Here is a 72,089-nt window from a genome sequence, read left to right as displayed (position 1 = left end):
AAAAAGTGAAGACTGATGAGTTTTGAGCAGGATGAATATCAGTCCCTCTCTCTCCATCCCTGCCTATCTCAGCTTGTCTCCCTTGGCTACCTAGGATACAAACCTGCACTTGAAAACTGCTACACCAGGGCTCCTGCTTTGCTTCTCTCCTTCAGCCTTCTCTACTCATCTCTACCTCACTGGGGAAGAAGAGTAGGCAACCACTCCGTGCCCCAGCAGTGCAAAAGGCAAACACAGCAAAACTGGAGGCAGGGATGAGCAGCTGAAGGTGGTCCCAGGGAAGGGCTTTCTGTTCCTACTTGAAAGGAAGCTGAAGCACACTGTTGCTGTGGAAGAACATGACCCTTGGAGTACAGTTAATAATTTTTTCACTGCTGCTGTGGTAGATTGAAGAATCTCACTATGAGGCCACATGAGTGCCAGAGTGGCACCATAAAAGGGACCATGGTAAGATCAAGAACGAGCCTAACTACCCCTCAGCAGCACTGAGCTGCTGGATCAGCTCCTATTGGAGCAAATGCTGTCTACCTGCACCTTAAATATGCCTGCTGCTCCCCTTCCAAAGCTGGTAAAAATGCAGATTTGATCACAGAAGACTAAAACTGCTTAGGTGAGACCTGCCTGTGCTGAAAATCAGCTCTCTTTTGAGAGATTTCTGATTCAATGCCTTCAGCCTTTAGGATTATTACTTTTAGGAGCAATTGTCCCAAAGATTATTAACTAAAACTTCTTGTAAGTCTCAGTGAGGAGTTAATTAGTTTCTGTTAGAAAAACAAGTGTCATATTGCTAGAATCTTGCCAACCCAACACAGAGCTCAGTGCCTCCTGTGAGAACAGCCATCAGTTCAGCTGGTTTTGAAAAAGACACTCTAAATTACCCCAGGTTGTCTGAGTTGAATTTTATTTTTTACTGATTTATGACTGACCATTATTCCCATGCATTGTTTTATATCAGCATGTGGCAAAAATTGATAGGTTTTTACTTTTTCTCTCTTATATTTTCCTTGGAATGTTTCATACAACAAATCTAATAAGGTGTTCAGAAAGTCAGCTGATGTATGAAGACATTAACAATCTGAGGAATATCAAATTGCTTGGAGACTGGAGAGCAAATCAAAAAGAGGAAAACTTCTTGGGAACAGATAAGCACAGAAGAAAATAAAAATTTTGCAGAGGTCTACAAATTACTTTAGCACATGTGTGTATATTTATGTTATTTCCAACAGAAAATGTCAAAGGAATTTTCCACAGCTCTGCTAAATGAACACAGACTTTTCTACAGGTGAATACTTCTTAAGAGTTCAGGAGTCTTAAATAATTATGTACCCTGTTAAAATAGATGACATGTTCCATGCAATCCTGGCAGCCCTTAAGAGAACAATTACAAAGTGTATATTATCTTTTTTAGGTTGTATTTGGTTTGTTCCTATTGGATATATTCTGAATTTCTTGTCTTTAACAGTGAAGACACAGGGGGTCTACATGTACAGAAATCAACCAAATAAATCCAAAATGTTTAAGCAAAAGTAAATCAGTGTTTTCTGTGTGTATAACAACAAATCAGTGTTTTCTGTGTGTATAACAACAAATGGACACCTGAAAGAATTGATGGGGATGCTGAAAACAAAATGAAATGGTAAAGTCTACTACAAGAAGCTACTGAAGACAAAACTTGAGATTCAAAACTATTACAAACATATATGTGGATAGCAGATTGTCATTTACAGTTGCTATGATTGAGAACAATCTATATATTTTGGAAGAAAGATTACAACTTGAGTAAGCCCTGAAGAAAAATCCCTGATGAGATCAGGATTTAGACATAAATGAAGATGTGCCATAGGGTGTCTGCCTGTTATAGGCCCTTCTAAAGAATCTGAGTTGGGTCACTTTGTGGATGGGGTATTGGATTGCCTGCTTTTATCCAGCATGAAATGTCTGTGTTCCTAAGAATTTCTAAACTAAATCCAAACTTTTGCTTCAGGAATTTATTTTTTTTTAATTATTTATTGCACCCTCTTTATGTTACCGTTTAAACACTACTTAAACAATTGGTATATGCTTATTTTTACTAGGGAGCCATTTATAAACTCAGCTAAATGTAATTCATGCCAAATATTTCTTCTTTTATTAATTGAATTCAATGGGTTTGAACTATACAAGTGCCTCAAGCAGAACTATTATCTGCAACTCTAGGAATTTATGATAGTTGTTAATGCAATTAACAAAAAGTGTTACTTTCCCTGTTTTATATTTTCTAAAATCTTGTATATTTCACTCCTGAAATTCGTATATAAATCAGCTACACATGCTTCTGTGTTCTTTTAAGACAGATCAGCAAACAAAGATGTGATCTTAGAGATGTACCCTAAAATGCATAGCATAGGTGTTAACAAAACAACCAACCAACAAAACCCCAAACAAACAGCAAAGAAAAAAAATTATTAATCTGAAACCTAATCATGCTGGGTTTAGGACAGTCTGTTTTTTCAAAATCATGGTCCTGAGCAACACGTGCTGTAATACTCAGAAAACCAACTTGATCTTTCTACTCATAAAAAATAAAGATGGCTTAATATCTTCTGACATCAATTCTATGTCAACCAGTTCTACCTGTGCTCTGCTTCACATGGTCCCTTCCAGTGTAATTATTCCATATCAGTTCACTAATGAACAATGTCTCTCACTGTAGAGCATTGTAGAATTTCACATCAGTTTTAGAAGGTCTTACATCAAATTTTTCTTTGCCTATTTTTTATTTAAATTAAAATCATTACACTGACACAATTAGCAGGAAGAGCAGTTTGATTGACATGATGATCAGGTTGTGTTTTTGAGCCAGAGTAAAAAAAGGAGACCAGAGCAGTACAGCACAGCTATCATAACATCCCACTGTCATACAAAACCTGACAAAGTGCAGGCTTTGAAACAAAAACAAATCCCAAAACACCACGCTATGGAATGTACAGTTTTTCACTGATTTTTCTTGTAACCATATAATAGCTGTATTATCATAATGCAAGAACACTACTGAATATATCCTGTACTATTCTAGTGACCAGACACATTTCCAAGTGATTATCAAGCTCAAAAAAAATTAATCCTTACTTCCAAAAATTTTATAAGCCTGGTTTAACGTTGGTGACTTAGTGAATACACAGTCATCCAGTACCCTAGCATTAGGCTCCAGGGCTAGAAATAAAACCATTCAGATTAACAGCCAGTGCTCTCACCTCCTTGGAAGTTTAATGTCTGACAAATATTTTTGAGGGGAAATGGATGTTTAAAGAATGTTCTGCAGCAGTTTTTGGGGAGCGACTCCCAACTATGATGTCCCAATGAGACAAAGCTAAAACACACTTTAAGTTTTCAGTCATACTGACAAAGAAAGAGTGATCAGATTCAAAAATAAATAGTTTGGTGTGAACAAATGAGGATAAGTTGGGTGAGGTGACAATCTTGAAAGTGAGGACAAGTGACTTCTCTTGGACACAATAGAAAATCATTGGAGAGATATGAAACCTCAATGATGAGCTAGAAAAATGAATTTATACAGATATGCAGAAAGCAAGACTGCATTTCTTCAGGCAAGAGAAAGGGGGTTTACAGTAACCAAGATGCGATCTGATGAATCTAGACCACTATTTTAGCTGTATGAACTGACTGAAAAGGTAGGAAGCTAGAGCTGTAGGGCAGAATGGGACAGCATGGCCAAGGCATAGGGAGGAGGATCTGCAGAAATACCTAGAGATGGTGACTGTGGTTTTCTGAGCTACAAAAACTGAAAGTCCTGCTTTAAACTGAACAACTCTTAAACAGAACAAAACATATTAAGGAGGAAACTGAAGAAGGGTAGTAGACCACAAAAGATATGAGATGTCAAATGGAATTCTGTGGCTCTCTCTTGGCACAGACAACGCCAGCTTGACTTTCAATCAGTACTAATGGAAACAACTCTCTTCCTCCTCAAAAAAAGGATGCAAGAAGATTTGATATAAACAAAATATTTTTTAAAACAAGAAATAATTTTTAGTATGTGCTGCTGACTTGCTGCCTTTTATATACATATGTTTTTGCTATGGCAAGACCATGTTTTTCAATTAATGTGACAGTGTGATTCAATGTAATCCAATCGAGGAATATAAAGAGAGCTGTGTGTAATCAGAAAAGTACTAAAACAGAACTCCTCTGAAAAGGCATTTGGTGTGATGGTGAAACTTCAGGAAACTGAATCAGAAATCTGAAGCAGGAAACAGAAATCTAAAACAGTGCTACAAATCCCTGTGGGACAGCCATTTGTAGATGTGAAGTATTCCCACCACAAATCTTGGTATTCGTGCGTTATATAAAAGTAAGTGTTCTTCTGGGAACAAATAGAGGAGAGAAAAGAACCTTAGATTGTTCTGAAACATTGGAGCATTATTATTCATTCCCATGTAGCTTAAAATCTCAGAGCATTCCTGGTTTGAACCTTTATTCTTAGGGATCCTACTATCAGGCTTCACTATGCACATTTAGTTGCAATTTGGAATGCAAGGTATAAGCCCAGAAGTGAAATTATTTTAGTTAATTGAAGGGGGGAATGTAATCAGTCAGATTCTTTTTTCTAATTAAAAACTGCAAAAAATAATTAATTCCAAATGCTTTCTTGCACAAAATAGCTCCAAATCAGATAGGGATTTAGGATGCATAATTGAAGCTTGAATACATGGTTGAAATACTCTCCAGAAATTTCCAGGGTATTTGCATCCAGATTTTGGACTGGGAGCAGTTTCTGTTCAGACATTTAAAAAGATGTAAAATGAGATGGCTATATAAACTATACATACAATACATATGTTCTGATTCCTATAGGGAATTTGAAATTACAGTCTGAGTAAGAGACCCAGGGGCTTAATTTGGATTTGAGAGATCCACAAAATTACAAACATATCAATGTATAATTACTTCATCCACATAACAGAAATACAGACCATAGCTGCAAGAGGAACTTGGAGAGGTAAAAACAATTTAGTCAAATGCTCCATAACAGTTTTCACTAGGAAGTTTTCCTTGGTCTCGCTTAAATCTTCCTTACTATATTTTAAGATCATATTTGTTTATTTTACCCATCCTAGACAGGAAAAGTAAGTTCCCTATGTCTCTACATAGTCACTGGAAAACATTTTCACATCACCCCCTTGATGCTAACCATTCCTATTTCCTTTCTTCCTTCTTTCCTGTAAAATTATGCTGAGTTCCTTTTCTGTTTGTTCAAACAATTTCTATTTCCCTGCTCTGGAATACCCAAACCTGGACACAGAGTTTTTCCAATACTAAATACAATGGAGAACAATTTCATGGCTTTCCTGGGCTGCAAAATATACCATGGCTCTGGGCACTGCACACATGCCATTTCTGTGATATATTGTAGGGATACTTATTCCCTTGTGACAATATGATATTTGTTACTAGTGATTTATGTGTGATTTCTTATAATTGTCAGGTCCTGTTCTGAAGGATTTCCAATTTTACCTCTTTTGGTGAATGAACAGCTTATTCTTATCGAAGTATAGTACACTGGCTTTCAGTGAGCACAAAAGCAATATATTTTTAATCAAGATTTTGACTTTGCTGTTTTGAGCTCAAAAATAGACTAATGCTTTCCGTACTTTACAGAAATTGCAGTTAAGCTGACTCCTTTATAACTTGCCTCTCCTCTCCCATTTTTTTTTAGCTTACAAAGCTTTCCTAAACTTCTGCTGTATAACCTATGTTCCACACATTCTCAAGCTAAGGTGTTCATCAAAAGTTCACTTTGTCCAACTGATTTAAAAAAATCCCGAAACCAACCAAACAGGAAAAAAAATCCAAAACCAAATAAATCCAGTGAATAGTCTGTGGGGATATTTTGTTAGAGGTATTACAGGATTAGTTTGTTCTTTCCACTCTGCTCATAGCAATTGGTTGTGATCTCTTAAACTAATTTTGCTCCTTATTATTCATGCAGAAGTGACTTTACAGGAAAAACATCAGAGGTACTGCAATAATGAAATCAGGAGTAGGATTTCTATCACCATTTGATTTTATTGTACTTAACAGCATGGAGGATGAGAGATCAGTATTCATCCCTCTAGAAATTTCCTGGTTGTGTATCCCTGAAGGAAGCAGCACATTGTTTACAATTACTTGTTTTATGGTAGATTTTAAATGTCTCTAATACCAATAGACCTGCATTGTGCTGCACTGTCATACTTTGAGGCAAGGTATGACACACATTGTTTGTAGGCTGTTTTTTTAAAATTGTTCTAAAAGATGATAGTTCACATGAGTTGGTTTCCACAAAATTATAGTCTGACACATTTTTTATCTATCTTTCAACTGACATTTGCTTTCACCATTATTTTCTACTCAACTAGTCTATGGAGGTGCCTACAGTGCTTTCACAAGTAGGTGTACTAAGATTTTTATTTTCATTTCTCCAGTGCATTTAAGGGTTCCCATTTCAGAGTTAGCACTGTCACCTGAAAATCTGTCTAAGTGATAATGCTTCTGTATAGCTAAAGCCCTGCTCAGAGCCCTGTTTTGGAGGCAGGCAAAAGTATTTTGGCATGAAATAGCATTGGTAAGCAAGTAAATGCATTGACAACCTCGGGCCAATGCACCAAGTCATCTGCTCACCTGCCTACAGCACTGTCCAATTGCTTTACTCCTTCTTGGTGGCATCATATTCACAATCATTCTCTAGATAATCCCAAATTGCACAAATACTGACTGAATACAACTCAGCAGTGCTTGAAAGGAGTTCTAACAAACAGCCCTGGCTGTCATTCTCCGTGTTACCTCAGAGAGGGAAGCCCTGGGTAGGAGCCATCCTATTAATTCACTAAGGATCTGGGTACAGACCTCCAGCAAGGTGAAAATCTGGCAATCCCAGACTCCAAAAGACGTTGAATGAAAAGCATCCAATACTGAAGGTCCAAACATTGAATATTTGAATCTGAACAAAGTCCAGCAAAGGGATGTGCAAACGAGCAGTCACTGTCTCAAACACAATCTTTGGAAGTGTCTGCTGGGATGAAGGAATTTCCTTGCTTTGAACACTCTGCTGAGCAAGGAATATGTGCATTAGCACTAGAGGATCCCTTTGATACAGCCCTCAACAACAGTATTCAAAGGGAATGTGCACCACCCTGCAAAATTAAATCCATGCCTAAATCAAGTGCTAGGGAAGAGCAGTAGTGAGAGATCAGTGTCTGAATTAGTGTGATATGCTTGAGTGTGGAGTTTCTTCCTCCTTTTCAAACAAAAATTTTATCTGATGCTTTGCTTTTAAAGCTGTTTGAAGTCTAAAGCAGTTGGTGACTAAAGAAGTATATCATCTTGATAGAATAAATTGTTTTCTGGCTGTTGAAAATTAATTGTAGGGTTATCACAGACTGAAAAATTTGGTCATTTGAGACCAGGGAGAAGGAGAACACGGTTTGAGTTGGCTTTCAATTAAATCCTACATTGATATATTAAGTGAATTCAGTAGTGTGCTAACTTAAAGCACCTGCAGAGCTTTCCTAAAGCACTGATTTACGTCTAGCTGAGGCAGAGGATTTAATTCTATTTTCAATTCTCGAAGACTCGGGCAGAATTTACATTTGCTCAAGATTTTAGAGGTAAATAATATAACTCCCCTGACAGGTTATAATTAATGGTTGTTTAAGGTACATACACACTATCAGATGATTACACTGTAGTGACAGAAGTGCAAAGCAGGGTATCTTTTAAACAGATAGATTATGAATGAATATTAGCATAGGGTATTTTTTCCAGTAAAGGCAAAAGTCCTGCACAGTTTGAAATCAGAGATTTTATAAATGGTAGCCCTTTGTCCCTTCTCAGAAGGTCCCCTTCAGGTTTGCATGTCAGCTTGACAGCTAGAATAAAAAAAATTAAAAATTACCAGTTCTACAATTTGCATGAAAATCTTATGTCCTCTCACAGTTGCCATGTAGTAAGATTAAAATATGTTCAGTGCTCATGTACCTAATTCTTTAGGGGTATCAGGGAGAAAAATACAGGAACCACCATAGTGACTGTGAGGTCAGGAGTTGGTTCAGTCCCAACTTCATCTTCAGATCAAGAGGCACCTGGAGGCAGTTTGAATTAAATTGCCCAGCTTATGCAGCAGGTAGCTTTTTTGTTCACAAAGCAGAGGTGAGCTCTGGGGGGCTGGGGGAGGCTCTCACTTGTGCTGAGCTGAGCTCCCATCCCACCCAGCCCAGTCTGGAGCATGAAATGAACCCTCAAGCTGTGTGAGGAGGGCCCTCAGCAGCTCTGTGAACATGATGAGCACAGCCCAGGCCCTCCTTTTGTTTGACCTTCTGTTCTTACATTTGTTGGCAGGAGAAGCTTGTTAGAACAGAAACATTCACCACATGGGATAAGGCAAAGCAAGGGTTTTCTTTTTGTTTTACTACACTCCACTCCTCCTTTTCTACTTTTTTTTCTCCCTCCAAAGGGAGACATTGTTTAGCTTTGTAACTAAAATCCACATTGGTAATAAGCACGTTAAATATATTGCCTAATTATATTGTAGTTATTTTGTGAAGAATTCTGTGCTTTTTTTCAATTTTATCTTTTTTCTTTTCTTGTCTATGAAGACCATTTATGAATTATGCATGCAAACATAATGAAGAATTACAATTGGTGAATTTTACCCTAGTGACATTGCTCTTTCAGTCTCCCACACAACTGTAACTCTACTGGGTTTTTGCAAGTGGCAAAGGTTCTCTGCTAAAACCAGAAGTACTTGGTCTGCAGTTCCTTTCAGTGCCAACAGCACTAAATGTGGGAGAGTGGTTTTGCTACTTGGTTCCTGCCTATTTCTAAGTGATTAAAAGGCTGTCCTCTGGACCAGAGAAATAGTGACCAGGTACATAACTGACTTAAACTCGAGTAGGGATGCTGGAGGTGGGTGTTAAAAAAAAAAAAAAAAGTGCTTCTTAGGTTATAAATATTTGATCAATATACTGCTGTTAGCCTGAATTATGAACTTTCCAAACATGAAGTGAATTATTCACAGTAATTCTATTTGATATATGGAAGTTAGCTGCATTTTGAGATTCTTAATACAGAGTGTTTGTCTTTTGTCCTCTTTTTTTCTCTACTCACACACAGCCTAAGAAAAGAATTTTACCCACAGCTGACCTGAGATCAGCCCCCTGAAGTTTATCAGAAATTATTCTGAAAACGACAGATCTGAATTAGCCTTCCAATAACTCTTACAGTTCAGCTGTATCAGAACTATAGTTTTGTTCAAGTCCTTTTATTATTGAAAGGCTGACAGCTTTCAAAGAAACCACTCCAAACAAACACTTTCTGTTAGCAAGCATGTGTAATTCAAGAATAAAAGACTTGTCACCTATGCAAGATAGGCCACTAGGAGAACTAGATTGTTTTCCGACTCTATGTGTGAAAAAGGTCTAATATCTTGCCCTTTTTTCCTATTATTTAAATATAAACTTGTTTTACACAACACAAAATACAAAGGTTATTTTAGGCACTATAGTAAATAAATTTATTTGCTTGTAATGAATGAGATGGACAGAAACTGAAAAGAAACTTTAAGTGCATGAAAAAATTGCTAACACCAGGCATAACAGGCAGACTTCAATTCTGAAAATGGGCCTGCACAAGTGCCCTCCTCAGGTCTCTGGGAAAAACAACTCAGGGCAGAACTGGAACCTTATTTAGGACATAACAGGAAACACTGACCCAAACAAGGCTGGGTTGAGAAATCTTTAGAAAAATACAATCTTGAAAATAATCCAAGACATTCAAATAGGGACTCTTCAATTTTGTGATGATACAGGGGGATCTGCAGTGATCAGATCTGTATAAGTCACAAGTCACCTTAAATCAATGCAGAATTTGAAAATTGACAGAGTTTAGTGGCTAAAGTGATATTTTGTTTCATCGTTGCATTAATCCAGCACCTCATTACTTGTGCTTTCTTTGCCTTACTAATTCAAGCTCAGCTTTTTTGACTATAGGCATGAGTCAGGGCTTCAATAGAAATACAGAATGTCTGCCACACCCCAAAAAATACCAATATACTCTTTTTATTGCCATTGCACTCCTCAGTAGTGGTTCAATTTTGAAAGAGAAGATACAATGCTATTAATTAAGAATCTAGATTATACTTCCTCCCCTATTTCCTTTATGGTCTTCATAATTTCATAACGTCTGACAAATCTAGTTTTCTGAGAAAGTTCTGCTCTCTACTAGGAATCTGCTTTAAAAGATGGTTTAAGAATTTACAGAAGCATGGGAGAAAAGTAATTACCCTGAATTCTGGGTGTAAATACATGGCTAGAATGTATTAGAGCTGTGCTGTAAGCAGCCTATTGCTTCCAAATGCAAAGCAGTCTATTCAAATTGACCAAACATTTATGAAAACAGCTCCTATTTTATTAACCTTTTGAAACAGTTTTCAACAAAAAAACTCAGCATAAGGTTTAGGAGATCACTTCAGAAGCTCTGGATGGAAATAGGCTCTGATGAAGTAATTTCCAAAGTAGTTTATTCTGTTATGTTTATTTGACTAGATAGCTCAATTTTTATTAGATGTATGCCTCTTTTTTCTTTGTTTCCTTTATTTCCTCTTCACACTCATCTTTTTTTACCACTAAAAGTACTCAATAGTGGGAATAAGACAAGCAACTTTGAACCTGAAACCCCTTCAATCCTTTCACCACTTAACTTGTACAGGTTAATTGATTTTTCCTCCCAGCACAGTGCTGATGCCATATTTACATTTCCTCACTTTCAATCTCCTGCTACACCTAACCATGTTCTTCTATTATTCTGTCCTGTCTGTAAGAATTTCCTATCTAAAATGTTTGAGGAAGGAAGGTAATTTGTCATTCTACCTCTCCCTTTGATTTCAGTGGTTGTCTTAGAGTATTTTAGAGTTTCTCTATATAAAATGTACTGAACCAAAAAAGAAAATTACATTATATAATTTCAGGGTTACTGGAAAACTATATTAAAAGGGAAGACAATTGCTTCTAAATGATCTTCACATAAATATATATACACAAATGCACACATATATTGAATTACCAATTTATAACACCTTCACTTTAAGGAGAATACTGTTACTACACTGTAGTACTATTATTGTTGAATCAGAGGCAATAATTACTGCCTTTCAGACCAAGAAGGAAGGTAAGAAGGCAGAAGAGAGATTATTTCAGATCTGGATTTTAATTTTTTGGTATTGTTTGGGGTTTTTTGTATAGGAAATGCTAGAGCATCAAGATTTCTCAAGCTGGAATTAAAATGGATTTGCAACATCACCCTTCATGGCTTGAAAAGCAGTATTTTTAAGAGACTTTAGACTGAATAGTTCCATCAACTTACCATCTGCCTTCCCCGGCTAAGCCCTACCACTTTTTCTCTATTAAAATGAGAATTTTTTTTTAAGTGACACACAGAGACCTTCCATTTGATTGATGACTTCCTGTTGTCATTAAACAGTGGCAGTATAATAGCAGAAAGAATTTTTGAAAAAGTAGTGCTGTTCTGTCATAAACCACCAGCAGGAATCTATCACTCACAGAGTTGTAAGGTTTATTCTGAAGAATCTGAATTTGTTAATTGACACACAGAATTAATATGAGAAAATCAGGCACTACTAAAAACGTTCATGTCACTGAATGATGGCATTGAGTTTGGGATCATGAAGTTTTGGGAAAGAAAAGGCAGTGTGGCTTTTCTCCTTCAAAACCAGAGAAGACTGCATAGAATTATAAGTGTTAAAAAACACAAAATAACTCTTAATATTTAGATAGACACTTGTCTAATAGAACTCTCCATATGTTGTGTACATATACACAATATATATTTTATACCCAGAGGTAATATAGCATTTGTTTCTAACATAAAGAAGTTGAAAAGGCCTATATAGGATAAATTTGACTTATGCTTACTAGCAAAACAACATGGCATCAAGATTTGGCATGGGAGAAGAATTTCAATGAACACCTGAGGTTTATTACATATTGATTAACAAGGGTAGTACTCATACTGAGGTGAGAAATGTGAGCCTTCTGACTTTTCTGATTTACATTAGCAGAGGATACAGTTCACAGAGTGCTTCTCTCAGTGTATCACCTTGCTAAACAAAAGCTATTTAAAAACCCCCGACAGGTAGCTCAGATATTTTTGCTTGAGAAGAATCTCCCTGACATTCTAAAAGCACACAACGTCCAAAGCTAAAATTTATACATGGCTGGAATGAGGCAAAGAGTTTACAAGTAGAAAATAGAACCACAAATCTTTCTATACTTTCATATAAACCTTCACCATTATCAACCCAGAAATCGCACATTAAACCTAAAGCTCATCTTTCAGCTTTACAGGGACACTGTGTTGGATGCATCTAAGGATTATTTCATTTAAGTGTTCGGGTTTAGGGGGAACACTCAAGAAGCAGGAACCCCGAAGGGTCTTTTCAGGAGCCAGAGAGGAAGAAATTAGTGCATGAAAGTGTCCTTGCTGTGTTTCCTAATGATGCTGTCTACAGTGCTCTCCATTAACAGCAGCATGAAAGCAAAGATCTCAAGAGTTATTGTGAACCCAACCTCAAAGCAGAGCACCAGAATTAATCCAGGTCCCTAACGTCACACACCTAACATGTGGTAGCCACCCATTGTAAAGGTTATACTGAAGGCAGGCCTTTTTTATCAATATTATACACCTCCACAGAGTTTATTGTTCTGTTTCCTAAAGGAACATGAGATTATCCATGGTATGGCCCATGATGTGCTCCATCAAATGTCTTTGTGTTTCTCTAATCTCTGCAGCCCCATTCTCAAACAGCATACCAAGCCTGTGAGTTATATGTCATTGAATGTTATCATAGAATTAATTCCATTTCCATTGAATGTTTTTATTTCTACTGAATAGGGCATGAATTCATGACACTATCAATAATTGTTTATCAGAGTAACTCAGCCATTCGGGTTACGCTAGCAATACTCTGAGACAGGGCAAGACTACAGCAGGACTTAACCAGAGCTTTCAAACTTGCAATTTTTCAGAGAGCTCTAGACACATTCATTATAGCATATATCTATTTTTTATTTCATATTGATATCTCTGTTTAAAAGCAGAATATCAATGCATTAAATATTTTTTCCTCAAAGACAGAAACAGAAGGCTCAAGCACTCTGTAGTTCAAATGCAGTAAAACCTATGGAGATCTTCCACAACCTAGAAAAACCTTCTGATGTCCATCTAACACAGAGAAATTCAGCATTCCTTTCATTTTTTTTAAATGGAGTATTAAAAATATAATTATTATAATAATTATCTGTAAGAAAAGTAAGGCAAAAAAAGATCTCTAATAATTATTTTCTCCCCATATGGGTTCTTTGAGTAAAGTATTTGAGTATATAAGGAATCATGAATGGCAACTGAGAAAACAGTACAAACAGAATAATCTATCAGGGAAGAAAAAAAAACTTCCTTAAAATCTGTGAAAACTCTTGAAAACCTCACTTTGACAACTCCAAAATGAATGAAATGGTTTTGGCACAAGATTTTGACAAGTTATCTGACATACTATGATTCTTTTATCCAAAACTTCAAAACAGAACTTACAATCAACTGCTTCAAATAAGTTTAAAAAAATTATAAAGAATATAATTTGTTATATTTCAGAAACTGCAGTATTGCTAATTTCAAAAATGAAAATCTTTTGGTACAACCTACAAGTGACAAATCTTACAGTAAAGCTAATTTGAAAATAATTTTTCCAAGCTATTTTCCATTTTTCTTACCTGAAAATGCGTGGCAGCAGCTCTTTGGCCACAGAGAGCAAGGCACAACTTTGCCAAGCATCATCCTGGGACAGACTGTGAGAAGATCAGAGAAAAGAATGAGAAACAATTCTTATCTTCACTTGCTGCACCTGTTGTGAACAGATGGAATGTGTTATGGAGATTTGTTTACCAAAGAGTGGTTTCTTGATTGGCCAATGATGATGGTGCTTGGATCGAAGGACAAATTGGGTCCACCTGTATCCAATTGGGTCCACCTGTATCCAATTGGGTCCACCTGTATCATGACTATCTGTAAGGGTAATGGGGTTTCTTAATAAGTATAATATAACAATAAATATCACAATAAAGTGATTGATCAGCCTTCTGAGAAGCATGGAGTCAATGCTAATTATTACCCAGTTGGGAGTCTGCAGTGACAAGAATTAATTTTGTGTTTCTCTAAACACAAAATTTCAAGGACTTCTTGAATCTCTCCCCTTTGCTACACACACAATTATTCATTGTATGTAATGAATAATTGTGTGTGTAGCAAAGGGGAGAGATTTCTTGTCTTGCTTCAAGAAAATTAATGTTTTTTCAACCAACTGCCTCAACAGGTTGAGGAAACTATGGAGTGTTTCTAACATACAGGAAAGTCAGCAAACCCAGGTTATTTCAGTCAAGAAGAAGGGAATATCTTCTCAGCACCCTCTGACATGATTGAATGCTCTACCAGCTCAGTGTGAGTTGAAGAAGACAGGGACTAGAAGTTTCCCAAACAGAGAAGATACAAAAGTCATTTTGGGTCTGTATAAGTCATTATAGACCTGTAACTCCAAGTTGAGGTAAATTGGATTCTTTATTATGTTTTTTCAATCTTACAAGCTTACATCTAAGAATTTTATGCCCCAATAACATGAAACTGAGCATCTGACAGCTTTCAGTGTGGTCAGCCCCCTAAAACCTCACTTTTACTCCCAATTTTTTGATAAGGGCTGTAGCACAAATGTAGCAAGTAACATGCTCAGCCAAACTTTGAACAAAGGTTTCTCAAACCATAAACTTCATCCAGTACTAAACAGATCTGAGAAAAAGGCAGACTTCTCCTACCACAAAATCTTAAGGTGTTAGACATGTCATTACCCTTAAGTCAGCATACATTTTCATTTCTTAATTAAAAAAGATTATTAAAAAATAAAAAATGCACAAGACATATTCAGTCCTCTACTGCAGAAAAGTGGCCAGATCCTGATGGCATCACTCAGGAAGGCAACACAAATGTGTTTGCTGTGGTTATCTGTGAAAGCCTGATCTGACAACAGGAATGGATAAACAAAGTGCACCCAAAAAGGAGAATAAGAAAGCCAGATCATGAGATTAAAAACCAAGTAACAAAACAGACCCCCAAAATCCTCCTGTAAATATTTATTCCAATGTAATTGTTTGGCTCTTGTAGGGTTCTTCCCTGCCTGGTTGGTGGTCTTGTGGGTTTGTGGTTTTTTTTGCTTATGGGAGGGGGTTTGTACGGTTTTGCTTTGGGTGGTTTTGGTTCATTTGGGGTTTTGTTTGTTTTGGTTTTTTGCAGGGGCGTGTGTTTCGTTTTTTTTTCCAGATATTTTGTTTAGGATTTCTCCACTAATAAATAAAAATTAGTTGCCCAGTCAGTTAAAGAGAGCAGGGTCTGAATCCGTTCTGCAGAGCAGGTGACTGACTTTTGCTTCCATGAGTAGTGATCTGATTTTTTTTCCATGTTACACTTTAAAAATTCAAGTTCAGTAAAACCATGTGTATGAATTTTTAACTCCCTATATCAAGCCAAAGCTCTCTATAGCCCATGTTGTCTGAACTCTGGCCTGCATTAAGGTAGAGCCTGTTAAAAAATACAAAACACAAATCAGCATTAACCCAACCCTGACAAATCCTGTAGTTGCAGCGCAGCTCTCATACAAATGAATATTCTAGAAGTAAATACATTACATAATAAAAATGCACATACCAAATGGTGAAAGATTAATTTAGACGCTTTAATAAATTCATTCTTCCCCAATTTATGTCAATGATTTGCATATAATAAAATTGTCCTTGAGCAAATATCTGATAAAGTAATAAACCTGTCAACTGCATAAATTGACTGCTTGCTAAGGCTATCTGGCAGTTGGTTCATACAGAGGCAGATGCTCTGCTATGACACAGTAGCTGCAGGAAACATTTGTCTGTTATGTGATAAGAGGGGAAAACAGAGTCAAGATTAGCTTGGATTTTACTCAGCCTCAATATTCATCACAGAAGAAAGGAATATGCTCTTTAACCAAATCTGCATATGTTAAGTCCCTTGAATTAGACTTTTTCAACTCATCTAAAAAGGATAAAGGTTTTTGCTAAGTATGAGAGGAGATTAACAAACTGATTTGCAACTGAGCATTTATTTTTTCAGAATGCTTCATGTTGATCACATTACTAAATGAATCACCAGCAAGTAACAAAGAGCAGAAAAGTAATCTACACAGACAATATGTTACACTAGAAAAATCTGAATCTAAAATGTTAGTCAGGATAGGTCATTAAATACTCATGTTTTCAGAACACATGTTTTAAGGATGATTAAACTGACACATTTACCCCAAAATTCATGTTAAAACTGCTGTTGCAAGGTGTTCAGCACAGCCCCTTTAGCCAATAGCACGTGTAGATGATGAATTTCTGGCTCAGAGGCCAGCTTTGAAAACAGCACAGCCCCTCCTAGTATTACATGAGAACTACCTCAGGAAAAATTGAAAAATACTGAGGAAACACTGGTGTCAGTTGGAAACTACTCTTCTGCCCCTTTCCTTCCTGTCCTCTGTCACCACACAGAAACTTGGAAGACTGTTCATACCAAGATTACAAAGTATGAGCATTTACTAGGTTAAATTATTCAGGGAAAAATTGTATTAATTTAGATATGCAGTTTCCACTGATGATCTCCCTGAAATAAGCTCCCTATAAATCATGTAGAGTGAAACTAATTTAAAGGAATGAAAGCAAAAATGAAATGTTCCTTACATTTCATCAAATAAGAAAAGATGTAAAATTGCCTTCTTGCCTGCTCTTTTCTTTAAAAAAACAGAACAAAACAAACCAGAGGCACACACTCAAAACCCCACTCTAACTTTGTCTTTAAGATACTGCTGCAATTCAGACAAAATTCCACAAAGCAGATGGATTTCTTGCAGTTAAATAGGGAACACATTAAGAGCATGGCAGACCTTCGCTTTTCAAGCTCCTGGGAAGTGAGACTTTTCAAGGAGTTTGAAGTGATAATTGCCATGCACGATGCCAATTATTTATATGGCCGTGTCCAGTTGGAAAAGGCAATTTTCAGCATGTCTTTTCCTGATGCACTATGAGAAAATATGCCTCACAAGCAGAAAAATCAAAGCTGTACAAGAATCTGCTCCTGGTAGAAGTGAGAAGAGGATGCTTACACATAAGGAGCTGTCAGAGTCAACTGAAAAAGTCACCTTATCAGCAGCAAAATGACAGAGTCAAAACTGATCCTGTCCCAGGTTTATTACAAGCCTCAGATTCCCCCACTCAAAGCTTAAGCCAGCATTTATATATAAATCTATATATTAAAAAAAAAAAGGCAAACACAAAATGTAAAACAACAAACTGCACTTTCCAAGAAACAATTATTGCAGAAGAAAGATGTTAGTTATATATATTTTATCACAAATAATTATAAAACAAGATGCATGATATTTCCTATTACCTGTACTGTATAATATTTGTATTATTGAAATTTGAGCCCAAAGCAATTTAGTTTGTATATGTTACTGTAATTTATCACTTCCAGCAATAAGAAAAAAATTGCTCTCATTTCTCCAGGGTTTCTCAACTGTGTTACACATCACTGAAGAGTTTAAAAAGCCATGTTTCAACAAATCTCTGAGAAACAAAAAGACTGTTAATATTGTCTCTTCCTTTCTAGTCATTTTGCCCTGAATGGACCAGGTATTCCCAGCAGCTGTGCAAAGTTCTTACCCAAGTGGCAGAAACCAAGGAACCTGGGGGAAGAACCAAGCTCCAGCACCTGGGGCACACATCATTATTCTCTTCTCACAGAGCACCAGCTCAGACACTGCCAGTGAACAAGAAACACAAAGGCTCCAGCACAGCATCTTAAGGCTTTATTTGGGAAATTTCTTTCTTTGCATCAGGCTCTGTGATCACTCTTCACCAGCACTGGAGTACTGAACTTCTAGTCAATGTTGTACATGCTGAATTTATTTATTTTTTCTTTAAGACTTAAAAGCATATGGTATGGACCTCAACTTAAGGGTATTTCAGCATGCCTTTCCCATCATGGCTATGCATCTTTGAGGATCTGCCCTTGGTATTGTGCTTATGCTAGTTATAGAGACTGGATACCCCATAGGAGACTGGTTACTGCTCCCTAATTCCCTGCCAGACCCAAGAGGCAAATTACAAGTCTGCCTCAATCTGCAACAGCTGTCTGCAGAGCCTCTGGAGTCAGGCAGAAAATAGAGACTGCAGAGTCTATTTCAGTTTTCCTGCTTAACCCTTCTGCTTCCCACTATGTCCCAAGGGATCCTCGTGTGTCAAAAGTCAGCACAGCAACTGGGGGATTTTGTTTGTTAGGTTTTTATTATTATTTATTATTAATTTTCTTATCACTATTTCAGATTGTGATTTTATTCTCAGTGCTGTCGGGGAAGTGGGGTGACACCTGAAATTCCTAAATTATGTTTGAACAAATTGGCACTGCAGTGAGCATGACTTACATAGCAGCAACAAGGGTTTAGTTAAATAAAAGGGAACTGGGGTATTTCAAAAATCTTGCTAATGAAGGTACAGATAGATACAATTTATCTAATAAAAACAATATATGATATAGCTGAAGACTCCAGGGCATTTTCTAAGCAGAATAACAGATTGTAGTTTCTTACCCGCATCTAGTACAAGAAAGCAAAAATTTTATTCAATTTATGGAATTACATAGGTATGTGAAAAATTAGATCCCAGTCTATTTCCTGAGATGCCTAAAACCCAACACTGAAAATCCTGCTAATATGATTAAGCAGCTCCTCTGTGAGCAAGTCTGCATTTGTGAGCAATTCCCTGGGTGTTGCAGCAGCTGCAAGTGAGCAGCTTATACCAAGATTGGCTCTGGAGCTCATATGGGAGGAGAGACAAAAAGAGATATGAGAAAAATCAGAGAGATAGGTGGGAGTGGGGGATGCTTAGGAGTTACACCATTGTGCCTAGGCTAGATTCATCTTTGCAATAAAGTACTTGGGAAAAAAAATACAGACTTAGATACTGAGTTCTTGCTTAATAGAAATGTCCTGCATTCGGAGATCTGTCATGATGCTTAGGCTGACAGAATTCCCCCTAACTTCTGCTACTGAGAAATATCTCTTCCTCAAAACTAAGGAGTCACACATATGTTTGCAATAATGTAATAGACAGCCACACGTGATTAACTGTAAGTGATAAAAGATCCTACTCATCTGTCTCAAAAAGCCAACAAAGCAAACACATGACCATTATGAGCCTCCTTTCACAAGTTACCTTATTTAATTGGTATCATTCCACCTTTGACAGTAAGTCAAAATTCAGCATCAAATGATGAAGTAGGAGCTTCTTCATAAGATGCAAAGAATTCGGAACTAGTTTTCTTCCAGAGTCTTTGCATTTCCTCACTTGTTATTCTCTCATCTGGCATGCAGTGGTCAACCACCCTCACCAGCTGATCAGGTCACATCTCCTGATGCTCCTAGAACACACTGGGGTAGGGTGAAGGGCCCGGGGAAGCACTTCCATGTGTCTTCCACCTCTCTGATGTTTGGCAGGGGATTTTCCTTCTGCTGGGTTTTAACATTCTCAAGCTCTCTGTCATGGACAGTAAAAGTTCATAGATAATTACAGTAAGTGGAACTAAAACTCTTCTTTCAGGAGAGATTTTAGGCTAAGCAACAATTTACTTAGTCTTCAATGAACATAAAGGGAAGAGCTGTTCTTCACAGGTTATTCTACGGGTCTGGGGCTCCAAAAAGGTCAAGTCCTGATCTTTAAATCCCTAGTCTAGCAGGTCACAATGCCTCCTGACTGCATTGAAACTACTTACACAAATCAGATTAAGTGAAGTGTTCCTGGCAGGTGACAATCCTGATGACATGCTGAAAAGTCCAGAGAATCACCATTACAGGAATGTTTTGTATACACAGTATGTCACTTTTTATTAGAAACCATTCAAATTCTTGGTAGTGAAAGCATAATAAAGTGAGGATGTTCATAGGGCCTATAGAATTATAAGCATAAAGCATGAGTCAGACTTTTAGCAATGATGGTTTCTTTTGCTAAATATATGAATTACAATTCCAGCTTCATGCTCAGAAAATTTTGCACTAACTACAGAAGCCCAGTTTATAGGTTCTCAAAGGAAATCAAAGGCAGAATGAATCCTTTCCTGTCCACAGACCCTGAACTATAGCTGCTATATTTGAGGAATGCAAGCAAGAAGGGTGTATGGTTTACAAACTGCATAAATTCCAGGTCCTTAAAAGGCGAAATTTACTGGACTGGGCCAGTCAAAAGTTTTCAGTACCACAAGGTTTGTAACCCTGAAGTGATAAGGAGACTACACAATGCTACACACTGATCTCCCACTGTCTCTTTTTTGAGCTTAGGAACAATGAACTCCAACCCCTGGCATTTCAGCAATGCTTCTCCACAGGCTCTTTAGAGAAACAAGAACTCCTCACACCTCCTACCACTGAGATAATAGCTCTTGGTTTACCTCCATGTTTCAATTGCTCTCTGAATCAGGAATATCATTTATCATATCAAGCAAGTCTCAGAAACCAGAACAGCTCAGTCAGACAGTTTAAATGGTGCCTCAGTTTTGTGTTTTGCTGTCCTGTGTAAGGGCTGGCCCTGTACAAGGCCTCACTCAGCCCCCTGGCTTAGACCTTCCCTTTCTGAGGCCTGGGCCTAGGCTGGAGGTTTGAGCCGAGTCTTTCCACCAGCAGCTGGTGGATATTTATTGCTTTCAGAAAGATTTACCATATGAGAGTGCAGACAAAAAAGAAACTTCACCCAGAACAATAACAACAAAAAAACCCCAAAGGTGTCCATGATCAGAAAATCCTCAAACTTTTTGCAGCCTGCTAGACTGCTGGAAAAGGCCGCTCTGTCCCTCCCTCACGCACCCTCCACTGGGCCCCGGCCCTGACAGGGCACAGGCCTGGGATGCTCTGTCTGACCCAGCTTGGCTGTAACTGAGCTGGGATGGAAATACACAGTGAGTTTGCAAGACTTTAGAGCTGAACAGTAAAAAAAATAAAGCACATGGGAGAGAGGCTCAGCTGGATGGAAAATGATGCTGCAGTGCTTCACACCACTCAGGTCTCACTGTCACACATTAGTGGCCTTTAATCAGTTCATTGAAATGGCTTAATTTAAAAGCAGGGTTCCTCAGTAGAAAAGAGCAGCTTTGGAAACAATAAGCATTTTTTCCTAATCAATATTCTAGATCTTCTATCAGCTCTCACAATGAATCAGTATTACATTTTTTTGGTTTTAAAACCCCTCAAACAACCCAATATACAATTCTTTAAAATGTTGGAATGACATAAGGAAGGAATTTTGCCTACCTACTGCAGTTCAGCATCCCACAGACCTACAGTATTTATTTCTTACTATCAACAGGCTCATTTTTAATAACATGGGTAACCACTGTTTTAATGTTTATTCTACTATCTAGATATATACACAATGATGTCAGTGGTGAATAATAGTAAAATTAATATTGCATCAATACATTTCCTCATCTGCTATTTTTAAGAATGAATGAATTAAGTGGGGGGTGGTTCTGTAAAGGTAGGATATCTGGGGAATATATTCTCCCATAACCTCTTTGACTTGGAATTTAATACACAGATGTAAACACACCTGGTTTCTGCTGGGAATAAAACCAGGGCCATCTCACAAGGAAGGCAGGGGGCCAGGGCCATTAAAGGTCTGCACTGCCTACAATTTAGGCATTGCAAGGTTTGTAGTTAAGGAAGTTGGCTCCAAAGTGAAATCTAAAACCATAAGAGATTTTTAGGCTTTCTACACATTTGGTAAAGCACCTAAAACTCCCAATGCTGGTGCTGGTTAGAGGTCTCCAATATGAAACACTGAGCACAGATATACCTCTGGATTCTAGACCATGATATCGCAACTATTTCCCATTTTTCTCCAAGAACTATCTAATGTAAAATACAGAAATCAGTCCTGCCATCAGGGCTTGCCAGCAAGGACTTGCCGCTTTCACTTGGGTACTTTAAACTCAAAGAAGTCCCTGCTGGTTGTCCCCCTTTTAAATATTGCATTGCTTGTTGCACAGTGACCTAGATTCAACAAGATAGAAGCAGAATTGTTTTGGATGCCAAAAGTGCTTTAAAAGAATGCCCTACTTGGACCCAAATAGCTGTGAACTCTACGTCAGGGCTCTCCCCTGAGAGATAACAGTGGGGATTTAAATGTCTCCAGCCTGAGGGCAGCAGTGAACTGTACTGCTCAGCTTCTTGGGCAACCCATTTTAGCTACCAGAGGATGCTTAAAAGAAGGCAAATGCTTTTTCTTCAATTTAAAGGCACTACAACTGCTGGGTGAGATGTGTGTTTCTGTCAGTGGCTCTGCTGAGCTCAGAACCTCCAGTTAAATCAGACCTTTCACTAAAGGGAGGGTGGAGCTCAAGCAGGAGACGGGTATTTGGTCAGAGGCAGATTTGGGCATATGAACATGGACATCTGCTCATTTTCATATGAAATGAGGCACAGGAGAGAGCTGTCTTCTGGAGTGATGCTTGGGCTTCCAGTTTTGGTCTTGGACACATGAAGCCTGAATAAAAGCCATGGATTAAACACAGTGGAAGCAAGTGGAGTGGGGTGTGGTTTCGTTGTCATTTTCCCCCCTCCTTTTTAATATTCAGTTCTTGCCATATTAATAAACATTTACACCAAAACAAAATTTCCTCCTCTGCAGCTGTTTGCAGGCAGAGACCATTGTCAGTATCTCAGTCAGGATCTCACCTCTTAGAATTCTGCTTCTTCATCTCTCTGGATTTGATTAGGGATTTTAGTTTTAGAGAAAAAATTTGGCTGTCAATCTTCCCAATCAGCTGCTATCTTTTATGTTCATCATCCATTCTTATTTAACAATACATGTGATCTCAATATGTACAAATGTACCTTCACATTTTAAAGATTAGGTGTAGACCTATGCAAGCAAAAAAACCCCAAAAACAAACATCCCCAAACAAACAAAAGTAACAAAAAAAATACCCCACCACCACAATATATTTACCTACTTCTCACTTCATCAATAGCTAAGATAGAATATTGCCTAGCTAAATACACAGAACAGATGCAGGACCAACATTATTGATCTGATGTATTTGATTATAGTATTGTGACCCAAAAGTTGCTCATTCTTCTGATAATCTGATAGGATTGCTCTGTTTGTCTGTTTCACTGAAATATATGGTTTTACAAAGTAAATTGGAATGGGAACATAAATGATAGATCCCTAAGAATTTTTTTAATTTATATGAAAACACGCAACAAAAGAAATTAATGTGATATATGACTTCTAAAATTATTTAGGATTTTGGTCTCTATATTACAAGAAGTTAAATACTGGGTGCCTTGATAATTACAGCTTTTCCAGGCAGCAAGATTCAAAAATCCTAAATTTAAACACTCCCCTCCAAGAATGTTTTCATCCATTTTTCCATGACAATGACTGTAATTCTGATCTTATAGATCTGTTCAGATCTTAATACTGGACTGGAAAATTTGGTAAAAAATATATCCTCAAGCACCTATAAAATGTATGGTTTTTAATGCTTTATCAGAAGTAATGGATGACTTTGTTATCTTTCAAATTAATACCACCAACAATGTAAATACAAGTTTTTGCAAAGCACAGAAACACCCAAGAGCTTATAATTTAAAATATTCAGGAAATTCATAGACCAGTGCCAGACATAGCAGAACTGCCCTGATCAGATGTAGATGGGATCTGCCAGTTGAACACCACGTACTTATGACTATAATATATAAAGAAAACTTCCGTGAATTGCACACCTCAGATTCAGGGCTGTAAATGTTTCCGTTCCAATTGTTGTATCTTGTGATGGCCTTTGACTAAGGGCACATCTGTACTAGGAACCTAAGGCAGAGCTGAACATGCCTGTCCTAATGGTCAGCTTTGCCACCACTGAAATTCCTGCTTTCAGGGAAATAGTCTTGAGACACTGAATGCCCACAGACAGTGAATGCTCACAATCTCCCCAGCCCACACCACTCTGCATTTCCTCACCTTTACAATGATAGCAATGTCTAACAGTGCACTTTGGGGACACAGCTCACACAGAATGCCTGGCTCTTGAGGGTTTTATTTGCCAGCTGGACAACTTCAACATAGACATCAGTGAGACACAACCCCCACAGTGCAGGAGTTATCCAAGTCATTTTTAGGGGTTTCCATGAAGGTACTCTGCAATAGTGTGATACTACATTATTACCTCCATGGTGTCTGATAAAAGGACATAGAAATTATCTGCAATGGAATACATCCTATGTTTTTAAACACAGCAGCCTGTGGTTGCCATAGTTACTAAACATACTGTAAACATTGTTATTTGCAATATGTTGCCCTTTAAGAGAAACAGAGCAATATATGCAGCATAGCTACACAGAAGACCCACTGAATGTTTGCAGTTGGAATTGAAAACTTTTGTTGGCAACTTGCCCTTCCAGAGGAGGGATGGTGTTCCCTGCTGTGGAAGCAGTGCTCAAACACTCCAGGAGAAAGAGGCAAGCAGGTCCACAGTGGCAAATGGGATCGTGATATCAACTAAGTAGGGAGTGTCCAAAAAATATTATCATGGCAGGACTAAATTGGTAAAGCAGCATCACATAAGCAAACTCATCAGATTGGTATAAAGCTCTCAAATGTTCCCTGTTCTTTCTCTTTGAAGGTCTGTGCATGTCTCTGTATTAGAGATATCTGCACATTAGTTATTACCACCCAAAGTGTCTTGGCATCTGATTAAACAGATGAGCAATTCTATTCCTCACTCTTACAAATATCAACTGGAGGCAGCTCTAGCAGTGTGGTAAACGTGGAAGGCACATTCACAATTGAAGACTGCACACAGATTGCAGCATTTTAAACTTGCAGCTGTCATTGTATGAAAGTTTCATTTTATGGTATCAAGGCTCTTTCTTATTCTTTCAAAATCCTGATTCACATCTCTCTACCAGTCAAAGCCCGCATGATTCTTGACTAGTTCCACCACATTACATTTTTCCTTGTTAATGATCATGCAAGGGGATGTGGTCAGCCTTTGAAATATTTTTGCCTGATGATACAAGCCACAACTGGACAACCTCATTTAAGCTGTTGGAAACCATAGGAGTTCACAGGCAGATAGAAAGGAGACAAAATTTCAGTTCATTTGCAAGCCACAGTTAGAAATTAGTGTCTCAATAGATAAAAACCCTAAATATCACAAATCTAATTTGAGTCAAATTTCCTGTGCAGAATGCTCATTCCTGTTCACCTCTTTACTGATGCAATAGTTGGAGCATGAGCTTACCCCTTACCAGGAATAGGATGATCCCCACAGAAGAGATATTATAAACAGCCCAGCTATGATAAATGATTCAGAGCTTGATCCACAACAGAAATCAAAGAACATCTAAAAAAGCAAAAAGGACAGAGAGTTTCAAGTGGTTTCATCCCCCTTAAATTTGCTTTTTGACTAAAAGTCATCCTTCAGAATAGAATCATCCTTGACAGTCCTTTCAATACTTAAAGGGTGTTTATAAGAAAGATGGGGACAGACTTATGCTCATAAGAAATGTTGTGATTATGAAGGGCAATGATTTTAAAATAAAAGAGGGTAGATTCAGACTAGATATAAGGAAGAAGATTTTTACAATGATGGCAGTGAAGCTTTGGCACAGGTGGTCCAGAGAGGCGACAGATGCTCCATCCTCAGCACAATCAAGGCCAGGCTGGACAGGGTCTGAGCAAGCTGATCTAGTGGAGAATGTCCCAGCTCAATAGAGGGGGGTTACAGCAAATGGCCTCTTCCAACCCAAACCATTCTATGATTCGAGATATTTTCTGGAAGTATATTTTATTTGAAATCCAATTTATAACTACTCAGATATACTGTTCACTTTTGGCCTTGTGGAAGCCTGTGAAAAAAGCACCTTGGGCAAAGCTGACATATTTCAGACTCCCAGCAAAGACAGCCTGCTCCAGGGCCCTCAGCCAAGAAAATACAGAAAAGCCAGGGTTATACTGCCAAGATGTGTCCAAGGCAATATTTCTTGTCAAAGGCCTTGGTGCATCAGGGCCAATGCTTATTATGTGGCATCAGACCAATCCACTAAGACTAAAAATCAGAGGAGCATTTCTCTTCTGGGGGAGTATACTGCTGAGACTATCTTTGATGGGGGAAAAATCAGAGAAAAACCTCTGTGTTTTTCTTCCCTTAAGTTTTTTTAGGTACAGCTTTCTAAATGTCTGAATGGGAACTATACAGAGTTGTTATCTGTCCTAAAAGGAAAAGAACAGACTTAGTGAATTATTTTCAAAAGTACATGCTGTGTTCCATTTTCACCCATGTATTTCTCTGTTATGTTTCTAACTTGATGCCAGAACAAGTTCCTGGAACCAGGAAAGTCCCTCGTTGTACAGGGATTGTGTAGGTGCAACAGGGTCAGGGACTTCTGATGGAGCTCACTTGATACTACTGCTACACAAGGACACCAAAATGAGCACAGCATGGTTTTACACATCATTACTGTCACTCTAATGTTGTCCAGGGCAGTTCTCATTTTAGAGAGGGCATTTTGGCTCTGTGACCAATGAAATACAGAAATACAGAGAACATTCAGAAAAAGTTTGACACATTTCAATAGAAAAAGAAAAACCCCTTTTTACTAGATAGAAGTAAACTTTTCTATTTTAATCCAATTTTTATATCATGATTTTAACTAGTATTTAACCAACCCTACTCATAAATAAATACTTGTCTTTTGAAGAAGGAAAAGTAAAGAGCACAGATATGTCATTATATCTATAATTTTGACTACACAATCTAAACCAAGCCCAGACCAGACCAACTTAGTCCGGGCACAGATGAAATTAAACTATTATTTGTGTAAAAGGCTAGAGTTTCAAAGCTGAAATCCAGTGTCATGAGAGTATAATTGCTGTCCCCTGGCATTTGAAATTATACCATTCATTGAAACAATTTGTGGAATTGTTTCAATGAAACACAAATGTAACATCTCAAAGAGCTGAGGCTAAGGAACCACTATATTACACAGGAATAAAGATATTAACTCTGATGTCTAGGCCAAACTGTAGTATGTCCCAGAATTTTCAGGTGGAAAATATTACTTTGTGAGTTATACTGCTAAGGATAGATCCTCCCTGTTGATATAAGTTTTCTGACATGTAAATGAAAGGAGTGCCTACCAGGGTTTCAGACAGATGTTGAATAAAGCCCACTGTAATTCACATTATGTACCATAAACTTTAGAAGTCAAAAAGTACTTTTTGATTAGGTATGAGAAATTAAACAGCAGCCAAAGAAACCTCTGAAGCATAACAACATATTTCTTTTGGGTTGTTTTCTGTATCCAAGTGAAAAAGAAGTGAAACAACCATGAATAAACAAATAAACTAGTAATGCAAACAGTCTCCTGAAGCTAAACTGCTTTCTGAAGTTTATATTACCTGAGATTTCCAAGCATAAACTACATCAGATTTATTTGTCAATAATCTAACCACAAGGGAAAGGAACAGGGAAGAAATAGTGTTTTAAATCTTCAAACAATAAGATTAAGTATACAAGTTAAAAACATATTCCTGCACTGGATTTGAAGTGTAAATTACCAGAATCCATAGCAACTACCAACATAATTTTGTGAAAAGTTCTAATGAAGAGTTTGGTCAAGTGCAATACTTTCAAGTTAACCACACACATTTTTCAAATTATCAGCTCTTCATAATTTTTTTATTATTATTTGACTAGTCAGCCTAAAATATGTCAAAATCTGTCTTCGTTTCTGACAGTGCTGAGCTAATTTAACTCTAGACAGACTTCCACTAATTTAACCCAGTGCCTGACAGGGTTCTGTACATGGAACATGAAAGGAAGAGGGTTGAAGTGGGAATAGAGTCAATTTCGGTCACTGGCTCCTGAGGAAAGGGAATAATAGAAGCTGAAAGATCAATTAAATTATTTCTTGAATGACTGTTTAAAAATATTTCACCTCTAGAGATGAGCAGCTTCAAAAATTGGTGTGGGATATGAAGCTTTTTGTTGCTTGATTATTGGTTGGAATCCCAAGCAGGTCAATAGTGAATTGCAGTCACCTGCACTCAGCTCTGCAAAGCTGTGAAATGAGCAGGTGATCTGGGCAGCTACAAGACACATCCATTCCCAAAAACACATGAGAGGTGATGGATGTACTGTCATCCTCCAGGTAGCAGGACTGAGGGATTGTGGAAACTGAACAGAAACTGCTCCATCAGAGCACATTAAACCACAATGTGGGAATAATGCCATTTAGATTCACAAGTTTTATTCTCCAATTCTGCCAGTATGGCACTTTCCCAAAACTGATTTAGGGTACAAATCTCCAAAGAAATTATAAAAGCATCAAAATCTCTAAAAGATCCAATTAATGATGCTTTTATTTTGCATGTCTGATGTTGCGCAGTCTCTTGCTTCCCTAACACATTTTCAGCTATTTGTCTCATAAACCAGGATGCTTTGAAGGCAAGAACTCCTGTACAGAGAATCTCTTTATCTGCCAGGAGTTTTGTGTGCCAGTGTGTTACAGAGAAGAAACAAGGTTTTTTCTCATAAAATAGTCTAATGTCAGTCATTTGAAATAGGGTTATGTCCCTTGGCATTTATTAATTACACTGAAAATTCCCTTGACTATTTGAACACACTACAATCACTGTTTCTTATGACATTCAGATAATTGAGGCGGCACTGCATTTTATATTGGAAAAAATTGGATTTTTTTTTAACTACCTAAATACTGCTTCTCTCTTGCAAAACAGTTACCTTAGGCCATATTATACTGTTTCAGGACAGAATTAATCTAAGATTTTGATAAATAGACTATCAGACAAAGAACAATGGAACTAGAGAAATCTAGAGAAAACCCTTAGGAAAAATGTCTTCTCTAGGATGCCAGTGCAGCACTGCAAAAAGTTATTTGGGGTAGCTGAGGAATGTCCAGACTTAGCAGCCTTCCAGACTGAGGTAGGCAAAGCAATATCTGACCTCATCTAGTGCTGGAGACTGTCTTGCCTTGAGGGGAAAGCTGGACCCCATGAGCACTGCAAAGGTCTCTTATGGATGATATTTCTGTCATCTTTCCATCACTGAGCTATTGCTGTGATTGTTTGGATTGAATTAGGGCACAGAGGCTGCAATTCAAGGAATCACCTAAAAGCAGGCAAGGGGACATGGCCATTAACAGAATGGATTAAAACACTTGTTTAGGTAATCTCAAGAGACAGGGCCCCTGTACACAGACAGTAACGGTTTTGCTATCGCCTGTGAAGGAAAAAACAAACCTCAAAAAGCAAAAACCAAAACCTGAAAGTGGAGACCAAATATTGAAATAGAAAATTACAACCTAAAATAGAGTGAATAAAGGATTAAAGGTTATAATGATCTGGAGAAAAGCACTAAATAAGGGGCTGAGGAATGAAGACACACAGACAATGGCTATGGGATGGGATACCAGCTCTGTACACCACAATTAAACTAGAAATATTAGGAGGAGATGGAGACAGAGGTGCATGAGAGGATATAGAAGTAAATTCCATGCCCCCTCACTAGAGACAAAAATAAATACTAGAAAAGTTGATAAAGGATGTTTGAACTGCAATTGTAGACAGCATCAGTAAGTTCAGGAGAGTTTTTTCCATTGGTAGCAGTGTCCTGCCTAAGTTTAAGGTTAATTCAGATGTTTGCACAAGTCTGCTGTATAAATAAAGAGAAACAACAAAAACCACCCCAAAATAATGGGAAAAACTCCAAAACCAAACAAAGCCTCTGGGAGTTGTAAACAGCAAGTGAACTGAAGCTGTCATTTACTTCTTGACTGAACATTAAATAAAGCACAAGAGAAAAGACAAAAAGGGGAATGCTATTTCATTTATGATTAATATAACTCATCTTCCCTTTCTATCAGAAAGGCTCTATGGGGACAATTCTGGTGTGCCACTTTCTTGCCCATGGGTGGCTGCCTCCCATTTGGGACACAGCATCAGGTGTAAACAGCTTCACTCTTCTCACTCTGTTACTCTCAGCTGTAGAGGTAATACACAATTTTTGCCTACCAGGAGCTTAACTGTGAGATTGCTCAGAAGGTTTCTGCTTGCTTGTCCTGAGGGAGGCTTTGTTCTGGCCATACTTCACTGCTACATTTCAGCCCCCACACAGAATCACAAGGTTGGAAGAGACCTTCGAGATCATTGAGTCCAACCCAGCCCCAACACCTCAACTAAACCATGGCATAGAGTGCCACATCCAGTCATTTTTGGACACATCCAGGAATGGTGACTCCACCACCTCCCCAGGCAGACAATTCCAGTACTTTATCACTCTTTCCAGAAAAAAAAATTTACTAATACCCAACCTATATTTCCCTTGGCACAGCCTAAAATCTTTCAAGAAGTTGTAGAGTGATAAGGTCACCTCTGAGCCTCCCTTTCTCCAGGCTGAGCACCCCCAGCTCCCTCAGTCATTCCTCTCAGGGTTTGTGTTCCCAGCCCCTCTCCAGCCTCATTGCCCTCTCTGGATGCACTTGAGTGTCCCAATGTCCTTCCCAAACTGAGGGGCCCAGAACTGGACACAGCATTCAGGGTGTGACCTCACCAGTGCCGAGTAAAGGGGAAGAATGACCTCCCTGCTCCTGCTGGCCACAGCATTCCTGATCCAGGCCAGGATGCCCCTGGCCTTCCTGGCCACCAGATCACACTGCTGGCTCTTGTTCAGCCGGCTGTCACCAGCACCCTCAGGTCCCTTTCTGCCTGGGCACTGTCCAGACACACCATCCCAAACCCATAGCAATGCAGGGGGTTATTGTGGCCAAAATGCAGGACTGGACACTTGGATTTATTAAACTTCATCTTATTGGACTCTGCCCATCCATCCAACCATTCCAGGTCTCCCTGCAGAGCCCTCTTACCTTTCAAGAGATGGACACACAATCCCAGCTTAGTGTTGTCTGCAAATTTACTAATGAAAGACTCAATCCTCTCATCCATGTAATCAATAAATGTGGCAGCAGCTCTCTGGCCACAAAGAGGAACACACAACTTTGCCAGGCATCGTCTTGGGACAGGCTGTGAGAGGATCAGAGAAAACAATGAGAAACAATTCTTATCTTCACTTGCTGCACCTGTTTTTGTGAACAGGTGGAATGTCATATGGAGATTGTTTACCAAAGGGTGGTTTCTTAATTGGCCAATGGTGATGGTGTTTAGGTTGAAGGACAAATTGGGTCCACCTGTATCATGACTATCTGTAAGGGTAATGGGTTTCTTTATAATATAACAATAAATATCACAATAAGGTGACTGATTGGCCTTCTGAGAATCATGCAGTCAATGCTAATTATTACCCAGCTGGATGCAGCACCATTCACCACCCCTCTCTGGTCTGGCCATCCAGCCAGTCCAGCAAAGAGTGCTCCTGCCCAAGCTGTGGGCTGACAGTTCTTGCCCTTTCATAGCTAGAAATTCTTTCTTTCATTGAAAGAAACTTAACTCTGATTTCTGTGAACCAAGTCCAGATTTACAGCTACACATTTGTAGCTAGGAAGCAAAGCCTTGGTTCTCTTTCAAGGCTTCTGTGCAGTCCATACTGGAAGCTGTACAGTGCTTGTTTCCAAGTTCTTTTCTTTACGTGCCAGTCACAAAACAACGCTGTTCAATCTTTTGAGGATGACATGCAGAGAAAAAAAAATATAAAGAACCGAGAATTCTATCAGGATAAAGAGTCATAAAATGACTGCTGTTTTCTTGCAAAGTAGACTTCAGCCAGGTGGCTTCAAATTTTTATGTTTTAGTCAATAGAAAACTGTTCACTGTATACGCTTAAGTGTTACTAAGTTACCAGGTGTGGCTCAGAGAACACAGCAATGGTGTTCTTGTGTTGAACTCTTCTCTCCATCATTGTCCCAAGCTCCCTGGATGCATGCCCACTGGCTTTTGTTCCTCTGTTCCATAGGCATAATACTGCAGATTAAAAAAAAACAAACAACAAAAACAGAAAAGCTGCTAAAATAATTACTGGTCCACTGAAACTACCCAAGGATAATTTTTGGATGGAAATATATAGACATTCCAAGTCCCAAGCCTGCTCTGACCCTTGCTTGATTGAAAGCAACATCTGTTTTCCAGGCTTCCAGCTGTGCTTGGCTAGCCAGAAGTAGCCAATTGCAGACATGTGTGACATTTCCTCAGCACATTAGGTTGACATCACTGACATGCACCTGATTAGAACAATGAACAGCAAAACTTCTCAACACCTTTTAAGTCTCAAATAGCCCCATTCCAGGAAATTCAAACTGTTTTTTTTCTTTCCTTCATTTTGTCCCACTCTCTTTGGAGATGTTCTGAGCTCCTAAAAAAAACCCATCAGTATTCCCTCTTTGAGAGCTGTAGATGCAGAGATTGATATTCAAAAAAGCTGGCATAAGCTAACTTGTACACACCAAAAGAACAAAGGAAACCCCACGTGAATGGGCTTAGTGGAAACAATGCAGAATCAAACCCCTGGAACCAGATATTGTTTTATTTTTCCTTTTGTAAACTGAGAAAGTATAACAGGAAGGCAGGAGTCCACAAGAGAGAATGTTCATTCTGTAGCTGCAGAGAAACTACACAAAAATAAAAAAAGGGGGGGTGGGGTGTTAGTATTTCAAACCTGCACTTCTGTTAAATTTGAAATTAGATCAGGAAAATAAAGATTGAAATATCAATACATTACAGACAGTTCTGAGGCCATTAATAATAAGTAATTTTAAGATCAATACAGTACTTTGTTTAACAGATTGCTGAAACAGAGGTGTCTAAATGGAAGAAATGGGTAAACAGCAGCCTTTTCAGGAGAAGCCATCTGATAGCCCCACTCGAGATGTGAGAATCTATCAGGCAAGTCACAGAATGCGTGGTGACAGTAACTTAATTCAGTAGTGAAAGAAAAATAAATGTATGAATACTTTAACATTAATGCCAGATGAGACCCAGTTCACCTTCCTCTGTGTCTCCATAGCTGCAGCCCTTGAGAAGGCAGCAGGAGGTGGCAGCCCAGATCCTGGGATACCCCATACTGGTATCCTGGATACTCCTCCTCCTCCTGGATACTCAGATTCATCTCCAATAAAACAGTTCTGATTTACCTCACCCTGGAGTCAGCAGTGTCACTTCAGCCCATGCTGCCAGAAATTCACTGTGAGACACAAAGCCCAATTTAGTTCTGCACCAGGAATTGCTCTTTATCATGGAATACCAATTTCTGCCACTATTTAGCCTCTCTTTTTGCTGGTAAATCTCAGGCCATACTCCCTGTTTTAATCCTTTCTACCTGAACATTCTGGGTCCCCTGGCTAACATTACCCTGCACATCCAACTCCTCACACTGTATGCAAACTGAAAAGCAGGACAGAGAATTGCATGAGCAACTTTCACACATGGCCAGACCAAGAAAGAATGTGCTTTGTGCCTAAATTGCACACCTATGGCAAACACCTAGGCAGAACTTGGAGACTTTATCTTTTAATGACAGTGTACCTAAGGAGGGAAATGGCCAATGTAGGCAGCTGATTTCTGCCTGTTTAGACATTAAGAATTCCACTTTGTTGTATTGTAGTGACTGACTGATGTGGATACTTCTTTCAAGCCTTCATTGCTACTCAAGCACAAGATAATATGTAAAATAGAACTGGATACAGATAATTCTGGTCATTATGCTCTATTTAGATCTAGTTGCATCAGTTAAAGACAACCCTGCAGTTAAAAATCAGACAAAGGAAGACCGAGCAGAATTTCTTTTAAAAGTTTGGGCCTAGAATGAAATCAGTATTCTAAGCACTTTTCACACACACAGCCTCACTAGATACTATTTTAATTTCTGTTGTAATGTTGTAAGAAGGCAAAACTTTTTTTTTTTTTTCTTAATTCTCAAAAGTAACCACATTCAGGTATCTAGCATTTCCAAGTTTTGGATATCTATGGAGTTCAAGCTACAGGAAATATACCAGGCTTCAAAAACTTAACAACAACAACAAAAAAACAACCTGACCCCCCCCAAACAAAGAAAAACCACCCCAATACAAATTTGTCTTTGCTAGTATTACATCACCTTTGATTACTGAACTTTAAAGAAAGTTTTAAAATGACCCTCCATTTGATCAATAATCCTGCTTGCTTACTTTTCCCATTTCATCAGAAGTGAAAATAAACTAGCCATTTATACATTTGTTTAGACTTTTGAATGAGTTTCATTTTCTGGTTCTAATGCAGTGTTTGACATATATGCACCACATGGGAATGCTTGTTTAAAAATTCATTTCAATTGGAAATTTTATATTCTGGAAGTTGTACAGGAAAACCTGTCTTGGTCTTCAATTAAACAAAACTGCTAGTCTAGCATGATACTTACTGTCCATTTAAATTCCACTTTCTGACTGTTGTCTTATTGTTTATAAAGCATGATGCAGTTAATGAGTGGGAGAACCAGCTCAATTTGTCTTCATTACTGAGCACATCAGCAGGGCACCCCATGGACATCACCCAGTGCATTGGGGGGGTGGAACAATCATCTGCATTTCTGTGCTCACCAGTATCCAGAAAACCCTGCACTCTTCACAGGTGGAGCTGCCTCATGCTGTAAAATGTTCTCTTTTTGCAACCATCTTCAAAAATAAACAAACCAGCCTGAGGGATAAAGGCACAGGATATGAGTAATGATATTTGTGACCTAATCAGGGACTCCTAATTGACCCTTAGGGCAAATCATTATTGTCCTTTAATTATTTATTTACATATGTGAGAAACAGTGTTGTGCAGTGTTCAAATATGTTACTGAGGTATGCTCTAGTTAGAGATTAATATTTGATTCTGAAAGAGAAGTTTGTTCAGTAACAATTTTTCTTTCTGATAATAGAGTAATGCATCGGGACTTCAGCCTTGAATCAATGCCACAAAGCTAGACATCATGTTACTTAAAAAAAAATTGGAAAGAAAGTAATGCCCTGTGCTAAGGAGCATTAAGCAAGTACTGCTAACAGAAAAAAAGACAAAAAACCAAGTAACAATCCCAGGGAATGATGGTAATTGCAACAGGCAATGATCTTAACACATTAGTCCTCCAACCACTGCCAAGTTATTTATGAGCATCAATTTATTTACAGGCAGCCCTGGGAGAGGCAGCCTAGGATGAAGCTGTTAAGTTTTGAGAATGGTACATGAGTGACAAAGCCTAGCAGAATGCAGGCAGAGGAAGGTTACATTATCAGAATCTGAAATATGACCAAACCTAACTCATGTTTACTATAAAATAGTGAGGTTATGGATTTGGGCAGATATTCAACTGCATCAATATTGAAAGTTGAGCAGATACTGTGGGATCTTGTTCACAAGCATTCCCAGAAGGTTTTCCCAGTAATACATTCTCTGGAGCTCCATTCTTTCTATTGCAGTTATTGAAAAGAAAAAAAAGAAGAAAACAAAGCAAGGAACTGAAGCAAGCGTCACAAACATGGGTGCAAACAGAAGCCATATGTCAAATCTGTGATCTGGGCTCTCTGTAGATGCTCTGATGTCACACAGGCACACCTGTACTTACAGAGGAATAGTCACTGCACAGCTCATACACAGCAAGCTGAATCTCCAGGGTTAAAAGCATGAGTCAAAGTTGTTGTTTGCTGCCCCTGATTGTAACAGGCCTTCACATCCTGGTGAACATGCAGAGAAAAGACACATGGATGAGATGTGGTCATCACCTGAGTAGGAACCACAAACAGCACCACACAATTCTGCTGAACAATAATTATTCTCCAAACTGTCAAACTGTGACTATAAACTATTCAGATAACTGTGCTCAGTCAGTGTAAGGAATTTAAGAGATTATTGAAATACTTGCAATCTGAACACAGTCCAGGTTCAAGGAATAAGGATAAAAATCACTGAGCTATCTGCTGAGTAATAACATGGTTGAAGGCTTGCATCTACTTTGTGAGCTGAGGAACAAACACCATTTGCCAGTAAAATCTTGGCAGAATTTGTTGGATTAACGACTTTCCCTCAAAATGGTTCATATTTTCTGCCTCACATCAAACATTTTGCTGTTGTTCTGACACCTTTGCACACTGGGTCATGGAACAGGTATTTTTGCAGACTGCACATCAATTTCCATTCTTAATGCATTATCTGAACAAATTACTTGCATCTAAGGTGCAAGTGCTCCAAACAGGTGTCAAAGTTGTAGTGGAAACGCTATAACACAGTTGAACAAATCAAAGGCCTGTGTGATCTAATTGTGCTAATCCAAACACTGAATATTTATTAAAACAATCCAACAATGGACTATAATTTTTAGACAGCTAAGCAGGGGTGCTGTCTAAAAATAAATCCATAGGGTAGAATTTATTAGAAAAATGTTTACTAGAGACAGGTCTTTCCATAAAGTCCTTTAAAAAATCACAGCCTAAGCACAGAATTTTCATCACTGTATGTATTCCAATTCATCTGAGCAAGTGTAAGGTAAATGAAATTAAAACTGAGAACAGAAATGATCCCACAATAGCCCATTAACACTGATGTTTTACTGGAAAATTTAACCAGGAAACATTTTCCCAAAAAAGCAAGTTAGCACTGCACAGTTAAGGCTTTGAAAACTGCCCAAGAGATGAACCCTTCAGTTCCAAATTTCCCAATTTCAAATATGCTTAAAGGGAATTCTCTCTCCCACTAATCTATTCAGTACAAATTGTGCAGCAATTTGCAGAGTCTACAGCCATCTGGAGACAAGTGGGCTCTCTTGAGCCACCAATTCTCTCCAATTATTGAGCCATCACTCTTGAGAATGACACCTCCAGTCCATAATCACTTCTTTCCTGATACATGCCTGTGCAAATCCCCATATTCTGAAAAGTCCAAGTCAGAGGTAAAAAGGAATAGCATCTCTAGAAACCCACACCTTGTTCACCATGACCACGTAAATACAGAGGGTTTGTTAGCAGAAGACCTGGTCAGTTCATGAATGTTTAACACCTTTTGTCACATGAAACAATTGTTCAAGAAATAGAGTAATGATTTGTTTGTGTACCATAACCAAGGAATAAAAACTTCCTGTGGCAAGGAAAAGCCATAGTCCACATTCACATATAATTTTTAGCCAGAACTAATTCCCTAAAGACAAAATTTTCAAAGTAGAAGGTTGTTTTCTGAAATCAGCCCATCCAGGGGACGGAAAAGAAGTTAAGAAAAAACCCAACAAAACAAAACCTTCTTAATCTTTGAGTATACCTTCTTCTCAAATAAAAATACCAGAGTCACTGCTACTACTCAACCAATTATTATTTACAGAGGACATGCACCAAACAGAGCTGAACTCAAACTCAGTAGATCAGGGAAGAGAATAGGTAGATTTGATGCAGCCTTGCAGGGACTAAAGTTGCCTGAACTGCTTTGGTTAAAAGGCAGCTCCTTGACATTTTCCAAAAAGATCCTATCATGGCACAAACATTAAATTTATGTTCCTCAATAAGACACATTTTTCTGATGTTTTCCATATCAAGATTTACATATGCACAACTGGTTCTACTGTCAGTCACTAAAATAAAGCCCCAGCCTCAGCCCTTACTGCTGGTGGGGCTTTGGCCATTCATGGCATTATTCCTAACAAGCCTTGCTTGTTACAGCTGCATAGGCTGGGCAAAATATCAGAGTTCTGCTGACTGGGCTGATAAAAACAGAAATGTTTTTCAAGAAAGAGAGTAAAATCATAAACAAAGCATCATACTCCACGGCAGTACCAGTCCTCTGGAGCTCAGAACACTGTCCAAGAGCATTTCCATTTATAGAAAAAATACAATAAGACTATAAGACATACTGAGCAGTCATACAGACATTGAACATTATTTGCTGGGAGTGTGTTAAGTGGGAGCTTAGCTAATTGTAAGATTTGCTGAGATGGAAATGAAAATTTGTCCCTTCTTTCAAAGGAAAGGAAAAATAAATCTTTTAGGACCATACAAATTAAAGGAAGATGTTTACATAACAACATTGCTTCATTCTCACTGCCAAGAGAGAAGCTGGAACCACTTTAATTCCATGATTTTGTACAAGTGCCAAATTATTTGGATATAGCTACCCTAGAAATGAATAAATAAGCTCTACGATCAACTTTCCAAATTACTCCATAACCTCTAATAGAAAAAAAACAAAGGAAAGAAAACCAGTCTCTATTTTCTTGAATAGGATTCCTTAAATATTTTATTTCAGAGAAAAATCCCTACTATCCAGTTTTAACTACCTAAACTAGTGAGCTGATGTGCTACATCAGTAAAAGCCTTTTTCCATGTGAAACCCAGTTTCCCTTGAAAGGAATGCTGTCTGCAGAAATGGACAGGCACAGAACACCTAAAAAACTCTTCAGGAGCCAGGAGACCATACACTTGTGAATCCTTACAAAACAAACAGTTGAACTTACTGACAACTTTCTGTCATCTTCTTCAGTATTGAACTGAAGCTTGGAACATTGGTTTGACTATCAGATAAGAGAAGACAAAAAAATAAATACTGACATCTTGATCAAACTGCTGAATAAACACTACTGAAAATATTTGCACTTATTATGAGAATTTAACTGTTCCTACAGCTAAGAGAAATAGTATTTAGGACCAATCTATTGTGACTGACTCACATTTTATATTTTTATAGTTCAAGTTTTCCTCAGGTGCACATATATATATAAATAACAACTGCCCCTTTTACAAAGGCTGTCATCTGATTGAACATCATTATTACTGGCAATGTTCCCATTCCAGAGGATCCATTTAATCCCCCAGTGCACAGCATTCATAAATGTATTTTTTTTTCCTCCCTACCCCTCTATACCTTTATGGAATTCCCACAGGAGACATTCCAGCCCTATTGTGCTGCTGCACTCCAGCTGCAAAAAGGCCGGGACTGGGGCCAGCCTACGTGAATGCTCCAGGGGTCACAGGGTCAGGAGGAATTGGCTGCTTCTGCTCCTTCCCTCTCCTCTGAGAAACTGCTCCACACCTCATCACTGAGAAATACACCTCCCACGGCTGCTCTTGCCTCATGCAACCAAAACACACCAGGACAGAGCACGAGGTTCTGGGAGGCTGAGGTCACATTCCAATCAAACAGATGTTGGAAAGGAAAGAAAGTACCTTTAGCAAGACCTTGGAAGAGTAAAAACATTTTTATTCCTATTGTTCATATAGATGTGCTCTACTAGGCAGGGAAGAAAAGCCAGGACAGAAAAGCTCTCTGTGCTCAGACATTAAGTATTTTCTCTGTTTTAATGCTTTTCTGTTTGTTTGCTTCTAATTGTTTGGAAATAATGACCCCAGAAACTGTGTTCTTTGACTTGATCATACCTGACTCACAACAACAGTGAAAGTAATGGATGTTTACTCAAATTCTCCTGTGTCTTCATTCCAGTCCTCTGCCTTCACTATGTATTTTCTTAAAGGTAACCCATTAGTATTTAAGCGGGTGGTTTCTCCCTTGGAAAGTAGAACCTCATGGATCCCTATGTTTATTCCTGCCATTCCATAAAAGCAGCACCAATTAAGCTCAGCAGTAATCTGAGCAGGCTTATATTCAGAAATCAAGTGCATGTGGGTCTATTTATTTTTCTCTTCAGTGAAGGATAATGAATCTGTACTAGATTAAGGAATGTGGCGCCTTTCATCTTGGAGGAATATTTGTATTATTTCCACGGGCTCATTCTATAGGGTTTTGCCTAAAGCATTGTGATGGATGTATTTTAATCGTACAGCCATATCCAAAAGACATTTTTCCCTGTGTATTGGGTCAAGTATGATCCTCCCCATGAGTTCAGTGGTTTTCAATTCTAGAAAGCTTTCCATATATATATATTGGAAATTTTCTTCCAGCTTGTTTAGATGTTCACCAGTACTTAACATTCAATATATAATCTATCGTTTCTTGGACTTACATCCAGGAAGGACAAGATAACATTCACAAAAGTTTATTAGTACTATTTAGTTTTTTCCCCCAGTTTGATTTCCATTTTGGCAACAGTTTGGTTTATTGAAGACTGAAGTTGCCATGTTTGGGTCTTAATACAGCATGACATGAATCCTGCATATATTTGCAGCCACAGACAGAAAGAGAGAGTTCCTTGCTGAGGAAGCAGGGCTCTCTGCTAGACTAAATGTTCACAAATGGTCAAAACAGAGTAGAAATTCTCCTGCTCACACATTTCAGAAGGAAAGGGGATGGGTAAAATAATGTAACTGCGTTTGTGAGTGCAAGGCAGGATTTAAATTGTACAACAAAAGACAGACCCTTCCCTTCAGATTGTGCTTAATTAGGAGACTGCCACAGGAAAAAATGCATGCAGCAACAATACTACTGCAGTAATGAGACTAAATGCATTAGTTTGTTAACGATGCAACTCATGAGCACAGCAACAGGCCCAAAGCCTTGCTGTGGCTCAATGGGCAAATGCTTTTACAAGGCTGGTCACCCCTCAGCCTAATTGCAGATCAATTCTGCTACTCCTGAGCTACCTGGCTCCAGTCACTATCTGGGTTTGCTCTCATAACCACTGCAGAAACCCCTGCCTTGACTGCAGCCTGCACCATCTCTCAGCCAGCAGCCCTCAGGTTCCAGCTAGAAGTTACAGAGGCCCAATGTGCCAGTGTCAGTTGTTGTGGATTTGAGCACAAATGACCCTTTTGACATTAACTGGAGCTGAAGCTGATTTACCCCACAGCCTATTTTTCAATGGGATAGAGAGAGGAGTCCTTGTGACATGAACTACTCCTCTTCAGACACTGCCACAGTAACTTGCAGTTGAGAAACAGTGACAAAGCCCATCATGAAGTGGCACTTTCAAACTGTCAGAGCTGTTTTCACCCACACAAGATCACACTGTTGGTGACAGGATAATGTCCCTAGCTGGACCATTAGACTGCCTCTAGTATGGTCATGTCAAATTTTAATGCCTAAAATGACAGATCAAGAAAGGAATTTGAGATTGTTTCTACTGGTTTGAAGGTATTGTTTTGAAAATGTATTACAGAAATAGCAAGCAAATGCAGATCCAGGTACATAATCTGAAAATAAAGTCCATTTAAATAAATTATGAAGAACAAGGCCTTCTTTCTACACTACCATGGTGAAAGTGTATTGGCAACTGCTTGTTGACAGCAGATGATTTAAGCTTACTCAAATCAGGTCTCTATACAGTACTTTCAGAATGGCATAATTACACTTTTCCTCCTAGCTTTTAAAGGTATCTTCTGAAGATATATATTTTTAGCTGTAGAAAGCTTAGTTTAAATATTCCCTATAATTTTGAAATAATTCAGTGGAAAATAACAGCGTAGAAAATATATAATTTTGAGCAGTTTAATTTTTTGCCACTTAAAAAGAGGGTTATGCAAGTTGTTATATTAAAAAATATAATTAGAAAAGCAGATATATCCTATCCTTCTCCCTGTATTTCAGGCAAGCTGGCAACTGCTCAAGAGTGATCAGAGACTGGCCTATTTCTCAAGGACCTCAAGAGATTATAAGACTTGAAATCATAATCTTAGGAAAATGCCTGAAGCAATTTTTAAAATTATCTTTTACTATGGGGGGGATTGGGGGTGGGAAGAAAGGAAAAAAGAAAGCTTTCTGCTCTCCAAACTGGCAGAGAGATTATAAACAATGGTTTGAGGAAAGCTTGAGACACCCTACACTGACATGGACTGAGGCAAGTCTGAACATCTGCCAGAATAAACAGACTTTATCTGGAATAGAATATTTAAAACAATGTTTTTCATGAGCGAAAGTACAGCAGTTCAAGTGGTCATTAGTCCCAACCAGTCCTGGTCATTATGAACAGGCTGGAAATGAGGTGTTGAGCTTCCCAAATTCCACCTGACTGTAGGAACACCAGAGAAAGCCAAGAGAAGGCTGGAGAGAGGAGCTCTCAGTGCTGCTCCCGCTACAATGAAATGTTCTTCTCTGAGGGGCAGAGGCTGGGGCAGGGCAGGATGGGAACATTGGCTGCAGGAGACTCCACAGATTAGGGACTGGCCCTACATTTAAACATGACCTTTAAGGATCTGCCCCCTTTTATTCAGCCCCTGAACCAAACAAGACCCAAACTTTCTCTACAACTCTGCTGCAAAAAGGATTTTTTATCTGTCATGCAGATCAGATAAAAAAGCATCCATTAATATTTTTTGCAGAGCCTACACCACTGGAGTATCTAGGAACCAAGCAGTTTATGAAATCAGGGTCTTAATTCCTCTGTGTTAATGTTCTCTCTAAATAAAACAAAACAAAAAAAAGACTTGAAACCATTTATCCTCACAATAGCTTTGAAGACCCTTTTAAGTCCTCATATAAACCTCTGACATGTGGTCTTAAAATGTTGTTCTTTAATTTCTTTCTGGTTTTGTTGTTGCTAATTCCTTTAGCACAGAAATTCTCAGCATGAGACACCCACATAATCCGTGCAATGTTAAAACAATTTCTTTTAACAGCTAGAAAGATCTAGTTTGGCCTTTCATGTAAATGTCTAATACTAAGTAGTTTTAATTAGATCAGGATTGATAAGCATGAATATTCATCACTAGTTTTCTGAATGCTGAAGTCATAATGTATGTACTGTTTCCTGCGGATATAAATGTACAGATTCTCTCCTAATCTGGCTTTCACTATGTGTGGCAGTCAAGCATTTTAGAGTAGACAAACATAATTTTAGTATCTCAATGTCAGCATACATTTGCATGATAGGAAGACACAAGCAAACAGAAGGGGAGGACTAAATGCCTCTGCAGTGTTACATTTCAATGAGATTTAGTAATGGTAGATTTCAGATTGTCCATTGGGTTAAAAGTACAAAAAACTCCAAGACACAGGTATCTTTACATTATTTCAAAATTGCTTAGTCTGTTCAAATCATCTGCATCCTCTCAGGAAATTTCAGATTTCTGGGGGTTGAGGAAGGCAGAATACACTCATTTCATAGTAAACACTTTAATGTCTGTATGCAAGCAGGGAAAGGAGGACGAATTTTCTTCTCATTAACCCAACTCACAAACACCTTCTTTTACAACTTCAGTCCAAACTAGAGTCAAAGGACCTGAGATATCCTACAAAATAATTGGTTATATTCCTATATAGCTGCCCAATTATATGCCATTTTAGTTTCTGAATATTTCTAAGAGAGTCCGATGCTGCAGCAATCAGTTTAACATTATTTTTTTCCAGGGCAGAGTTATATAATTTGATGAGATGACAGAAATAAAATATTCAACACACTTCCCTTCTTGTGTAATTTTTGATATTTAAAGTCCTTCAGAAACAGTAATAATGAAAGAAACTTGCAGAGGAGTTTGTTTTAGGCCTTACATTGTTGAAACAGAGGAAGTTTATTATCTTTGTTTCTGACTGTTATTGTCCAAGCTGATAAACCACGTGAGTGATGTTTTTCCTTGGTAAGCCTTATTTATTTTATGTTCACATATCATGTATTAGTATCAATATAGGATAGGCAGTAACAATCAGAATTTAAGATAATAAATATTTTGCCAAGCAGTTTAAGATGAAGGTCTGAGGAGGTTAAAAATCCAGCAAAATACACAAACAAAACCCTTTGCAAAGGTTCTGCCTTCCCCACCCTCACTTCACAGAGCATCACTAGGTCTGACTGAGGTTAATGGTTTCAATACTATTTTCCATAACACCCACATCTGCTTTTTGCTATTTCTGTGACATTAAACACTCATCTTCCCATACATCTGTGCACACAGTCCAGTCAAACCAGGCTACTCAGTCCTCCTGCAAAGGTAAATGATGTGGCTCTCACAGAATATTGTGCAGCCTCATTCAAATACCTGAGCAAACTGCTCATGACTAACAGCCCTGTAGATCTTAATAAGCCTTTGAGGAACTATCTCAAGTTTATTTTACATCCCCAGTTCTGATAGTTCTGACCATGAACAAAATAGCAGGGCAGAAAAACAGATACATGAAGCATTTTTCTAGGTCAGGCTCACACATATAACTCCACAGCTCAGTCACAGACAAATATTTGCTTTCCTTCTGCCATCAAGAAGGGATTGAACATATTCTTTAGCCAAAATATTCTTATGTATCTCAATATTTTACATAATCTCAAATCTCTTCTTATGAAAACAATGCCTTGTGTTTTGGGGCACTAAAGCACGGCAATACTAGAAAACTCATCAGAGAGGTGCTCATTTTAAATAACTCCAGTTTCTTTGTCAGACAGAATTCTGTTTAACTATATGAAAACTGTACTTACTGTATCTGGCAGAGTGAGGTGTAATACAACAGATTTTTATAACAAGTGTACATTAAAATGAAGAAATAGTAGAAATCTATAAAAAAAATCTATAAAAAAATTTATAGTCTCCAAATATATAGTTTTCTTCAATGACTTATTGAATACTTGAACTTTTTGGTTTGTTCTTCTGCAAGCCAAAATTCATCACTGATTTTTCAGACACACTCCAAGAGAAATGTGTTTACCTTTCTTTTCCAAATATACTGCATGTTTGCCACCACGGCTGTCTCTCAAATACACTGTCCTTTACAAATTTACACAATAGAAGTTGGATGCAACTGTGCTACACCATCAGTAGGACTTCAGAAAGCATCAAAGCACATTCTTTCCAGCCATGTTTTACTTCCCCAGTTGCTGAGAGTTTTGATCCACACATCTCCTTGGCCTTAGGCAAGATCCAAAGCAGCCTCATCACTGTGTCTTGAACTCTACACAAGGCTCCTCTGCAGCAGGGTACAAGGTACTGTTCTGTGAGCTGCCCACGACAGAGAAGCTCTCCTCACCAACTGCAACTGATGCACTGCAAACTGACTGGAAATGAGGGACCTCTGAACGAGTTCCAGTGAGATGGAAGAGCTGACCCACAGTAAGAGTGGATTTATTGGATCCCAGAGGATTCATTCAAGCAGCAGAGGACTCTGCTATTTTGGATTATGAAGTCTGGCAGGACTTGAAAGGTTTTTCCTCTGTGTGTTTGTGTGCAGCTGCAGTATCACACTGTGTGTATGAATGCTCTGCAATATTAACTCTCTATTGTTATTTGAGAAGAGAGGACTGAGAGGGGATCTTATCAAGGCATATACACATCTCCAAGGGGTGCAAAAGAGCATGGTGCCAGAGTCTCTTCAGTGGTGCCCAGTAACAGAATGAGGAGCAACAGCCATGAACTAAAACTGAATAAATTCCACTTCAACACAAGAAAGAACTTTACATTGAGGGTGGAGAGCACTGGAGCTTCTGCCCAGGGAAGGTGTGGAGTCTCCCTCTCTGGAGACATCCCAAACCCACCTGGACACGTTCCTGTGCCACTTGCTCTGGGTCACCCTGCCTGGGCAGGGGTAGGACTGGATGATCTCCAGAGGTCCCTTCCAACCCTAAAAATTCTGTGATTCTGTAAACTCTGATACTGTGCCTTGATTTCAATATGTAGAGGCAGCACCTGAATACAAAAAAGGAGAAGAAAACCAAAAGAGGAGCACAATTTATACATTCTCTGTTTAAAAGTGTGAAAGAAAGGCAAAGTACGCTAAAGTTTGCTCAAATCTTTACATATATTGCTGAGAAGAAAGAAAATGTATGTAAATGTAGTACATGACAAGAGAATTCTATGTGAATTAAAATTACTGAGCTAAAGTAGCAATAAGGGGCCAGCTCAGGTCCTGGCTAAACCTAATATGCCACAGTAAATCATAAAATCCCCTGTTCTTTAATCTCTGCTCTCAGACAATTATACAAAGTACCCCTGGGAGACTGTGGCCCAACACAGAAGAAGTTGACATGAACTTACTATTATTTATAACTCAGGTAGGCAATATACTTTGAGATTCTTTTTTGCTGACACATGAAGCATGACTAGAGTGGGTTTAAGGAAATAACTCTTGCCTCAGCATTTAATTCATCTAGATCCTGTATGCAGCACAGATTATAGAGAGAGCATAGACAAACATGTTTTTGAAAGTCTGATTTATCCTCATTTCAAATATAAGGAAAAAAAAAAAAAGATAAACGGGGGGAGGGAAGCAGCAGTCAGGTACAGTGATTTTTCAATCAAAACAACATTGAAAATGATACATGTAAGAGAACATGTAAAACTTTTCATTACTTCATTTGCTATCAGTCAGGAGATCAGAAAGCCAAACACCAGATATTGTGATTTGAAATTCATGATCCTGCAGTCATATGGAAGTACTGGTTAAATTAATAGTTACCCACAGAGTAAATGGTAACTTTGAGGGCTGAATTGGCTCACTTAGGATGGACACTGCCAGAAATGCTTGCACTTGTGCTGGGCCCTTGTGCAACAATAGTTTAATCAATAATCAAATTATCTACTTCAATGTGAAAATGCAGATGACCTTCTATCTGATTAGCTCTCATGACTGAACCCCAGAGTCACTCAGTGAGACACCTACTAAGGAAATGGGGTACCTTGGCAGAAATTCAGTTATGCCCTTCCTCAGTAAAGATGCACAGACCACTGTGGTGCTGGGAGCACACGTGGCTTAAAGGGATGCATTTGTTCTTGTCTCATTTTCAGACCATAGTAGAATCACCTCAAAATAAAAATGTGCTGATTAACACAATTTTAAACCTTGGAAGCTAATAAACACCTTTAAAAACAGACCAGCTTTCTCCTCAGCTGGACCTGTAGTCAGTAATACCATGCTGAGAACAGGATTTGAGAGTTCAGCTTAAGGTTTAGAGTCCTTTACAAAGTACAAACTTAGTAAATGTTTTGACATGCCCTCCAAAATAGAGACTGTGACAGTGGCAATCATTGTCTTGCACACCTGTTGTATATCCCAAGTGTTTTTCTGAAGGCATAAATTTCCAGAAGTTCTTGTCCTTGAAAATCTGCTTATTAAATTTAGAGGATAAGAAAAAAATTGAAAGCAACTGATAGTGAAATATTTTTTAAAGATTTTTCCAATTTTGCCATGTTGCAAGAAACGAAACACAGGTGAAGAGTTTGACTTAGAGAATATATGTGCTAATTTGTCTATGAAAATGAAGGGATATCCTTTACAGATTGAGCAGTATTTTTCCTTGAAATGACACAAATATATACTGTATTGTCATACATAGTCAATATCTTTTCTGAAAGAGATTGGTAACACACCAAACAGAAATAGACCACAGTCCTAAAGTCAAATCATATGAGGAATAAAATGCTTACATAATAAACTGAATGTACCCTAGATCTTATTCAAGAACTATGACAATTACATTTTAATTAAGTTTAAAAATAATCAGTATTAGTTTCCATTTTTTTTCTGGTTTTCCATCTTTTTCTAATAGAAGTGAGCTGCAGAAAGAGGAAGACTTGAAAGACAGGAGCATGATGTCATTTTGGCAGTATTCTTAAAAATATTTTATCCTTTTCATTTTGACGTACAATCTACAAAATTGCTTAGAGTGAAGAACAGAAAAAAAAAAGAGATTGCTCTTCATCAGGCTAAGCATGGTTCTTTTTAGTGCTCTAAAAGCTTTCATTGCATCTCTTTTCTGATCTTAGTTAGCATTAAAAACTACACAATAGAGAATAACAAAGAGCATCAGCTCACCCACTCAAAGGGGACATACAGAAAAAAGCAGCAGCAATGCACATGCCCTTGAAGCCGTGAGAATTTCTACTACACCCTCCAAAAACTGAGCAAACACTGATGTGTGCAAGGTGAGGTGGCAGTGAGGTAATCACACAGTAAACCAAAGTTAAGACTTGTGATGTAGATGCTATGAAGCTCATTTTTAATTTCAGGTGCATTTAGGACTATGATTTTTAATTTACAGTTATTGAAATTCCATGATTGGTGTTGCACAAATGTTTTTTGTAGATCTCAAAAGAGGGGAAAAGCAAGACTACATTCATTTTGAAAAAATTAATTCAGATCATTTCCCCAAAGGCCTTGAATCATCACTAGTTCTAAAGTTGTCATTTGGGGGTCCACTTGTTGATTTTAACACAACAGGTTCCTTTTGCCAGAAAAAAAGACTTTTGTCCACACTTTTGAGTACTACTTGGAGGAAGGTCACCTGTTTATCATTCAGTCCCCTGTTTTTAATTAATAATGTACACTTGATTTCTCCACTGGAATCTGTTAAGTTGAAGCTTATTCCCCTCTTTGTTCTATCAAAATTCTATTCTTAGTATGTGCTGCCAGACCAGCTCCTCTCCCAGACATTTGGGAAGTGGAATAGATATTTACCTGTGGGATATGTTGGTATCACAGATATTCTTATTTTGCCATTCAATTTGCCAGTTTTTTGACTGGAATTAAATTATGCCAACCACCCTCTCAGTAACTCTTATCAGCATCACTTATGGTACCTTCTCTAAGCAGTAAATTTACAATTCAGTTTTTCCTGTTATTGCCTAGAAGTCTTTCCCTCACGACCTTTAGAGCAGATGGGACTGCTGAAAACACCACCCACCTCTGGAACAGCTGTCTATGGGGGTGGCAGAATGAACCCTGATCCCCTCCTACAGAAGAAATCTGTGGTGCCTGTTTTCTTTCTTTAGTATCAGAGAACTGGTAATCAAATATTGATACCTGGCACAAAGTAGGAGAAAGGATTTTCTGAGTTTTTCTTCTTTCACAGCAGGAGCCCTGCACTAGGGAAAGCATGCCCAGCTCAAATCATCACTGCTAGAGGCCAGAGTGAATTTATTTTAAAGGTTGTTCCTACAGCCTACTGATACCATATATTTCATCCCATTTTGTCTGACCATTCTTAGCAGACTGACAAAATTTAAGGATATGAGGAAAAACCCTCAGAAGTCAGATCAGCTTGAAGCAGAAAAGTAATTCCAGAACTCACACCAAAATTTTATTAGTAACCATATATTTTGTTGGAGTGGATTGCAGGGTTAATTAATAATGCTGTATAGCTAATAATTAACCTCTCTTAGATTTAGCATTGCATCACTCAAACAAAGATGTTACTTTAGGGACCAAAAATGTAGGTCACAGAAGTACTCTAAGGACATTCTTTAAGAAATTCTTGTAGGCTTTCCATTCTCTGAAGTGAACAGATCTATCACCTACACTCCCTGTAACAGCCTTTTGCTTGTGATTCCCCCTCCCATCCCCTTTTACCTCTAGTGGGTATCTTGAAAAAGATAGGAAATCATTTGCTCCTTGTCTTTTTGGCCTTGAATCTTTTTCCACTGAAGCCATAGGCAAAATTCCCACTGAAGCGAATAACAATGAGTGAGTTTTACATCTCCGTTATTCGACTGTCACATTTAACACATTTAATCACCTTTTCTAGCTCTCATCTGCCACTGATTATCTGGGCCAAAAAGTGCTCTTTTTCATAAAGGTGCTGCTTGCATGGGTCCATCTTTGGTGAAACAGATAATGTAGTAAACTGCATGCAAGCCTCAGAAATATCTTGTGTAAATAGATCTCTACTACATAAAAGCTGAACTGGGAACTTTTGTTACATTTCACCACTGTTTCACTATCCTTCAGGACTGTTAATGTTCAAGCTAAGAATCAGGTAATAATCCTGAAGAAATCATTCCATTATAAGTTAATGGCTGGATTTTCAGTTAATGGACCAAGCTGAAGACAAGGGCAGTTAACGCTATAACAAACTATAGTAATATAACCAATTTCAAGGGGATTATTGCTACCATAAACTGTATTAAATGGTTTATAAAAGGAATGGCATGGACTTTTTTTTTTTTTTTTGAATTATGTGAAGAAGAGTAAGGGAGAGACTGCTTTATTAGCTAAGTTGTTTCCAACCAATTTACAAAGCATTTTGGACAATAGGAATACTGCTAATAATGTCACATAATGAATATTCTAAATGCACCAGAGGTTGTTCTTCACTCTAATAAGTGGGGGAAATCATGATCTCATTTTTGTGATGAGATTTCAGTGAAGCTGGTCTATAACTCAAAGGAAAAAGAAACACCAGATTCAGTCTATGTTCGGTTCCAGGGTCAGAGCCCATTGCTTCACCATTTGAAAATCTCATCATCTGTCAGCCAATTACCTTACAAGGCCAAGAGAGAATGAAAATAAATATATTGAGAGCCCTGTTTTACATTAAGTTCTACAAGTAAACACGACAAGTAACTGCCAGGGAAGAGTCAAGTTATATATATATTTGTATTTTTGCCCTTTGACCATACAGTGGAAATAGATTTTAGTGGGATTTTGTTCAGATATGATACATTTTTTCTTCAAGTATAAATTTATGTTTTGAAGAATTACCACAAAATATAAGTAATTTATTCAGATAACAGTGCTAGGAATTTCACTAATACTACTAATTTCAGTGACCAGATGTATTTTCAACTCTCATATGAACAGCAAAGCTTACATGCAAGAGGACTGGGGGGGAAAGGGAAGAGATCTTTATGGAATGGTCAAGCAAAACAAAACAAAGCAAAAGGATAAAGGGGAGGGAAATAGCATAGCCCTCTGCCTGTACCTCCCCTGATGCCTGTGTCCTTGCTAGAATGTGACACAGCACTACACACATGCAGAGAACTTAACTTCAGACTTCCACCCTTACATCACCACAGGTGTTGGGCAATTTTTCATAGGAATAACAAAATGTTACCATCTTTTCTTTGACCTCTGCCCCTCCTCAACACCAGAAGCAATCAGAGTTGATGTTGTACAGTCTGTGCCAATTCCCAAGTTTCCTGAAGTGCACTTTCTCCCTTCAATAGCTGGAATTTGCCATGAGCCTGCCTCTTTTTATTGCTCTAGTCCACCACAGATCATCCTCATTTAGATTACCATAATTTAAATATTATGAATTGCACATAATTATTTAAGTTAATTGAGATTTAAACCTCTTTCCAATAGATAAATCAGAGGCAGCATCCAAAACACAAAAATACTTGCTCATTAAGAGGCTAGAAATAAGAGAGTGGAATGATAATGTCTCAAGTTATCTAAATAACTTGCACATAAAAAACCTTGGAAAACTAAAGGTCCTGTGACCATAGACACTTCAACTGGAGTGCAGTTAATCACATTCTTTTATATTATCAGCAGCCCAAATATTTTCTTGGAGTGTCTGTTTGAGTAGTTGCAATAGGGAATAGAAGCAAATGTCAGGCTGCTGCAAAAGGGCAGTGCCTGTACTGGGCTGCATAAACACGAGCACAGCCTGACAGATGCACAATGGCTTTGGCTCCTCTCAGAGCTGATAAGGCTCCACTGGAATATTGCCTGCCAAAGGAGATGTGGCCCAACAGCAGAGTCCAGACCACAGAATTTGGACTTTTCACTCACCCAGAAGATGCAACCAGAAAGGAAAAATCATCAGACTTATTTAACCTTTAACTTTCCTTAGGCTACATACTTCAAGTTTTACTCAAAATTTCTATCACTGTATCGAATCTATTTAACTTAAGATCAACTCAAGAACAGGTTGGAATACTAAACCAATTATACCAGATTCTCTGAGGCATAGGTGGAATTTATCAGTATCATTGCAAAGGAGAATAAATAGCCCAAATATTTCTGGGCCTCATCAAAAATTGTGGTACAAAATACTTTTCATGTGAAAGAAAAACATTTCAGCAGGAAGTGATTAGAATGGAAACTCCTGAGCCTAAGGACCCTCTGTAATTTTCACTGAGATCTCTCACATGACCTTAGACAGTTTTGAGGAGATATTTAATCAATCAGCCTCAAAAAATCCTCCAAAGGGATCCATAAGAGATACAATTTAAGACACAACTGCTCATTGGAAATAAATTCTTACTTGAAGTAACAGCATCTTCTAATAGAGCAAATAACTGATAACTCCTGTATTGCTTCATCAACCATCTTTCTCCACACCTACTTTACTTGACATAAGCCTGTTATCAAAGAACTACTGATTTATGAATTTGCCACTGCCACAGCAGGAGAGAAACATTTTTTCCTTCTTTTCACAGGCTAAATAAAGATATATGCATGAAAGAATACGTGCCTGAGTTTCTATGTTTTCATGTTCAGTAATAGATCAAGATAAATAGGGAGGAAAAATGAAAAAATGGTCACAGTATTGCATCTCATAAGTTCTTGATTTACCAGATGGTCGTTTCTCATCTTCATAGTGAAGGTAAACATTACTAAAGAACTGATTTTAAAATTAGGATGACAATTATCTACATATGCCACAGAAACTAAACATCAGTATTACAGATTTTTAGTCCTTCTATTGTCTTCCTCACACACTGATGTATATTGAAATGAACTTTGTGCTAGTGTTATTTCATTTTAAAAGTCTTCAGAATAGGTTCCTTCCATCCTGTTCCTCAAGCAGCTGGTCCCTGTCCTTAGTAGGGACATATTAATCTTCTGGTATCCATCTCATATTTCCTTTTATCTTCAATTTCTGTCTCTTTGGCATTGTTTAAGATTTATACCTTCCAAATAATTGCATAAAATTAACGTTCTCTCATATCTACAGTAGAAGTAACAGTTTTGAAGAGATTAGTTTAATCTGTTCTAGTTTTTTATCACTTTCATTAAGAGTTACAGTCCTCAGTTTATTAAAAGCTAGGTCCCATGATGTCTCAATTTATGCTGGGATAAGCTGGGCATGAGGCAAACATTCCTCTTTCCCAGGATTTGAGAAGGATGATGAGTGGTATTGACTGTGCCAGCATTCCTCTCCTCAAAAACGGGGAGCCACAAGGATGCTGCGCTTGTCCACATCCAGTGCTCTCAGCTGCAGGCTCTGGCACACTGCAGAATGAGATAGAAGGAATTGCTGCTCACATTGTGATGGTATTTCCTGCTGACAAAAGGTCTAGCACATATCACACACATTCACTAGCAGCCCTCATTTCAGCCCTGGTTAGTAGGCAGCTTCCTTCTTCCCACAGAATAGCCGTGCAAAAGATAATTTCCCCTCAAGCACAGGTCATCCTCCTCTTTCTCACAGATCCCATTTTGCTCTTTTGTGCTCACGTTCATAATTTCACTGTATGAGTTTGCTCTGTCCAAAGGGCTATTTGCAATTTCTTCAATTGGAAGTGTCATTACTATGCTGGTTACTTCTTTTTAATCACAAAAATGGATTTAACCCCATTACCAGCAGTACCCCTTTGAAATACCTCATCCCCAGTGGAGGTGCCTTTCAATTATGGATTGTGAACAGGCACATCAAATTCCCTCTTTTTGTACCAGGATAGATCATTCACAATCAGAAAGCTCCTTTGACTTTCCAAGTATTGATTAGGGGAGATTTGGACTGGTTTGATGCAGCATTACATCCCATATATCCAACAGGCTCACAGGAATGCATCTATATTTCACTGCAATCTGATTACAGCAGACAACTGGCTTTTGAGTCTCCTTGCTATTATTTCAAGGCAACAAGAGTGAGAACCATATGGCACCATTGCTACAGGACTAAGAGATTTAAGTCTTCTAAAGAACCAGCCGACCTCTGACTTGCAAATGGTAATTTTCTGATTTTTAAAATCTCAGCAGCCTATACTGCATAAAAGCTGTCAGTTAGCTTAACAACCTGTACACACAGAGCATAATGTCTTCCAATAACACTGCCTGCCAGGACTCACCATCTGCACTTCCTCTGCTGGGAACAGCCAAACTGTTACACACAGTTGGGCTAACACAGGGAGAACATGCAAGATTCCTCAGCACAAATGTTGGGGAGCACAGGAAGGCTGCACCTTCCTTCGTGGGAATGAGAGGCTGGACAGCAGCACCATGGAAGCACCTGGACAGCAGCACCTGGGGGTCCTGCTCCATGGCAAGCTCAATGTGAGCCAGCGGTGCCCTGGCAGCCAGGAGGGATGTCCCTGTCCTGGGATAATCAGGGACAGCATGGCCAGGTCAGCGAGGGGATTGTCCTGCTCTGCTCTGGGGCACTCACCTCGAGTGCTGGGGGCAGTTTTGGGTGCCAAAATAAAAGATATAAAACTGTTAGAAAGGCTGTGAAGGTGATGAAAGGCCTTTGGGGGAAGCCATATAAGCCATAAGAAGACACTGAGAGGAAAAACCTCATCACAGTCTGCAGCTTCCTCATGAAGGGAAGTGGAGGGGTGTTACATATAGGTAAACCCTTACAAAAGAAAGGCCTTGTGAAGCATGGTCCTGCTACTCTGGCTAAGGTAGCCTGACAAGTTGCTATGAGAATGGAATCCTCTTAACAGTGAGAATCAGTTAGCACAACAATCTATTCATGTAAAATGGAAGTTTGCACCTGTAAAGAAGAGGATTCCACCCCTGAGAATCCTTGAAGAAAACATGTAAACATCTGTGTAAAGAGAGAGCCTTTGCACATACACACACAGCACCTTCTAACCAATGATTTGAGTGGCAAGAAGGCTGCAGACCAATTGGAGTTACACCCAATGACTGAAAACTCTGTAAGAATGAGCTGTCACATTAAAGCGGGGCTTTTGCCACTGAAACTTGGAAAGTGTCGTGCCCATCTTTGCCTGATTCTCACAGCAACAGAGGGGCAGGCTCAGATCTCTGCCCTCTGTGCCCAATGACAGGACCTGAAGGAACAGCGTGAGGATGAGTCAGGGTTAGGTTGCAAATTGGGAAAAGGTGTCTCACCCAGGTGGCTGGGCACTGAACAGGCTCCCCAGGGCAGTGGTCACAGCACTGACAGAGCTCAAGCAGCCTTTGGACAATGCTCTCAGCCCCTGGTGTGACTCTTGGGGATGTCCTGTGCTGGGCCAGGAGTTGGACTTCAATGATCCTTGTGGGCTCCTTCCAGCTCAGGATATTCTTTTGTATTTTGTAAGTGAATAAAGATTCCAATTTTTATACTGTTTCCATCAGGTTCCTACACAGCGACAGCAAAGAAACTGAGCTATAGAACAGAGTGAGGTCTTTAGGAGTGAAAAGCTCTTCAAGGCTGTGACAGGTGGCAATATCTTCATATGACATGTTCTGGGGGAGTGAAAAAAAGACTACCCTGTCCATCAGCCATGGAAAACTCAGGCCCTGATTTAGACAGTGGGGCAAGCATATGGAAATTTAAGTCTTGCTTTGACTAATGCAGGGGCAGCTCCTCAACTGGTATAAACTGATCGGGTAGTGACAAAATACACAGCTGAGGATCTGCCCACATTCTGTTTTCTCTGCTTCTGTACATGAAAATGTCAATGCTCCCTGTGCATATGTTCCTCTACAGCAGCTATGCAACAGTAGCTAATAACAACATTGCTTGCCCAAAGCTGTCATTGGTCCTGCTCTGCCATGAGTGGATCCCCAAATTCTTGCCATGCTGCCTGTCCTGCAGGCAATTCCCTGAGCTGTGCAGCTGAGGAGGTCTCAGCTATGTCCCACTGAATATTAAGCACTCATAATAGCTTCAGTCACTTGCACAGCTTGAATTTCCCCCCACAGTCTTTGGTGCAAACAGATATCTCCTCTACCTTCTGCTGTCTCCAGGGAAGGATCCTATTGCACAGATTTTAGCTCAAGCTTTCTTCCTTGGATAAACTAATGCTTTACATTGCCTCCCTGCTGCCCACTGAGTGAGTTATACAATTCCCACATACAGCACACAGCTCTTCCTGGCTCTCAGCATTCTGAGAATTTTCTAATAACACCAGCCAACAAAAGCATTATTACAAGACTTCAGATTGAACCCTAGAAGGAACAGATCTAAAAAAAATATAAACCCTTGCTTCCTGAGCCTTACTATGGCTATCCTAAAGAACCATGGCAATCAAAAGGAGACAAGAATGATGGCTGAACTCACTCATGAATGTGCTATCCTCAGTCAACAACATCAGCTACTTTTTACTGGTGTGCATGGCTGCTTAGATAAAGGAACTTGTAGGAACTTGCATCCTTCATTGCCTCTGCTTTTCTGGAGAAGATAGTTGCCTCTATGTATGTTAAAACATCATCTCTGTGTCTGTGGTAACACTTGCACAAAGTTTCTCTGATGCTATCTGCTAGTGAAGGAAGTTTTGGGAAGGAGAAAAAGCATAAAGGGCTGGCTCCAAAGATGTTAGACTCATTTGAGAAATAATACTGGATACAGGGATATTATGTGGAAGTACTGCAAAAGAATATTTTAATGCCTTTCCTGTACCTGCAGTGCCATATTTGCTCAGTGGATCAGGGCACTGATCACTTACAGCAGTTACCTGTGCACCATGTTACAGTATTCAGCTAAATTAAGCTTCACCACAGCATTTAGGGATTTTTGCAGCCCTGGGTTTCATCCAATTTTACACTTGGGTCGAATGAGGCACAAGTAGGTCAAGCAACTTTTCTAAAGTCACAGACTAAATATATTATTTACTTATAAAATCAGAAATCCAGGACACTAGTACTTTCAGTTCTCTTGCATGAAAAGCTAAGACTTACTCAAAATATTTCAGAAAATAATGAGATGCAAAAAAAAACCCAAAAAACCAACAACTCTGTGATTAGTGAACAAGTGTTTCTGTATAAAAAATAGCTATGCTAGAAAACACTACTATTACCATGCCTATTTGTTGCCTTTCCTACTTCATAAGTCCATGAGTAACAGACACGTAAGAAACATATGCAACAGAAGCTAGCAGCAATTCAAAACTTATATTTTAAGTTTTATTTGTGGTCAGTTATGTGGTTTTCACACCCTCTGATCATTCACATAATGGTCCCTAGAGCTGCATTCTGTGTTAAGGAGACACTCATTCCCCCAGCAAGATTCAGAGGGAATCTTTCAGAACCCTAAATTTCTGTCTTCACAGAGCATGTGTGAAGTACTCTAAGTTACAACATTCAGATTTCTCTATCATATTAAGAAGACATTTTATTGCATTTCCTCATGTGAAACTGCTTCTCCAAACCAATGTATGTCTCTCATTACCCAGCCAACAGGTAGCAATATATGCTAACATACTGTTTGCACCTGAAGAGTGAAATTCCTAATCACATGTGGACAAATATATTATTTTCATGCATGTGTTTGGAATGAGATCTTTATGAAAGAAGAATCAGAAAGATTAAAAGGTTCTGAGGTAAATTTAAAATTTTAGGAGGTTAACATAAGCATTCAAATTGTAAGATACTTTCCCAAATATTCAGGCTTGGAGAACCAGAGTGGAATTAATTTACATGAAATAAATTATTCTAGAAAAAGGAAAGAATAGGAAAAGCAAAGTACTCTGGAGAACATCAGAGGGAACTCACAGAGGATTCAAAGAGATAATGAAGCAGACCAAAGAGGAAAGCAGTTCCTCTATTGTTTAATTCCATAATCTAGTTTAATCCTACTGAATGATACTTACTCCAAGCAAACTGTAATCAAATCAGGTCTCCATCACCTACTTGCTAGGCTATAAACGTTAAGATGAACCACTCTTACAATAATTTCAATACTTTCCAGCCCTTACAAATAGTCACTGCTGGCTGACAGCATGAGCCACCACTTGCCTTGTTCCCCAGCTTATTCACACAGGCTCACCCATCTGTGCTTCACAGGCTGATTCCAACCTTTGAAGTGACTTTGTGGAAGCACTTTAAAGGAGAAAGTTCTGAAGGGTACCATAAATATGGAGATGAGATGGGAAGAATTGCTATGCATCAGAACAGGTTCGTTTCCTGACATTTTTCAAGGAATGGGATTCCTAGAGGCAGGGACAGTAGGAAGTCTGTATGAATGCTTAGATCCTTACTTGATTATAAACAAAGAAGAAAATGAAATCTTACACGCAAACAAGACCTGTCAAAAAGAATGCCACACATGAAGATGGACAATTCACAGAATACTCATAAACGTCTCACCTTCTCTGGCATCTCTATGACTTTTACACTATTTAAAGTAAAATTTTAATTCCATCCATTAAATATAACAGAATGTAAGGGAGAATAAGAGACCTGAGCTGATGTCCCTGCCCTATGAAAGTTTTGTATTACTCTCATTTAAGTTCTTGCCCAAGACCACCCTACATGGAACTGCAGTGTCTGTCTGTCCCAGGGTGCCTTCTCCTTGTCATGGTTTGCCAGGGCTCCCTTGGCTGCTGCCTGCAGCTCACTTTGGCTGATTCCACCTTTGCTGATTCCCTGTTTGCCAATTCCAGTGTTACTCTGAAACTTCCTAACTGGCACACACTGCCTCAGTCACTGCCCAAAAGCTCTAATTAGCAGCCACAACATCCACAGGAAAGAGAGAGGAAGTATCTTCTGTTGCTTGTTTAGATATCTCATTTCATATACAGGATTTGTCTTCAGAAAAACTTGTGATGCCTGACCTTGATACATATGGAAAATTCTGCCTGGGCATTCTGCCAGACATTTTGTTTGATATCTATATTTTCTTCCCCTTGGCCATCTTCTTGTTGTATTTTTTTCCCCTTCTGGCTCCTTGCCTTTTTTCATAACTTCTTTAGGGCTCATTATCTTTACCCAAACACATGGGCATTACATATCTTTCAGGTCATGGAAATTTAAATGCTGGTCCTAAGAATATTCTGTGAAAAACTGAGAAAACGTTTCAGAGCCATCTAACTGAGGAATATAAATTTCACTGACTTTCAGTCAGACACCTCTGGCATAGTTGTAGACTCACAGAGACTGTGACAATAATATTTTTTACACTTACAGTTATGAAAGTACCTATGCCCACATTTAGTATAATATCAAGTTTGGCTCTTGAGCTGTATTTTTTCAATATTTTAACAAAAATTCCTGCAGTGTGTAAAAAGAAAAAAAAAATGCTCTCCCTGATCCTTTACCATTTTCCCTTGAGAATTATGTTTAACGTCAGGAATGTTGTATGGTTTTAAAATATGTTCCTTGTTTTTATCAATTTACAGAATAATTCCTGATTTTATCCCTGTTTCAACATTGTGATCACATCTCTCTTAGATTGGTTGGTCCTTATCCTTAATTTTATGAGTTCTACTAATATCAATAACCTGTGGCACAGGTAGTTTTCTGTATAAATGACCAAAGAGACACATGAAGTACAAGGAAAAAAAAAAAACCACAAATTAACAAACCAGGACCTTGAACTGTGAGGAACTGGGAAATATCTGTCATCATCTTGCTAACATTTTTGTGTTGATATGCTGAAGGTACTGTTTTATGCATCCCTAAGTCTGCCAAAAGGCAGACAGCATCCAAAGAAAGGCTGGAGGGAAAAAAGAGAGGGGGGCAGACAGACATATTCTTAACCAGATTTGAAAGTTTGGCAGGAAAAAGTTTTTGTCATTCCTGTTCTGCAACTTACTTTCTCTAGGCAATTATATTAACAGAAATGCAAGGCACCTACTGAAGATCTTGTGGATAAGCCAAAAAATCTTTAATTACTTTTCAAAGAAAAAGGTGGTGACAAAACACTTTGCATCAAGCTCTAGCCCAAAAACTTTCCCAATCCCATCTACAGGGAAATAAATGCCATCCAAGGTGGCCTTGAACTCTGTCTGAGGACAGGGCAGGCACACACCCACACTGGGTGCTCAGAGGTCATTAGGGGAAACTCAAACTTCCCAAGCTTTACACATGGTTGTTGGATTTCAAACAAGGTGGAGTGAAGATTTACTCTCGAAAAAGGAGGAAGTCTGCCTGAAGCTAAAGCAAATTAATATTGTTGACCTTGGCCCTGACTCTGCTCCTGTCTAAGTTAACAGAAATACTCCTGTTAATTCCACTGAGATCTGGATCAAGCCTCCTGCTGATGTAAAACTGAAAGCTTTAGTTTAGAGAACTTTCAGGCAATGCAGGAAGTTGTACTGAGGTACAACCTGATGCTCTAATATTGAAGATTTATTATCTCACCTCGGTTGGGTGCTTACTGATAAGAAAACTTGCATATGCATCCCAAAAAGACACTGAAATCTAGGGTTAGGTAGAAACTTCATCCAATGTCTCTGAGAAACCTATTTTGTTCTAGTGAAGTTTAAAGGTGCAGACTCTATTGCTATATTTCTGCTGAGTTTATTTGAACCACAGAAGGTTTTCTTGAGCCACTGTGGACAGAAGAACAGTCAGAACAGTGGTCATCTAGTGTCACTATTTAAAGTGAATTTAATTTTTCAAAGTAGCATTTATAGCATTTACCTTGCAGATTTTCACGTTAATAAAAAATAACACCATCCCTGCATGCTTAAAAATCTTGCTGATGGACTCCAAATTATTACATATACTATTCAATATCTACCCATGTTACCTGCTAAAACCTGGGTGTTTTTCATGAGGTTCAAGACTAATCCTGCAAAGGGCCTTCTGCTTAATGTGCTTATGAGGGACAAGCAGCACTCTGATCCCTTTTTTAATCTGAAGAATGATAGGTGTAAAGTTGTTCTGTGTCTGTGATCTGAGTGGAGGAAATGACCTATTGTGTGGAAAAATAAATCATCTCCCTTAGAAAGGCAGAACCAGCGCCAAACACTGAAGGTTCCTGAGGAAATAGATTCTTGAGCTTGTATATCTTGATTATCTAGTGACTCAAGGCACAAAGTATAGCTATGGTCAGGGAGTTTAGATCGGAAAAACAAATTTCTTATTCAATTTTCAGCAGATTTGACTTCCTGTCTTCAGAGTATGTGGCTTACAAATTTAATTAGATCACCTGAGTGGTTCACATTAACACAATTCCCTCCATGGTGGGGATATCATTTTGGGGATGTCATATTTCAAAGAAAGCAACTGTTTATTTAACTGCCATATTCAAAACAGGGAGAATATATTTCCATGGAAAATTTTGTCTTAAGGACTAGTATTGATGGAAAGCCATTAAGACACCCAACACAGAAAGAGTCACTACAACTTGTGCAAGGAGGAACTCAATTCCACTGACTCTTGTTTCCCCCCATAATACAAAAAATTGCAGTTTTTTCCAAAGCTGCATGGATGCAGTGACTTCAGTTTGTGTCTGTGAACACTTGAAAGCCTTCACAATAGGTAAGAAACAGGGAGTACAGTTATGAAACTTTTTTCTTTCCAAAATAAAAAATAAAAAAGAAATCATTATGACATATATGAAAACATTTCATTTTGCAAAAAATAAGAAATTCTATATCTGATTAGTATTAGACACTTATGACTGAAAAATGAGCATGCAACAGCTGAGAACACATCATCACTAAAAGCTAGTTCTTGGAAGCTAGAAAATGCAATGTTAAAGCCAAAAGTTCAATGTTAATTCTGCCCCAACTGCTTTGTACATTAAAATATATCACATGGTTTGAGTTATTTTACATTTCATGATTTATTTACATTATAAGGAAAATATTAACTAATATTTCTCAGAGTCCAACACACCTACATGTGAAAGCAACATATTCTATATTTGGCTCAGAGTTTCAACCTCACTGAGATCTAATAAGGAAGTGCAGTTCGCAGCAATTTGATTTAATAACATTAGTACTGTATACATTTGCTATCAGTTGGTGGAAATTTAGTAGTGCCTCAACCTGACATACATAAACATTTTGGGCTGGTTTGAATGTCTGCACTCTGAGTAACACTTTAACAGAAAAATGCCAGGTGGTTCAAATGGGATAATAATGGAGATGGGAGAAGTGAAATGACTGGTACTTTGTTTTCTGTGTCCTTTGCCTCCTTCAGCCCATGGCAACTCCAGCAGCCTCCACATCCCACAGCATTCCCGCGAGGAAGAGGAGCTCCTGGAGGCTGAAGCTGTGCTACCAGCTGAGTGCTGTGTCCTGCTGGGCCACGCAGCCTCAGCCACACAGAGCATGGAAAGGCTGAGCCCCCCGAGCATTTCCTCACAGGCACTGCCTGAATCCTCCTCCTCCTGCTACCCAGGAACTGATTCCCATGAAATTGGAATTATAATATACTACAGTATAATCCTCATCCTCTTCCTCACATTGGCTGAATGTGACCTTACAGGTCAGAAACCCATGCAAAAGACCAGTGAACTCAATAGTTTACACTTGTTAATTTAGGAATCATTCTGGTTGGAAATCCATCCTATAAATGATCTAATTTAAAAAGATGAAAGATAAAATGTCTGGATTATGTATAGATTGTTATGGTATTTTAAATGGGTAGTGTCACACACTACACATTTATAAGACAATTACATTTTCAAAAGTACTGTAGCAACCTGTGTCAGTAAAGTATTTGACCTACCAGAGAAGAAAAAAGCACATTGCTGTTTCCTAAGTCATCTGCTATTTTCCTAGCCCATAAGACAAACAAACAAGAAGTTTGAAACACTCATGGCTTCATTCAGCTTGTAATTTTTAAGAGGATTCTGAAGGTCAAGACTTAAACAGATGGAGTTGTAATTTCTATTTTGGACTGGTTTTAATTTGGGTAATCCTTCCATTAAATATAGCTATTTATGACATTTGTTAAAAGCCTATGCTGCTAATTTAGCATTAAAAAAATCTAATGGAGTTGTATTGGAACTTTTCCATAAAATTAATGTTCCAGACTTAATGGATGTCTAAGGTATCGTTATTAACGGGAATATTCCATAAACTAAAATCAGAGTCTTTGAATTGGTGATCTGATACAGTTAGATCAGAACTTATTGAAAGCTGGAGTGAGGCCAAAGTACCCAGGAATTCAATTTAAACACCTTATGGAGGTTAATGCTTTTATGGTATTTACTTTAATTAGTGTTTTATTAAATGCTCAATTTCACTCACATACTTGGGCAGGAGCAGTGGCCAGCCTGTGGGTAAAGCAGGAATGACAGAGGTAAGATCACTTTCCTGTCTCTACATCTGTCAGAAATACCAGGCTTTTCCATGATTCCTAGGGTTATATTGCTTTTGGTTGTATTATCACATTGCTGAACATGCCACATAAATTCAAACTGAGTATCACAGGCTATACCATGGCCAAACAAAAATACATCACAAAACCACAGGCACCTTTACAAAGTTTTGCTTAAAGATTTACCTCTATCAGTCCACACTCCTTGATAGTGCAAATTTGGAGTTAAACTATCTAAAATTCATGGGGTGTTTCCATGCTTTGCCTTCCATTCCATGTTAAATTTAAAATACCCATTTTATCTGGTTAATCGCATTATGTGTTTTTATCTGATGGGGAAGGAATGGATTGCCATTGAAGCTAACTCCTACCATAAGAGAGGCTATTCTTTTTCTTTGGGGCTGGTCCTAGGCCAAGAAAATCTCATTTTGTCCCTGTTGACTGCAATAGGCTTAGAAACAATTTCTCGCTCCTTGTTTTATCAACAGCAAAAGTACTGCAGTAAAAATTAAAATTTAAAAATGTACAGAATTTATTTGTATTGTCATTTACAAAGTAATCAGGAAGAAAAATAAATTGTTGGGCTATGACAAATTCCACAACCATGGTACATGTGGGGTGACTATGTTTATCATACTTTCATGTTTGATCCATATGGAAAAATAAGCTCCATAAATATTTAACCTTCAAACTGATGTATCAACTTTACAAGGCCACCATATTTTGTTTTTTAATGTGAAAAAGATACAAAGTATTTCTGTTATTTCTTCCCCTCTGGAGTAGAATTTAATTTAAGATGCATCTACTTGTACCTAGTGACAGTAAGGATTCCAATAAGAACTAAAGTCAAATTTTCTACACAAAGAGAAGTCAATGGCTGACATTCTTTCATGCCATGGCACCCTGGGGCTCAAAAAAGAGGTGTAACCCTTGTATGAAAAGCAAATTCTGAGCTGTCAAATATCAACTAACACAGATAGGTGCCATTATATTCTGTTGTCTTCTGCAGAGCCCCTGAACTCAGTAAGCACTTCCAGCAAAACTTTGCACACAGGGAGGCAGAGGTTTTTGCTTGATTCTCTTTTTAGGTTCAGCTTCTTGTGTCCAGCCTAGACCATCTGCACACTCCAATAAACAGAAGGAAGACAAGAGGAACAACATTTAAATCCTTGTTCTCAGCACTGGCACACCAAACACAGCCACACGCAAGTGTGGACCTCACCACAACGACCTCAGCACATTTTGCATGCACTGGACACTTCTCATGAGGGAAGCTGCTGAGTGAGCTTCCAGTACCCCTGCTACTCCACAGCAACAGGAAATGGTGAAAGAAATGAAAAAGTATAAGCTCCCTGATATTTACAATACAATTCTGAATCAGAAGAATAGGCACACAGGCAATAAAACTGAGTAGTTAATGAAGTCAAGATAAAGTTCACACTCTACCTGATCCCCCAGAAAATTATTCACGTGCTAGACTCCACAGATACTCTGGAATTAATTCCTGTCTTCACAAATAACTTTTCTAGTCTTGATCAAAACACTCACTGTGCTGTACTCCTTACATCCAAAGAATTAAGGCCATACCTTTTGGAGAGGAACTGGAATGGGTGCTTCATTCATGGTTATCAAGTGACTACTGAGAAAATACTGTATAAATATTTAGATGCCTGTCTGATTTTACCAAGAGATACCCACATACACTAGGAATGAAACGGAAGAAAAATTATAAAAAGGGATAAAAAAGGGATAAAAACTTAGAAAGGATACATCTATAAATTAAAAGCAAGAGAAAAGAAGGAAGCTTTTCAAAATAAAGGAGACATCAAGAAAACTGAACAGCACTTTTTGCCTAAAAAACAAAATAATTAATAAATGGTATAATCAATAAGTAATAAGATCAGAAGTATAGAATAGATTATTAGGAATAGGAAATATTAAAAAAATTAATTTCTATTGAGGAACTTTTACACAAAGTAGGATTTCTTTTTTTTTAATCTGAAAGGCTGTAAATTAATTCAATACTTAAAAAAAACCCCACCCAAAACTCAACCAATCAACCAAAGAAACCCTGACACAAACACTGAAATAAACCTCATTTGCAATTCCAGTCCACAAGAAGAACCTTCCAGTAACTGGGTATTTTTCAGATTATTTTTATTTTCCAAGATCTGGGCACAGTGAGTCAGAAACATTTCTAAGTCACTGAGAGAAGCTTCAGGCTCAGACCATTAGAGCAGGAATGCAATGATTTAGATAATTCTGGAAGGAAAATGGCTAAGAAAATATGTTAATAATGAAAGAAACTAATCTGGATCAGATTTTTGGCTGCTGAAAATTAGCTTCTGGAAGCACATTGAAGTCTTATTTCTTGACTGGCTCTCTGGGGACCCCAGAAGGTAAATGTATTATCCTATGCTTGAGCTCAAAAAGCATGCAACAGTTCCCAGAAAATTTATTTGGAGGGGATGGAAACAGGAAAATGGATCAGGCATGCATTCATCCAAGTGTTCTGGGATGTGCCTGCACCCTGCCCCAGGGTGTCCCTGCTGCCTTAGCCAGGGAGCTCCAGCTGTCCTTAATGAGGGACAGCAGAGCAGCAAGGCTGGCACAGCTCTGCTTCCCCTGTGCTGCCCCTGGCCACAGCCTGTCCCCAGCCATGCTGAAGCATTGCAGGGGCCATAAATGGTGTGAGCAGAAGCAAGAATGGCTATGAGAAAAACTAGAAAATTCTGGGCTAAAGATCAGGCTCACTCACTACCTGGCTCCTTCTAAAAGGTGTGCAACACCTTCAGTGTAAGGTACCTTTCCTTCAGCCATTCCTGCTGGCCACTTCTTGATGCCTGAACAGCTCCCAGCCCAAGGATTTGACTGGAAGGATGTCAAGTACAATTTTGCTCTAAAGTCCATCAGGCTGGAAGGGGTGGACCTACAGCATGGTTTCAGCAGCAGGAGCTAATCCCACCATTTCTTAAGTGACCTGAGGGTCTGAGGATATTTTCTCCATTCAATATTTAAAAGTACTGTAACATTTGCATTTCAATCCTCATGTTCACTAGCCCTGTGCTCTTACAAGACAGAAAGATGCCTTTTGGCCATGCACAGGATCTTCTGGCTATAAATAAACAGCAACGTGACAGCTCAGTGCCAGGATACAGAAATACTGCATTTAAGAAGCAGGATACTGCACATAGCAGGCAATTGCCACATCAGGGCCTTTTATTACAATGAGAACTGTCCTTGCTTGAAATACCTCAGCTTTTATGGGACAGAGCAGCAGCTAAGTGCTTAGGCAAGGCTGTAATGTTTTCTTCTAGACACTGGCTGAGAGCCAAATGCTCTTATGGCAGAGAGCAGTAGTTTAGTGTGGTGTGCTTCTACCTATTGACCCAAAGACTGGCTGCTCCAGCCATAACTTGAACATGATTACATCCTTCCTGCTCTGTGAAAACTGGGAAGTATATAAAATTCTTACCAGGCTAAAGAAGTAAATTGATATCTTTGCCAGGTTTCTTCAACCAGGATGAAGAGACCGGTCCAGATGAGGTTGGTCCAGCTCAGGGGCTCACAAGAAGGGCTTGAAGCAAGCATGGAAAGGCATGGAAGTGAGCAGGTGTCCCACATGGCATTGATACTGCTTGAGGCATGGCTGAGGAGGGCAATAGAGAAAATGGGAATAAGGTATCTCATACCTGTACGCCCCACCCCTTACAGGAAGGGCACAGGAATGCAACAGAGAGGCCAAGCAGGCATTGCACGTATCAGCACACAAATGACACACAGTGAGGCAGAAAAGAAACTCAGGGATGGTGTTAATGGCATGCCTGCTGTTCTGTGGCACTGTAGGGCTGCCAGCCCACACTCCAACTCTTGCCTTCTTGGGCAGATGATGTTTAAAATATTCAGCCCCCTAAAGCTCACAAAGATTCACGACCTGCTGGTGGCCTTCTTGTAGGTTTTGTTATTAGCAATGGTGATTTGGCCCTGGGCAGGGTGTATTAAAGCAACCCTTGCAATCTGGATGCCAGGGAACAACAGAGACTGAAAAATCTTCCTCCAGTTAGACAAAATGTATCTAATCCTATAATAGCTGGCATGAGGTGTTTGGCAGACATCCCAGAGTGAAGGACAGAGCTGATCAATATTAAACATCCACAAGAAAGTGAAGCAAGCCAGCAAGAACAGAAATAGGAGATAGCCCTTATTTTGAGAAAAGCTAAGGGAAGCAGAGTTTCTATATGGACTAACTCAGTTAAATGCAATTTTTTCATTTGGATGGTAAGACATTTGAACATGATTAACTATAAGCACAGATTTCTACCTGTCTTAGGTCTCTCTGGAGTACAGCCTTTGCCAAAGCTCTTCAAATTCCACAGCTTAAATATGACATTCTTTATAAGAAAACAGCCTTACAGATACTCTTTTAGTAAGGTTACTGTATAGATTTTCTTCTATATCCTTTGTGCAAAAGAGAAGGAAAAAAAAAAAAAGAACGTAGAAACCTGCCCCATAGAACTTTAAAACTTGATAAAGGAAGGAAAATAAAATGAACCCATTTTAAAAAAATGCATCATGTTAGCTTATACCAAAAATATGTAGCTTTCCAAATGCTACTTCAAGAATTCCATTCAGAATAGGATCATTTCTTAATTCATTCACACAAGGACACAATATGGTCCATGCCATTCTAAATCCCCAGGACTGTTTATGACGTCTGTCACAATTAAATTCATCTGTGCTTCGAATTTAATTCTCTATTCCTTAAAATTTTGAGCCTTTCAAGCAAGCCAATTCAGAAGTAGTCTGTAGGTCTAATGTTGAAATGCTTTGGCATGGAACTGTTTCAGACTATACACACGAGAGCTAAAAAGAGAGTGAATATAAATAAATATTATATCAGGTGCTACAAAGTTGGCTTGTGGATCTCTTAATGTTCCACCTGACTTTCTACACTTCATTTTATATGCGCTTTATTTAAACCAGAATCTGAGGTTTTCTTACATGCTTCTAATCCCCCTCTTTCTAGTGTTTTGGATGCCAGACTCACATATTTCACATGTGTACCTTGCATATAAAAGAAAGAATATTCAAATAACACTTCAGAATGTCAGCCAAGCATATTTCCCTTCAAACTCATCAGCTCATGCTGTTTCTTATCTACTCTTCCTGACTAAAATGTACTCTGAGTTTTTCAAAGTGTGCCTGGAAAACCTGGAGTCTCTCTTACCTTGTGAGGACAGGAATGAGAGGCAAACCTGCAGTCATGAATAAAAACCTGCCCCTGAATAAAACAGGGGATTTCAACCCTTCAGCAGGAACGGGAGCAGTATTTCAAGTTGTTGTCATCTTATTGCAAAAGTTCCATACCTTCTTAGTGGTTTCTCATGGGCATCTCCTTGCAGCACTGACTTCTTCTTTGTCACAGCACAACCAACAAGCTCCAACTGTCTCCTCACCCAGCTCACCCACTCTTCTATAGCACTCATCAATATTGGCCACAGCTGTGGCCTGTTAAGGGCAGGCCTGTTCCTAATCTTTGGTGATTAGCACAGCTGCAACTGCTCAGGTGTGAGACTGCCTTCTGCACTACCTCTATTCTCTTACATTCTATCCCTCCACATCAAGTGAAGTTTCTCTTGACCAACATGAAAAAACAGTGGATGGAGGTGATTCAGGAGTCTTGATGTGATAAATGGGACACCTCTACACATTTGCTTTCACCAGCAAGAGAATGACAATTAACTGTTCAGCACATCAAAAAGGGCAATGGTTTTGTGATGCTCATCTCCAGCTGCTGTTGCAAGGAACAATCTCACAATTTCCTCTCCATTAACGTTTCTCTAAGTTTTTACATAATACCTTGGACTTCCCCGGTCACACTTGTCCAGTAAAGGGAACCAAATTAGAAGGCAGACAACAGACAACTTTGAATGTTCCTGTTCTCTGTAAACATAATCCTGTTTCTATTCACTCCACATGAGCTAAAGCCCCTTCCAGGGGGTAATGACACTCTGTCCCTAATCATACAACTCCTGTCTTGAGGTAAGTTTCAGCAGAAGCTTAAAAACCCTCTGCCATCTACTTAAGTCTTTTTATAGGAGAGAAAGGTTCTATACTAACCAGTAACAAGTAAAAGACACATCTAGCTTTTCTGTGTGTTTCCTATATCTACTTAATTTTATTACAGCAGGGAAAAAGTAGAAACCAATCAATAAGCCCTTTAATCACACTCCCTTCAATGCAGGGAGACAAGTGAATGTAAATTATTAGTTGCTGTACAATTCCAAAGAAAATTTAAAGAAACTAGGTTGAATCCTGATAAATTTTGTAGCTTTATATCTTGGTGAATGATAGCTCTGGGAACAAAATTCCAGCAAGATTTGTCAGCCAGTCAAAATGGATGTTTATAATTATGAAACAAAGTGAGTTTTAATTTGATTGTCTCAAAATAGAAAACAGAACATAAATACAAACTTGCATGGGAGATACTGGAGACAGAAAATAAATCATGGTTGTTTACAAAGACTCCAAAGAGAGCAGAGTATTTTAACATGTGCTCATTTTCACGACTTAAGAGGCAAGAGATTTTTATTGACATTGCCTATGGAAATAAGAGAGGGGATGTTGGACACTTGATTCAAAGACTATTCTAATCCCTACATTCTTGTTTCACCTGAACAGACAAAATTCATAGCATGATATAATTGCAATCATAGCACTAATTAATGAAATAACTGTACAAATACCACATGGAATTTCAGAATTTAAAACACAACAATTAGCACTACCTAGAGACACCTTAAATAGCAGGAATATATCCTGCTACTCCAAGATTTTTTCCTGTTCCAGTGCTAGCACAGTTAATCAATTTGTTCTGTTGGGTTCCATGGCATTCTGCTCAGCTATGGAGCACTATCACAACTCACAGATAAATTGTACATGACCTCTGTAAAACAAAACATCTGCTCTGTCATTCAACAGTCCCTCCTTGTGTGGTGTATCTAATACTGACTGTAGGTAGCACCTGAACAACCTATTTATTCTACACCATTCCCATGACTTGATGGGTCCCTTAAGGCTTCTGAATATCTGAGAAAGATTCTCTAGCTCTCTTAGCGGATCTCTAGCTTCCAGTGGTGACTATTGTCACAGTACTGAAGGTTTGTCTCACTGTTAAGGGCCATTTCAGAAGCTGAATTTCAGGTCCCAGCAAACAGCTTGAGCGGGACAAGGTACCCCCAGTCTCCTGAGCTCTTAGATAGATAAATCTCTGTTAGAAGGGATGAGTCTTTCTGTGGAAGTCAAAAAGATCTTAAAACTTTCTATGAATATAGGCAAAAGCAACAAAAGAACTTGATGAAGGTGTGGCTATGGGACTTCCTAGCTCTTTTCATGTCTGTTCTCTCAAAGTAAGGTGGACTGTAGGTTCAAAAAGCACAAGTATAGTAAGTAAAGTTGGTAGGATTTAGGAACCAGAACCTGGAGAATGCCTGTGGGAAATTCACACCCCAAGCATCCTGATATGATACCTTTTAACATAAGATGGGTAAAGTCACAGTCTGCTGAGATGAACAGCCAGTTCTCACCTCCTGGGATATTAATTGCAATCATGGGGCCAAAAGCAGCTTGATTGCTCTTGTAGGGCTGATAAGAGACCAGCAAGTGTTCTTCCCTGAGAGCTCCAGTTTTTATCAATCTGTCTCTTCAGCACTAAACAGTTCTCCTGGGAACAGATTTAACCAGTTGTGCAGTTACACCTTGGCTTAGGAAGCAAAGAATTTTAGGCAGGAAACAGAAATTTGTGCACTTCTTCAGGAACCCATAGTAATTAACAACAATACCAAAACTTCAGAAGCTGTATGGCTGAAGACTTAAGCTGCTTAGACAAATTATACATTAAAAATATTTCACTGTTCTTAAAACTGAAAACTTCTGACAAACTCTGTCAGACCCTCAAACTTTGTGATGAACAGCAGGATGATCCATGCTTCATTTATCCTCCTGTCTCCATTCTCATTAGTACTCAGCAGAGGAAAAATTATCTGCAATGGTAATGTCATATGCAAAACAAAAAACTTTTGCAAACAGAAGGAGAATCCTACTCTTCTGAAAAGTTCTTTCAAGTAAGGAAATCAGCAGTGATTACTAATTTAATTTTACAAAAAAGAAACACAAAAATGGATTTATGCTTCTCCCTGCCATGTATGAAAAATATCAGGCTGTTTTATCCCCAGTGAAGCTCTCTTGAGACCCTAATCATTCTTGCAGAAAATATTGTTTTTCATGTGCCTAGTAGACTTTCACTTTCCTAGGAACCTCTCTTCCATCTGCATTCCTGATATTGCACAGATTCCAGCTCCTGGAGCTGAAAGGCAAAATTCCCTCCATTCCTGAGGGACCACTGACTGCAGCCCCATTAGCCACTATCTTGGGAAATACCTGCAGATCCCTTGGGGCACTTCAGAGCTGCATTTGGCAGGAGCACTTGAGGGTCTTCACACATTTCTGGAAAGCAATTTCTTCAATCACAAAGCCATACACTTTGCAGTGTCTCTCCACAGCCCTAAATGTACTGCTTCAGTACAGACCTGGGTAGATTATTGTAGAAAAGGTGAAACCTGTTCCCAGCTGATTACCAGGATGTTGGCCACTGGGCCATTCTGTACTTTAATTCCCATTAAGGAGGTTGTGTGGTTTCTCACAAATAAAGTTGATTCGATTAGGTGAAATACATGGAACATTCCTACAGCTATGTTATCAGGAGAATCTCATCTATATATTGACCTCAAGAACCTGCAACCAGTTATTTCTGAGACTTATTGTTTCAGTCAGTTGCTGATAACTAATTATTGAATTGACATTACAGAAAAAATGTGCAGCATGTGTCAGCTATGCACTAAATATACTTTAATTCTTAGGATATTTTGTTAATAAGATCATTTTTTCTTCTTAACACAGCTGATCATGATAGATGGCTTGATGGTGTATTTTTGGACCTATCAATATCAGGACTCCTTAGAAATTCTGCCAAATTTTACCCGCTGGTGTCTGAGCACATCAATCTATCTCCTCATTTCTTGGGCTTCCATATGTTAATAAATGGAAGAAGTTGCTGGTTTACTCTGAATCCCTCCTCCATTGTAGAGCCACTTTTTGTTCCACCTTCTTTCCCAACAAAAGGTGAATGCAGGTTTTGCTTGTTTGCCA

This window comes from Molothrus aeneus, chromosome 10 (assembly GCF_037042795.1).
Source record: "Molothrus aeneus isolate 106 chromosome 10, BPBGC_Maene_1.0, whole genome shotgun sequence".
NCBI classification, from domain to species: domain Eukaryota; kingdom Metazoa; phylum Chordata; class Aves; order Passeriformes; family Icteridae; genus Molothrus; species Molothrus aeneus.
This window is presented reverse-complemented; position numbering follows the sequence as displayed.